The sequence below is a fragment of the Rattus norvegicus genome, chromosome 1 (assembly GCF_036323735.1).
Source record: "Rattus norvegicus strain BN/NHsdMcwi chromosome 1, GRCr8, whole genome shotgun sequence".
Taxonomy (NCBI): Eukaryota; Metazoa; Chordata; class Mammalia; order Rodentia; family Muridae; genus Rattus; species Rattus norvegicus.
In genome coordinates this window covers 62968976-63041064 of record NC_086019.1, presented here as the reverse complement: position 1 = coordinate 63041064, position 72089 = coordinate 62968976, and the positions used below count along the sequence as shown (strand labels likewise).

Below are 72089 nucleotides of genomic sequence, written 5' to 3'. Positions count from 1 at the left end.
AGTCAGGATCTTTGACCTAGGAGGTGATGGGACAGTACAGGTGTAGGAGAGCCAGTAGAGGTGTGGCGACAATAGAAATGCTATAATAGTGAAAGCCTTGCAGCACTAGAGGTCCTGTGATAGTGGAAGTGCTTCGACAGTAGACGTACTGTGACAGAGGAGGTCCTGCCAATTCTAGTTTCAGAGGAAATAGATGTCCTGAAAAGTGGAGGTCGTTCAATAGTGGGCTTCATGTGACAGTTGAGGTGTTACCACAGTGAAAGTCCAACATCAGTGGGTGGACACGCTGTGCCACTTGAGGTAATGGAACTTGGATTTCCTGAGTTATTGGAGGTCCTGTGACTGTGGGTTCCTGGGAGAGTAGAGGTGCTGAGACACTGCTCTGTGACATTGGATGACCTTGTGACAGTTTAGGTGCTGTGACAATGAAAGTCCAGCAACAGTACACATACTGTGACGGTAGATGTCCTGAAAATTGAGGGTCTTCACAATGCAGCCGCTGTTAGTGAGAAGGTCCTATGACACTGGAGGTCCAGTGATAGTGGAGGTACTGGGACAGAAGCCACACTGGAACAGTGGATGTCCTGCTACAGTGCACATCAAAGTGCTTGTAACGATGATGATTTTTGACCACTCTAACTTCATTTCACTACGCAAGTAATTGAGTCTGAGACAAGATAATACCTTGTCATGGTGCTACTTGAATGCCATTTGTTTTACAGATAAGTCTGAAGGGCTAGGCTGTGAGAGGAGGTCCTTTGACAGTGATGGTCCTGCAACATTTGACGTCCTACAACACTGGAGATCCTGCAACAATGGAGGTCCTGAGACTCTAGATTTACATTGACATTGCAGGTCCTGCAGCAGTGGAATTTCTCTGCTAGCTGAGGTCCTGCAACATACTAGTTGCTGACAGAATCAATTTTCTGCAACAGTGAAGGTCCTACAATAGTTCAGGTCCTGAAAAGTTGAGACTCTGTGAGAGTAGAAGTACAGGGAAAGTGTATGTCCTGTGCCAGGAGAGGCCCTGCAATTTGGAGGCCCTGAGAATGTGGAGTTGATTTGACAACAGAGTTTCTACCACACTGGTGTTCCTACAGTGGGGTTCTTGTATTAGAGAAGAAATAATGCCAGCCAGCAATGACCATGGCAGTGATGATGATGGTTGATCACCCCAACATCATCTCGATTCTTCAAGTAATTTAGACCAAAACAATACATCTCTTCATTTAGCTCGTTGAAGGGCAACAGCTTTACAAATACACCCAAAAGTATGGCTATATAGAGCAAGGCAAGGCCAGGGAAATATTGTATAAATAATAGCTGTGATGAGCTACTGCTATGGGCACACAATATTTCACAGGGACCTGAAGCCAAAGAATATTGTATTGTATATCAATGGGAAAGTCAAAATTATCAACTTTGGCCTTAGTATCCCATTCCAACCAGGGTAAATGCTGAACCAGCACTGCAGTACTTATACTTTTGGTGTCCCTGAACTCTTCTTTGGCAAATTTTATGACCTTCCAAAGAACTAAATTTGAAGCTAGGTTGAGTTTTATATTTCATGGCAGTCAGAAAGTTTCTGTTTGGCTCTCTCTTGATTCTAGAACTAAGAAGACAGGTTGTAGCAGGAGTGTGTGGTACCTCTGGTGTGGTGTCAGAAGGACCTACTTAGCCTCCTAATGACAGTCAACCCTAGATATAGGCCAAACGTCACTGTGGTCATGATGCAACCCTAGTTTAACTAAGGCTAGAAGCGGTTCCCAAATCCCTATGAGCAACTGATCCCCCTCAGGCCAGACCCTGTAAGTATAAGAGCAATGGAATATATAGGATTCCAAGTGCTGGACACTAAGGACACTTCAACTGAACAAAATTATAACCAGACCATGGCATCCTACTTCCTTCTGCAAAGGCAGGAAGTTCACAGGCAAGACAGCACAAAATAGGCTTGGACAGTCAGTACAGTGGAGGTGAGGGGAAAAAGCAGGTGCTAAGACAGTGGATGTCCTGCTACAGTGGCCTCCAAGTCCTTGTGAGGAAGAAGCACTTATGCCATCCAATAATGACCATGGCAATGATGACAATTGTGGTTAACCAGTCCAAAATCATCTTCAATAACTGAGATGAAAACAAGTAGATACCTTGTCATGGAGCTGGGTGAGGTTCAATGTCTTCATAAATGTATCTGAAAGTATGGCTACATAGTGAAAGACAAGGCATGGGAAATACTCATGCAGATATTAGCAGCATGGATCTACTGTCAGGGGCACAGAGTAAATACTGGACTTCAAAACAAATAAAATGTTATATAAGAACAATAAAGTCAAAATCATCGACATTGGCCTTAGTACCCAAGACAAATCAGAGCAAATGCTGAACCAGTACTACGGTGCTAACACTTTTGATGCCCCTGAACTCTTCCTGGGTTATACTTATAATGTTCCAAAGAACCACATATGAATGTTAGAGTCTTACATTTTATGGTAGCTAAAAAAGTTACCTCTGTTTTCATATAAGCGCTGAAAAGACAGGTTGTGGCACGTATGCATCTTGACCACTGTGGGGTGTCAAGAGAGCTAGATGACCTGCTTAGCATTTAATAACAGTCAAACCTAGAAATATCAGTCATAGACATGATAATGCACCCCTGCTTCAAAGAAGATTGGGAGCGTTTCCCAAATCCCTATGAAGAAATGATACCTCTCAGGCCACACCCTGGAATTTTGGAAGTAGTGCCACATGTTCCATTCAAAACACAAGACATAAAGATTCTTTACATCAAAGAAAGTCTAAGTGGGTCATGGCATCCAACTGCTTACTGGAAGGACAGGCTATTCTGATGCCTGGCTTCATACCCAGGCTCAGACAGTGAGTCTAGTAATGGCTCCATTCCCTACCCTTAATGATTATGCTGCTGTCCCTCTAGGACTGGACTGCAGAGGAGTGGAAACCACCCCACCATTGACACATTGGACTTGTCAACCCCATGGCCTCATTTATGCCTTTGTCCCTATTCTAGTCATAGAGCTTTCAGAAGAACCAGTGGGACTGGCTTTCTTCTCAGGCCACTACAGATGACCTGGACAAAACATACATGCCAGAGTGTCTTCTTCCTTCATTCAACAAGCAGCCTCAGGCCGAACAGAAGCATCAATGAGAACACAGAAGACAACCTATTATCTCTCTGTGCATGAGGAGAGGGCGAGTCTGTTTCCATCAGTTGCTGGCTAAGAGGATTCAAGGGATGGTCCAAGAAATTAGGAATATCCAAATGAAGCAGTGTTCCTGTGCTCTATAAAGCAAGAAAACTCTCCTGACAGTATCTCTCCTGAGAAATGAAGGCTGGAGACAGCATCCAAAGAATAAGCAGCAGGCAGGCATAGACAGGTACCTTTGTGCTTTGTTCTACCCAGTTTGCTCTGTGTTGGTTAGCTCTGTCTCTGGTATCCATTTCTGCAAAATCGTTTCTGTCTTAATTTTTAAGTACTGTATGATTCTTCCTCCACCATAATTCTTCGCCATCTTCTAGATTTCTCCTCTTCCGAACAAGGACTCAATATGACTGATGTGTACCCCAGACTTCAGAGTTGTCCTGTTGACCCCATGCCTTTATCGGGACGATATCACCACCGAAAGGAAACGGTTCTCCCAAGGTGAGGTCTACAGGGCTATGGATTCATGCAATCTTCTAGGGGCAACTGATCCTTGCACATATGGCAATTAATCACAAGAGGTTTGGAACAAATTCTTATTTTGTCAAAAGTAACATCATTCTCCATTAAGCTTCAAAATAAATAACCAGCAAAGCCTTGTAATAAGTGATAGTGGTGTTGATAAAACAGTACAGCACCCGTGACATTGTAGGTCCTGCAAGATTGGAGCCACTGAGAGACATTGTTGTTCGTGCAACAGTGGAGGCACTGAGATAGCAAACGTCCTTTTACATTCAAGATCATGCAACAGTGGAGGTCCTGAAGGAGTGGGCGTCCTGAGACATTGGAGATCGGATTGGTACAGTGGACGTCCTGAGACAATGCAGGTGCTGCAAGAATGGATGTCCTGCAACAGTGGAGTTCCTAGTACAGTAAAGGTCCTGCAATAGGGGTTGTCTTTAGACAGAGGAGGTCCTGCTACAGTGGAATTCCTGTGATAGTTGAAGTTTTGAGACAATAACCAGACCAGGCACAATGGAGATGCTATGCCAGGAGAGGTTCTACACAAGTCGAGTTGGTGATAGAGTGGATGTTCTAAGACAGTGGAGATCTGGTGACAGTGGAGGTCCTGCCCCACTGGAGGTTCTGGAACAATCGAGGTCCTGAGACAGTGCAGTTGCTCGGACATTGGAGTTTATGCACCATTGTAGGTCATGTGAGAGTGGAGGTGATGGGACAGTAAAGGTGATGGGACAATGGAGGTTCTGTGACTGTTTGGTGCTGTGATATTGGAGATCCTTCATCAGTGGAGGCCCTGGCACATTTGAGGTCCTGAAATATTGGGTGTCCTGCATTATTGGAGGTCCTCAGTCAGTGGAGATGGGCCTGGGACAGCTGAGATCTGGTAAAAATGGGGGTGTTTCCACAATACAGGTCGTGCAACAGTAAATGTCCTGATACAATGCAGTTGTTCCAACAATGTAGGTTCTGCAATAGTTGGTTTGCTAGAACAGTGAAAGTGGAGATCCTGCATCAACATAGGTCCTTTGACAGGGAATACCCTGCAACAGTGAACATCCTTCAACATTGGAGGTCCTGCAACAGTGGATGTCATGAGTCAGTGCCATTGAACTGACGGTGGTGGTCCAACAACAGAGGAATTACTGTGCCAGTAGAGGTCCTGCAAAAGTCTGGCTGCTAAAAGAGTGCATGTTCTAAATTGGAGGTCCTGCAACAGTTAAGGTACTGCAACAGTCTAAGTATAGATACTGTGCATATCCTGTGCTAGTAGAGGTCTGCACATTGGTGTTGCTGAGACCGTGAAGGAGTTGAGACACTGAAGGTCCTGCCATAGTGGAGGTCCTTATAACAGTTGAGGTCCTGCAACAGTGGAAAAGCAGTGTCAATGGATAACCTGTGCTAGTAGAGTTCCTGCAGCTTGGAGATCCTGAGAAAGTGGAAGGGCTGAGACAATGGAAGTCTTTTGACAATGCAGGTCCTTATAACCATGACATAGGAGGACTTGCGACAATAGAGATCCTTGAAACAGTTGAAGTGCTGTGACAGTGGATGTTCAGGGACAGTAGAATTCCTGTGCCAGTAGAGATCTTGCAGTTTGGAGGTACTGAGACTGTGGAGTTTCCTGACAGCCGAGGTACTACCAGAGTGGATGTCCTGTGACAAGGGAGTTCTTAGGGTAGTGCAGGTTCTGGGACAGTGGAAGTACTGCTACAATGGTTATCAAAATGCATGGAAAGAAGCAGCAAGGATGCCACCCAGACCAGACCATGGCAAATATAATGAAGATATTAATCCACCCCAACATCATATTGCTTCACCAAGGAATTGAGTCTGAGACACGTCTATACCTTCTCATGGAGCTCTTTGAAGTTCTACAGCTTTACAAATTCATCTGAAAGTCTGTGATAGTGGAGGCCTAAGACAATGTAAGACCAGCCACAATGGAGATCCTGTTCCAGTAGAAGTTCTGCAAAGGTCTAGGTGGTGATACAGTGGATATCCTGAGACAGTGGAAGTCTGGTGACAGTGGAGGTCCTGCACCATTAGAGGTTCTGGATCATTCGAGGTTCTGAGACATGCAGGTGCTCAGACAATGGAGTTCCTGCAACAGTGTAGGTCCTGTGAGAGTGGAGGTGCTAGGAAAGTGAAGGTGATGGACAGTGTAGGTCCAGTGAATATTGTGTTCCTACAACATTGGAGGTCCTGCAACAGTTGAGGCTCTCATACGGTGCAGTTCTTCCAACTTTGGAGGTCATGCAACTGAATAGGTCATGGAAAAATTGAGGTTCTGGGACAGTAAGGGTGTTGGGACAATGGAGGTGCTATGTCACCTGAGATCCTGGGACATTTGAGGTCCTGCAATATTGGAGGCCCTAAGACAGTGTAGATGTCCTTGGAATAGTTGAAGTCTGGAATAAAGGGAGGCTCTGCACCAGTAAATGTCCTGAGACACTGGAGATCCTGCAGTTTGCCTGGACAGTGAAGGTCCTACAAAAGTGGAGGTCCTGTGACAATGGAGGTCATGAATCGGTGCATTGGCACTGACTGTAGAGAGCCAGCAGCAGTGGACTGTCTTTGCCAGTAGAGGTCCTGCAAGATTCTAGCTGTTGTGAAAGTGGATATCCTACAACATTGGAGAGCTGGCATTAGTGAATGCCCTGAGACAATGGAGATCCTGCAGGAGTTGGTTTGCTTGGACAGTGAAGGTGCTACAAAAGTGGAAGTCTTGCGTCAGTGGAGGGGCTTGGCAAAAATGGATGTGCTGCCACACTACTGGTCCAGCAACAGTGAATATCATGAGACAGTGCATTTGCTGTGACAGTGGAGCTCCAGCAACTGTGGAATTTTTGTGCCAGTAGAGGTCCTGCAAATTCTAGCTGCTGAGAGGGTCTATGTCCTGCAACCTTGTTGGTCCTGCAACAGTTGAGGTACTGCAAAAGTGTAAGTCCAGCTACAGTGGATATCCTGTTATAGTAGAGGTCCTTTAAATTGACCTTGGTGAGACAGTGGACGTCCTGTGATAGTGGAGGTCCTATGACACTGGAGGGGCTGGAACACTGGAGGTCATGCCAAAATTGCAGTTCTTGTAATGGTTGCGGTGTTGTGACAGTGGAAATCTAGCGACAGTGGACATTCTGTAGGAAAGTAGAGGTCCTACAATATAAAAGTCCTTGGACAGTGGAGGTACTGACGCACTGGAGGTCCTGTGAGAACGGAGGTTCTTATAACAGCTGTGACACTGGAAGTACAGATAATGTAAATGTCCTCTGATAGGAGAGCTCCAACAAACTGAAGTTGCTGAGAGACAGGAGGTCCTCCAACAGCAGTGGTCCTAAGACAGTAGAGATCCTGTAACAGTGGAGAGGCTGAGACCCTGGAGGTCCTTTGACAGTGGACTACTTTGTAACAATAGACGTGCTATGACAAGAGGGTTGTACAATAGTAGAGGTCCTTGTTATAGTTGAGGTACTCCAACAGTGGAAGTTTAGGGACAGTGACTTCCAGTGCCCGTAAAGGTCTTGCAATTTGGAGGGTCTGAGACAGAGGAGTTGCCTGACCACAGACGCCCTACCACAATATTGGTCCTTTGACTGTGGAGGTCTTGGGATAGTTCAGGTGCTGGGACAGTGGAAGTTCTGCTACAGGGGTTATCAAAGTGCATGCAAAGAAGAAGCAATGGTGCCAGCCAAACATGACCATGGCAAATATAATGAAGTTTTTCATCCACCCCAACATCATCTTGCTTCTCCAATTGAGTCTGAGACAATTCTAATAACTTATCGTGAAACTGGTTGAAATTTTACAGCTTTACAAATACATCTGAAAGTCTTTCCACCGAGAGGAGGAAGGAGCCAAGGAAATATTTAGGCAAATATTAGCAGGCTTTATCTATGGCTATGGGCACTGTATAAGTTCACAGTGACCTTAAACCAGATTATATTTTGTTAGAGAAGAACAGAAAAGTCAAAAGCATCGACTTTGGCCTTCAACTCAAGACAAACCTGGGCAAATGCTGAACTGGCAGCATGTTGCTTACCCTATTGATGCACCTGATCTCTTCCTAGGACAACTTTATGATGGTGCAAAAAAAAAAAAAAAACAACGTATGGATCTTAGGAGTAGGCTTATATTTCACTGTTGTATTTGACTCTGTTGTCATACAACAGTTCAGAAGACAGGTTGTAGCAGGTGTGTACCCTGTTCACTGTGGGGTGTCAGAAGAGGCAGCTTAGCCTCTTAATAAAAGTCAATCCGAACTATGGGCTGACAGTCACAGAGGTGATGATGTACCCCTGGTCAATGAAAACTGGAAGAGGTTCACAAATCCTTATGAAGAAGTGATCCCTCTCATGCCAGATACTCCAAAAGAGGAAGAAACGTAATATATTGAGGTTTGAGGTAAAATTTTATAGATTCATTGCATCAAAAAGGTATAACCAGAATATGGCATCCTATTGCTTAATGTAACAGCAAGTTATACACAGGAATTGCTTCACAACACAGGCTCAGCAGCTTTGTCCAGTTACGGTCCCATTCTCTACCCTTGCTGATTTCCCTCTAGGACTAAATAGGAACAGAAGTGAACACAACATAGACACATTGTTCTCCTCATCTTCCAATGGCCTAGTGTCTCCCTATGATCATAAGGCTAGTCAAAGAGGAAGCAAAGAGCCATTGGGCATGCCCTTCTTCTTTTTAGGACACTCCCGACAACACCCACAGTGAACAAAGCATACATACACACCAGAAGTGTCCTGTGTCTTCACTCAACCATTAGCCACACTTAGAAGAGCTGTAGCAACGAGAAAACAGAAGACAACCTACTTTCCTGCTGTCTCTCAGCAGAGAGCAGGACATTCCCCAGCTGGGGATTTCCCAGAGGCATTAAAGGATGAACCAATTACAATGGGGAAATTCACTGATGAAGTTGTGTGGCTGCTTTCCTTCAAGAATAAAACCTTACAAGGGGGTGGAGGAAGAGTTTTCTCCCAGAAATGAGGCCAAGGGAGATTGTCCAGAGAACACGCAGATGGCAAAACCCACGTGCCTTTGTACTTTGTCCTTCCCAGTTTGCTCTGTGCTCATTCTTCCTCTGGCTCTGTTTTCCTGTTCCCCATAATTCTTACCTTCTTATATCCTCTAAGTATTTTATGATTCTTCCCCCAACCCAAGCCTTCTCCCTCTTCTGGATTTCTTCTCTTCCCAGCAAGGACTCAATATGACTGCTGTGTAGCCCACTCTAGAGCGTGGTGCAGCTGAATGCATCCATTCACCTGAAGTTTATCACACTCTAAAAACACCAGCTTCCACAAAGTGAGGTGGAGAGTGGTATGAGCTCATGAAATCTTCCATAGGTTAGTGGTCCTAGCACACACGGCATTTATCACAAGAGCTATAGAACAAATTCTTATGCTTTCAAAAGTAGCATCACATTTCATTCAGCCTCAAATATAATAACCAGCAATGACTTTGAAAAATTGAAATTACAGTTGCTGCAACAGTGCAGATCCTGTGAAGAGGTAGGTCCTGCAACAGTGGAGACACTGAAATGGCGCCGGTTCTGTGACAGTGAAGGTCCTTTGAAAGTGGAGGCACTGAGATCGTGGAGGTCAATCTACCTACAGGGGAGCTGCTGCACAATTGAAGGTTCTGCTACAGTGGAGGTCCTGCAAAATTGGAATTGCTGATACAGGGGTATTCCTGTCACTGTAGAGATCCTGTGGCAGTGAAGTTGCAGCATCATGGGAGATCTTGCTTCAGTTGATGTCCTGAAACACTGTAGTTGCTATGGGTGGTGCTACGACAGTGGAATTCCTGGGATAGTGGAGGTGATAGGACAGTGGGTGTCCTGAGACAGTTGTAGTGCTCCTACAGTGGAAGTCCTGTGACAGTGGAGGTCCCGCAATAGTAGTGTTGCTTGGACAGTCCAGTTCTTGGACAAAGGAGGTCCTGTGACACTTGAGATGCTGAGACTCTTGAGCTCCTGAACAGTAGAAGTGCTGTGATAGTTGAAGTGCTGAGACACTTGTGGTCCTGTAACAGTGGAGTTGACACACAGACAGTGGACTTCCTGAGGTAGTGGTGGTGCTTAAACAGTGGATGTCCTGTGACAGAGTAGGTCCTGCAATAGAGGAAGAACAATATATGCTGGCTGATGACCCAGAGCTTCCAGAAAATAGACCACCAACCAATATATATCAGAGGATGGCATTATTTGAAACCAATGGGATGGAAGGCCCTTGGTCCTGTGGAGATGTGATGCTCGAACATAGGAGGAGGCTGGAGTGGTGGGTTTTGAAAAGTTGGGTGAGTTGAGGAGCAGCATCATAGTGGCACAATGGAGGGAGGAGGGAGGAGATGTAGGAGTGGGCATTTGTGGATTGGCACCTAGAACGTGGGACATCATTTGAGATGTTAAAAACAGTGGAAATGATAAGGTTTACATTGTCTGACCCAAACCTAAGGGATACTACATAAGGAACACAAAAACCTACAGGTGCTCACCAACAATCAGATAAAATTTGGCCTTTGGCGGTATACTCCAAAGAAACTATTCCAAGATCACTGTTTTTTGTTTTTTCAAACAAAGTTTAAAACTCTTAAGTGTACTCTCAAATCTGCCCTAATTTGCATAAATCGGTCAAAACTGTTGGCTTTGTAAACACTTCTATCTTGTCCCAATTGTCACATGCTGGTCATCCCAACAACATGATACTTGTCAAGGTGGGAGTCAATCAACATGGGATCCTTGTTCCAACTCGGCATGCAGACCCTCAGCTCACCTTCTCTCTCACACACACACACACACACACACAGGAGAGAGAGAGTGACAGACAGACAGACAGACAGACACACAGACAAAGATTCACAAACACATGCACACACACACAGAGACACACACACCCATGAGAGAGTGATAGATCGAAAGTGAGGTAGAGAGAGAGAGAGAGAGAGAGAGAGAGAGAGAGAAAGAGAGTTCTTATCATCTACTTTCTAATGCATATTGTGTGCTCTTTGAGTTGAGCACAGAGACTTGCACATGTAAACCAGTCTTGTACACCGAGGAATATTTTCTGATCAGTATTTTCTCTTCTTCATGCAGTTCTTAAATTATCTTTAAGAGAGTGTAGGGCATTGACCTACCATGAAATCTTGGACGTAAAGGTACATTTTAATACAAAGCTTACATATCACTTACAGATGACTCTAGTAGGAAGTACATTAAGTTCAGAATCATTCAATCAGAGACCCTTAATGTATATACCCCATTCTCACTGCCTTCACTTAACCTCATGTTTGGACCACTGTTCCTAGCTGGAGATTCCTGTTTATCTCCCAGAATAAAAGGGAGGCTCCATGCTTAAGTGGAACAGGAGATTCAAGGTGGGACTGTTGGGTGACATTACAGTGAACACCAGGGACTGCGCCACAGAGGCGGGTAGTGGCCCTTTCTTTCCTCCTGGGGAATCATTTTCTACATTGTCCTGAGAAGGGAAGGATCCTCTCATTCTAGCAGATATTCTGGATGACACAAGGAATGTGAATAGATTATGAGATCACTTTTCCACATTTCTTTCTGAGGCAGAGACCCTTGAGACCCTTGGCTCAGGAATAACAGTTCCAGATAGCAAGGTGAGGTCAGTGTGGGCCCTGTGTTCACCTATGAATAGTTATTTATGTTAATCACCAAATCTTTGAAACTTACAGCATGTGAGAGAAAAGTGTCCCAGGAGTCTCAGCTAAAACTAATCAGTGAGTTTTTAAGAACAAGAACAAGTAGGAAATTTAAATTCATGTGATTGCTACAAATAAAGCAAGACACTGTCACTAGATCACCTTTGTGTAAGGGCCCTGACGACATACACAACTTAAGATGTGAAGTGCTCAGCTAGCAAGCTTCGTGGCATGAACCCAAGACACAGTTTCTCTGTGTCTCATCACCTCTGAAGCATGGTCCACAAACAATGGCAACAAACCTTCTCTTCCTCAGAGTTCAAAGTTACCTTTACCGTTAGTGATAGTTTCACAGTTAACTAACCTCTACTGGATAGACAGGTTTGACTAACCTTCTCTGAGCTTCTCCCAACCATGTACAGATGGTACATCCCTCTGCACATGAGGCCTGTTCCTCTCAGGCCTGCTGGTCTCCTTCCCAGAATAGAAACTGGATACCTTTCAAGTCTACATTCTTAAGTCATCTATCAACTTTGGGTACATGATAAGCACAACATGACATTGGGTGCCAAATAACACTTTCCTACCTGACAATGAATATGGTCCAGGGGTACCAAACATGGAAACTGGTCAGGTAAGGTCAGTTTACCCCCATGCTATCTCCATGTGGAGATGAAGATTGACACACCTTCCCAAGCACACTTTCTCAGCTGTCTCAGCCCACACAGCAGTCCTTTGCTGAGCTTCCTTACTCCCAGTGACTGATGAGAGTACATGAGAAGATGCCTGAGTTCTGGAAAGCCCTGGGCCCCATGACCCACAGTAGCAGCAGCTTCTGATCACAGGTGATTTCAGGAACTGAAAATGCCTAATGTTCCTGTGTTGATTTGAATATGCTCAGCCCAGGGAGTGGGACTATTTGCAGATGAGCCCTCATTGGATAGGTGTAGCCTTGATTGAGGAAGTGTGTCACTGTAGATGTGACCCTTATGTTCCTTGTCCTAGCTGCATGAAAATCAGTTTTCTTGTAGCAGCGTTCAGATGATGATGTAGAACACTCAGCTCCTCCTGTACCATATCTGCCTAGATGCTGCCATGCTCCCACCTTGATGATAATGAACCAAACTGCTGAACTTGTAAACCAAACCCAAAGCAGTGTTCTTCTTATAAGATTTGCATTGGTCATGGTGTCTGTTAATAGCAGGTAAACCCTAAGTAAGTCACTTTCTACCACAGATTACGAGGTTAATTGAGTGATGTCTTCACCTGAGGAGACATGGCCTCTTATTAAGGTTCTAATCTCCTAAGTAATTGCAGGCTCTCTTCTGGCCTAGGCATTGGCTATAATATTAATCTTCCCAGTGTCTTTTTCTCTGTAAACTATACATTTTGCATTTCTATTTGCCCCATTTGCTCTTTTTCATTGAAGTCCTATAACCTCAGTATAACAGAGGCCATACTGGGCTCTCTTCAAATTTTCATCGAAGAAATTTGTTTATTACTTTTTAATTTAGCCTCAGGTAGGTTTTTACGATGTGGGCTGAAGGAAGCCACATTTTTGTAAAAGCATCATACAAATTATCCCAGGCCAGTTACAAATATTATTGCCTTCTGAATCTCCTTGTCCTGTGCTTCCACATTCTGGATAGGTCTTGGCACTCCTGACTCCCAAGCTCCTGCCAGTATACCCCATTAAACTCTTCTTAGAGCACTGGGCCACTTCTAGTTCAAAGTTCTGAATTCTTGCATATTTTCCAAAACAAGTAACAAGCACAAACTGGCATGGTCAGGTATCACGGAGCAAGAGTCCGCTCTATCACATCCCCTTCTGCATTAGTTACATTTGTATTTCTGTGACAGAAATGCCATGAGCACAGCAAACTATAAAACATGTAGGCGATTAGTGATCCTATTTCACAGACCACCTGTTACCACCTAAACGGTGGAAGGAGCAGGAAGCAGAGGACTCACATCTGGAATCACAAGTACAAAGCAGAGAGTGCACAGGGAGTGGTGCAGTGCACTAAAACCTCAAAGCCCAGCCCCACTGGCATTCTTTCTCCAGCAAGGGCACACCTTCTGAGTCTTCCCAAACAGAGTCAGCAACTGGGAAAGGAGTACTCAAATGCCCGAGACAGTGGAGGATAGCTCATGCAAAATGTCATGATGATTCAGGAATTCGAATCAGTAACAGAGAGAACCTTCACTCTGGGTCAATGTGTGTTGCTGCAAAGCCAGCAAGCTGCTCTCCCTCCTCTTGAACATAAGATGTGGATTAAGTAAAAATGTAAACAAGCATCTCCATGGAAAATCAACAGCCCTGTTAATCTGGTCATACTTATAGGATAAGTCCAGAAGTGCTGGATACTGAAATCACAGAAGAAGCCAACACAAACTCAAACCGTTTAGTCTATAGGAATAAAAATACCACAGAAGCCAAAATGGGTAACGATATGGAGCAAACGCTCACTCACTCAGCAGATAAAATTACACCTAGCCCTTACTCACAGACCTACTTCATAAACAGTGTACATTCTGCTGGTGCCTACTCAACACAATCCTAAATGCTGCAATCAAACCAAATGGTTTCTTACTTTGTTGAGTATGACTTTAAAACACTAAAGTACTCTGAAGGAGGTTAATGGAATCTTCTCAGGGCCTGTGGAGGTTGGCTGAGGGAGTGCAGATTAACAAAGCAACACAACCCAATTTCCCCACCAGCAAGCAGAAACCGGCCTGATGTCAGTTGCCAATTCCTGAGGGTTTAAGAGAAGCCTACAGACTGGAAGGACTGAGGTAGGTGAGATTAAAGTACAGTTACACTAATTGCTCACTTGACGAATCAGAAGGGTAGAAACTGGAAAGTGCTCTGTGTGTGTGTGTGTGTGTGTGTGTGTGTGTGTGTGTGTGTGCGTGTGCGTGTGTGTGTGTGTGTGTATGTTCCATGCATGTGTTTCTGTGTGAGTGTGGTTGGGTTGTTGCTGTTGTGTGCTTAATTTGAGACAGAGTGTTACCACAAACTGAAGCTGTCCTAAAACTCACCCTGTACACAAGGGTGGTTTGGACAGTATAGAGACCTTCTCTCTCATGAAAGGGGGATTAATGATGTGTACCACAAGCTATGTGTGAATGTAAATTTCAAAATCTGAAGATTTTATAAATCTCCTTTGGCTTGCTTTAACAATGCTGGTGATTATAGCAATACATGGTACACTGAGGACAGAACAGAATATATAGTGTGAGCTTTTGAGATGGTTCAGAGGTGAAAGGAATAGCTGATGATCTGAGTTTAGTTCCAGAGGCACTGTTAATAATCAAACACAAATGTAGCCGACTTTTATCCTGTGTAAAAATCAGTCAGGGCATCCAGTCATCTAAAGTCTGGAAGCTGGGGAAGGGAACATGGAGAATTAATATCCTAGTAAGATCACCATTGGAAGGGGAAGCCCTGGGTCCTGCTAAGACTGAACCCCCAGTGAACTAGATTTTTGGGAGGAGGGCGACAAGGGGGGCAGGATGGGGAGGAGGGAAGGGGATGTTTGCACGAAAACTGGGAAAGGGAATACTGGAAATGTATATAAAAATTACTCAAGTCAATATACATATATATATACACATATATATATATATACATGTATATATATACACACATATATATATATATACATGTATATATATATATATATATATACACTGAGGTCAACCCTAGATAGGGCATAGAGCAATCCATACATGATGGGATTCAACGGGGTGTTTTATGAAAGAGCTCTTTCCCAGGAGCACACCTGTGTGTCAAGGCCTCCCTTCCAGCTAGGCCTTTGGAATCTCCAGTGCTAAACACTGTCTCTTCCTTTGAAGAAGTGAAACATAATAAAAATTCACACTTCACAGTACAGTGAATAGCAGTAATCGCGAAAGGTGTAAATAGAACTGATGAGTACCAGAGTATGTGGATTGATGTTATATGAAATGTGTTTGGATGCCGTGCAGTATCCTCTTCCATGTACCTACATACTGAGCAACGACCCTGTACAATTTCTCTCTAGACAGAACCATCTGGAATTCACTCACTGAGGGACTTATGCCCTGGAGTGGCAGCTACAGGTAGGACTTGTGCAACCATGTCACGAAGCGAAGAGACAGAGATGCATGGATTAAATGGAGAGAAGCAGATTGGAATGGTGGAGAGGCTAACCTGCCAACAACTCCAAACCCCCAGCAGGATGACAATGGAGAACAGCGAGCAGTTTCCCAGCCAGCCTCACTCTCCATAGCCAGACTTCTTCCAGTCCTTCCATTTTCCCAAGGAAAGAAAAGTTCAAAAAGCAGGGACAGGGAAAGAAAAACTGCTCTACTCCCAGGAGCCAAGGGCAAACCCCCTGGCACCTCCCTGTCTGAGCCCATAAGCAGCCACAGCCCAGTCCTGGGATCATCTCTAGAGGCTCAGGGACCCAGGCAGATGAGCCCTTGAATCACAAAGGGTTCCACTACAGCATTCTATGGGTGTCAGTCCTGAGTCCCTGAGCCTGAGGTGCTCTGCACAGCTATTCAGAGAAGCCTTCTCCTGATCTCTGTACAAAGATCTCTGTGTTGGATGTCAGAGGAAAGTGTCCACCCAGCATGGGTTGGGGCTCTGGCCCTCTAATCTGTTGGTCCATGTTAACTTCTCCACAGAGAAAGCTTATGAGCTTTGCTGATGCATCCATTAGGCGTTTGGGGGATTCAAACTCAAGTCTCTGCCTAGTCCTGCAGCTTTGTCTCAGGTGTTTGATGATAACCTAGAGCCTTTCTGAGGACTTATGAGAACAGTGTCCTCTTGATGGGTCAGTTTAGAAACAGCTTTGTCTTTAAAAAAAGAAAACTATACCATCAGTTTGAGGCTATTCCTTCAGAATTCAAAGATAACGTGACACCCTGAGTGTAAACATGAGGACTTTTTAGCAGGATGCAGAGTAAGCATTCAAAACAGAGAACTATGGACAGCTAAACATCTTACAGGGTTTTATTTCTAACAGCCTAAAGTCTTTCCATAGCCCATAGAAGCCACGGTCTCAGAGTCCTTCCCAACCATGTCATGACAGGTCCTATTGTGACCTCATGAGGAGCGATTGTGAGGTGGCCCAGCAAACACATATTAAGCTGTTGCCAGGCCTGGAATTCTTTGAGTGCTTTGAGAGGAGGTGTGGAGTGGAGCCCTCTGCGACTTGGTTGTATCTAGTGAGCTGTGTGTGGTTGTATCGAATTTTACTGTACTGTGTATATGTGTATGTATCAGTGTGTGTAAGAGAGTGTGTGTTGACAGATTGGCCTGTGTGTGAGTGCGTGTACACTTTTGCCTGTGTGTTTGTCAGTATATGTAGGAGTGTGTGAGTTTACAGGTTTTTATGTGTGTATGTGTTTGTATGTGTGTATGTCTTCTTGTGCGTATGTGTATCCCTGTGTGTATGTGTGTATGTGTCTGACGTGTGTTTTTTCAGCTTTGCTTGTGTGTAAGTATGCGTGCTTTGTGTGAATCTGGGTGTTTGTAAGAGTTTGTGTGAGTATAAGTTCACTTCTGTGTATTTCTGTGTGTGTTCCTGTGTGTGTGCCTGTGCCTGTGTGAGTGCCTGTGTGTGTGTGTGTGCTTGTGTGTGTGTGTGTGTGTGTGTGTGTGTCTGTGTGTGTCTGTGTGTGCACGTGCCCATCCCCTTTTGCCCCTTGTATCTATATTACCTGCACCTCAGTGCAAGAGAGTGTAGAGGCCAGAAGTCACCCCGGCTGCTGTTCCTGAGGTAGGTTCTCAACCTTATTTTCAAGACAGGCTCTCTCACTGGCCTGCAGCTGCCCAAGTATCTGGGTTGGCTGACCAGTCGCTCCCAGGCATTTGGTATGCCAACCCCATAATATCAGTTTAAAGGCGTATGTAGATGGCTGGCTGCCTATTTCTTGATTGATTGATTTTTGGATGACTTCAAGAGAAAGAATTAGGTCACATATTGCCACGCAACTGGCTATTTCCTTATTGGGGTTTTGTTTTTTGTTTTATTTATTTATTTATTTTTTATGGATTGCTGGTTTCATTTTTTAGTGGTTTTTATGTTCTCACATGCTATATTACTGCTTTGATTATTTACGGTTCTGCAGTCGGATGATTAACTCTATCTCCATTTTCAATGTCCTGCGGTTTCATCCTTTTACATTATTCCTGTTTCTCTATTTATTGAGTACAAGCAATCATTGGCTTAGACTTGATACAAATTTGCCCTTTGTGACACTTTCACTCTTCGGCCTTTGTTTAAGGTTTACTGTTCACTGATATTTAACTGCCTTATTCCTTGTGGTTGGTTAATTTTAATTTTCAGTATTTTGCTCTGGAGAGTTGTGGATTTTTGTGGATCACTAGGTCCTGAAATTCAATGGAGTTTTCCCTTAAGTGTTGGCTTTTTATATTTGTTTGTTTTGTCTTATACTAATTCTTTCTCCTCTCGTTTCTTTCATCTGTTTTTTTTTCTTCAATGAACATCTATTCATAGTATTGGCCATCTTTGGACGCCCAATCCTATTGTAGTATGACGATTTTTATTTTCATCATTGCATTTAGTATGTGTGTGCTCTTGGCTTTCTCTTTTGGGGTTGGTTATTTGGGTGGCTTTTACTTATGACTCTTCATATTTTCCCCTTAACTTTTTCATAATTTTGCTCTATTTTTCTAGTCTAGTTTTTACTTTGTCTTTGTTTGTTTTTTTTTCTTCTTCTTTTGTTTGTTTCTTTTAGGTACCACAAGTGTAATTTTAGCTCCTATATTGCTCCATCTTTTTCATTATTTGATTCCATTTGTTTGTTATTTTTAGGTAGCATTAGTACTGATAAAATGCCTACAGAGACTGAGGAGGAGTTACCAACCCCTACACCCGAGCCCAGTATCTCTGAGGAGGGCAACTTCCATTCCCAATACCAAGTATTGGGGACAATTGGGCAAGGGGGCAACGCCAAAGTCCTCCTGGCCCACCACCGGCTCACAGGAACCCCGGTGGCTGTCAAAGTTCTGCGAAAGGACAAGCAGTGGTTCCAGCCAGCCATGATGGAAGCAAACATAATGAGAAAGATCAACCACCCCAACATAGTGTCTCTCATACAAGTTATTGAAAAGGAAACGAGAATATACCTCATAATGGAGCTGGTGGAAGGCCAAGAACTCTACCAGTACATCAGAGAGTCAGGGCACATAGAGGAGGATGAGGCCCGGCAAATATTTGAACAGATATTGTCAGCAGTGAGCTACTGCCATGGAAAGGGGATTGTTCACCGAGACCTCAAACTGGACAATATAATGATTGATAAAAACAAAAAGGTCAAAGTCATCGACTTTGGGCTTAGCACCCAATTTCAACCTGGAAAAATGCTAAACCACCACTGCGGCACGTACTCTTTTGGTTCCCCTGAACTCCTCCTTGGCCATCGGTATGACGGGCCGAAGAATGATATGTGGATTATAGGAGTGGTCTTGTACTGTATGGTAGTGGGAAAGCTCCCATTTGATTCAGTGATCATCCAAGAACTGCAGAGACAAGTAGTGGCAGGGGTATATCCTGCTCCCTGTGGGGTTTCAAAAGAACTGGAGGACCTCCTTAGTAAATTACTGAGGGTAAATCCCAACTTTAGACCAACAGCAAGAAAGGCGATGAAACACCCTTGGTTCAAAGAACACTGGAACGGATTGATAGGTCCCTATGAAGAAATGCTTCCCCTCACACCAGACCCGGCCATTTTGGATGCCATGAAAAGCATTGGATTCCAAGCCTCTGTAGTAAAACACTCTTTAAAACAAAGAAAATATAATGAGGAAATGGCAACTTATTTCTTTCTACAAAAGCAGGCTCTCCAGGGGGATGGCTGCACAGCCCAGGCACAGCAAATGAGTCCCGTTGCAGCACCATTCCCTAGCCTTGATCCTGCTGCTGCTTTTAGATTAGAACCAAAGAGGAGTGGAAGCCTGCCAGTCCTTGGCACCTTGCGGGTGTCATCCTCCCATGGTCACGTATCTCACTATGGCCAGAATGCTCATCCAAAAGGAGGCAAAAGATCCACTGTGGCTGGTCGTCTCAGGCCTCTACCGATGACACCTACACAGGACCACTATCACAAATGTGCCGTGAGTGTCCCATGCATTCAAACAACAAGCATCTTCACTGAGAAGAGTAGCAATAAGGAAATCAAAGAAGACAACCCACTCTCCCACAGAGCCCCATTAGAGGATAAGCCCATCCCCAGCAGGGTCCGGCACAGAGGTTTTAAGGGGTGGACCAGGAATATAGCAAATGCCCTGATAAAGCTGTGTTGCTGCATGCCAAGGAGAAAGAAACCTCGCCTGGGGCAGAACAGAATCTCCCCCCAGAAATGAGCCACAGGGAGAGTCCAGAGAACAAGCAGCAGGCATAGCCCAGGTACCTTTGTGCTTTGTCCTTTTCAGTTTGCTCTATGCTGGTCCTTCCTCTGTCTCTGGTTTCCATTTTCCCCACAATTCTTACCTTGTATCTTCTCTAAGTTCTTTATGAGGTTTCCCCAACACCAAGCCTTCTCCCTCTCCTTGATTTCTCCTCTTCCCAGCAGGGACCCAATAGGATTGATGAGTTCCACACTCTACAGAGTTTTCTAGTTGGCCCATCCCTTCAGATGGCCTCCAGCTCCCCCTTAGGCCAATAGCTCCCACAGGGTGAGGACTAGAGGGTCATGGGCTCATGGACTCCTCCAGGGGCTACTGATCTTTTCACATGTGGTCATCAATCACAAGTGCTGTAGAGCAGAGTCTTATGTTTTCAAATGTAACATCCCATTCCATTATGCCTCATAACTAATTAACAAGGTTTGTCATTGAATAAGTATCAACAACCTAGTTTGTGGGTTATAGTTGATGGTCAGAATCCTGCATGCATGCATATTGTTTTGCATACTGGTTTTTTTTTTGTTCCTAAGACCTAGTGATCTATTGAATTTTATAGGTAGTAGTTCTAAATGTTTTCTTTCAAAGACCTCAACTGAGAAGTAGAAAAAAGAAGTTATAATATAGTAAGGCAAATCAAAGCCCCAAATGGTAAGCTAAGAATTCTACCTCACTGTCTTTTTTGCTTGGAATAAATTGTCTTGTCTATTTCACAGTGTCATCTGGAAATTCTTTCATGTCCTCAGTATAAACAGTAGGTGATTTCAGACACATGGCAATGGAAAAGACACCAGCAGAAACTACAGCAGCAACAGGAGTAGCAACAATAGCAGAAGCAGCATTAGGCACAGCAGCAGCAGGAGGAGGAGAGCGAGGAGGGTAGGAGGAGGAGGAGGAGGAGGAAGATGAAGAGAGGAGGAGAAAGAAGAGGAGGTGGAGGAAGAGAAGGAAGAGGAGGAGAAAGAGGAGGATGAACAGCAGGGGGAAGATTTTGATTCCCTGTCCCCGTGAGAATTGCTGATGACTACTTCTGGACACAGATATCATGCTGAGAACTGTTTATCAAAATGATTTAACAGAATATTAATGTTCATAGAAGACATGTCAATGTTCCTGAGGGCATGCAGCCCTGGAAAAGAGAGCCAGATGGCAGAGGCAAGCAGTGTGGAATGTTCTTACTGAGGAAGACCTTCTCAAAGCTGATGATGTAATAGGTATGAAGGAGCATTTCATGGGAGTCACGGTCCCATGCCCCTGTGTCAGGGCACACAGAGCTCCTAGCCTTGCATCCTGCGTGAGAGGGGACCTGGAATATTCCCTGATCCCCACAGGGTCCTGGATTGCATGGTTCCCCCTCAGTTATGGTCCTCACTCTGCCTCATGGGGTACGCAGCTTCTACGGGCTGAATTTATATCAGTGATTAACTGGAGCTGGACCACAACCACACCACAGGCAAGCCCTGGGCACTGAGGACATTAAGAGCAACAGACAACATCTCCTCCACTGCTTCTGACTCTGCTCCACAAGGCAAGGCAGCTCCCACACAGCAGGCATCCAGCCTAACTCCCAGCAGGGAGAGTGTGAGATGTCTGTGGATGAGCCCACAGGGACTACAGGATTATGTGGGAAGACATCTGGTAGCTTCTGGAGCAGCTGCAGCAGCCAGGACACATGAACTACAGTGGAGGTGAGCTATAGGACCAGGTAGCAAAGAGCCTGCTCTGGCCAATGCTGATCTGAATCCCTGGGTGCAGGCTGGAATGGTCACTCAGGGCTATTAGAGTGAAGGCCAGCCAAGGGCATACAATGTGTCACTAACATTCTTAAAGTCTTGTCCAGGAAATAAACCACTGGCCTTGACCAGTAAAGTTGAGTCCAGACTCATGGGCTACAGGATAGCAGATTGAACTGAGTCTGAATTCCCATGAGTATGACCTCTGGCTGCTCCCTATGCTCAGTATAGATGAGCATGAGAAGGCACCATTGCTGTGTTTGCAGGAGTAGCAGAGAGCTCGGAATACATGACCCACTCCTAACCCAGACTGGAGCCACTCTGGGGAGGAGATAGCATCATTTGAGAGATGGGCTTATGCGGGACACTGTGCTCTGGTTTGTGGCACATACAGCTCCTGTCTTTCTTGCTGACAGTTCAGATCCTCAGCTGGCCTCATCACGGACAGTCCCATGAGGAGTGGGTGTTTGTTTCCTGCTTCACAGTTAGGGCAGGAACAAGCCCAGACGCAGTGAGTAAGGACAGTGCTTCTGTCTTGACCCAGCTTCCTTGTCCTACCCCCTCCCCCAACTCATATCAGGAGCCACCCAGAGACCTTCATAGGAGTGTGGGTCATGTTAATCGGAATGCACAGCTGGAGATTAAATTCTGGGTAAGGTCTCCATACAGCCCTGGTGGCTCCCACACCCTGCCTACCTAAGTTTTCCCAATTGGGTCCTCAGGGTCGTGGAGAATCTTCTACAGGCTGCCGTGAAGATACAGCCAGTTTCTTGGTAACATTGTGTTTAGCAGAGGTTCTCTGCTTCAGGCACAGGGCCTTCCAGTGAGAGGGTTTGCTGAGTAGCACACCAGGACCAGAAAAGTGTAGAGCCCTCCAGTGGTAGACATGAAGTACTGCAGGAGTTTATTTCCTGATTTCTTCACATCTACCTTGTTCTAAAGGCTTTTTGTCAGACACATAGGGACCTAAGAAACTTGAGTTTGAACCCCCATAGGGAACCCAGGACACTAAACCAGCAGCCCCGTTAAACGTCGGCAGAGGACAGTCTGGGTTCTGTGTTTATAGAATGGCTCTAGACTGGTATGAAGACTGATTGACCAGCCAGTCAAGGAGAGTTAGGGACAGTTAGAGACTTGGAGGAGAGCATGAGCGGCAGACACAGCAGACTCCAGGCCAACAGTGGAACCAGTTCATTTAATAGAGAAGCATATGCCCTCCCAAAAGGCTGTCAGCTTAAGGCACTGCACTGAAGACCTGACCCAATAACATGCCCAATTTACACATCACCCACCTGTGGCTTGTGGAGGGTCCTCAGGGTAGATCCTAAAGTCCATCATGGCTGAAAGGCACAAGTTTGCACATCATTGCAATGTGGAGGCTACTCTCTGCTGATGGGACCCACACACTCTGTGAAAAAGTTTGCTTAAGTGAAAGTTGGCCGTCCTTGAACTCTCTGGTCTTCCAGGGTAGTGTGTGTTGACCACATGCAGAGCCATTCCTGAAAAACGTAAGTGCCAAAATTCAACAATAGGGAGAGAATCCTGTGCCAGATGGAATCCCTCAGGCCAGTGCGGATTCAGAGACATCCTATGCCATGGCATGGAGGCTCCCAAGAACTTCTAGGATCAATGTGAGCCACACAGGGGCCACAGTCCATCCTGGGAGAACATTAAAGTATCTGGAATTATCAGGGACCCTAAGGTAGGTTCGTCAGGATATGGAGCTGATGCATGGTGGGATGCTTGGAGGATACAGCCTAAGGCAACGTAGAGGAAAGTGTGTTATGAGAGCTAACACAGAGCAACCACACAGTCTGAGAACAAGTTTGCTTAAGTGAAATTTGGCCGTCCTTGAACTCTCTGTTCTTCCAGGGTAGGATGGCCTATCGGGCACAGGACAGAGCGACTATGCCAGAATTACAATGGTCTGTAATAGAGATGGAGAAGGTGTCAGGATGGGACTTGGGCAGTGGATGGAGCTCTATGACTGCAAAGCCTGCCTAGGCTCCCAGGACCCAGAGCTGGCTGCTGCAGGAAGTCCTAGATCACAACTCTGCCGTTCCTCTTCCCAGGTCTTGCTTTTAACTACTGGACCCAACACAAAGCCTCCCTTGCAGGCTTACCAGAGCATGAAAACGAAATGGCCACTCCTGTAACAAGAAACACTTCTAGAAGAGGAAGGAGACATCAATACATTCACAAAACTTTCAACTCGAAATCTGTCTTGCCAATAAGTGTGCAGGGATAAAGGTAAAGCAGATATTGAGGGACCAACCAGTCAATGACTGACACAAAGTGAGTTCTGTCTCATGTGACAGACACAACCTCTGACGCTATTTATGATATTCTTTCTGATTTACTTGCAGACAGAAAAGTAGCACACCTGTCTCCAGAGGCTTCAGTCAGCAGCTGAAAGCCACAGCCAATCCTCAGATGGAGCTCGGGAAGTCTTGTGGAAGAGTGGGGGAGAGTGACAAGGAAACTGGTTGGGTTAAAACACTACAAGAAGTCCCCTACCGTCAGATACCTTGGACCATGGAGTATGCTAGAGCCTGTGCAACCAACCCCAGAGCCAGGTTAGCTATCTGCAGTTGGTCTCCATGTGGGTCATCTGACAAGTAGATCCAGGACTGTCTCAGTCTGTGTTGCCTGCCATTGGATCTGTTCCCCATACCCGGACTGCCTGATTGTAAATCTGTGGGGCAGAATGTGCTCGGGCCACCTGGGACTAGATGTCCCGGGGTGGTGTGGTACCCAGGGACTCTCCCCTTGTCCAAAGAGAAGGGAGAGCATTATGGTAGAAAGGATTTGTAAGGTGGGACTGGGAAGGGAAGAGGGAGAGTGACTGGGATCAGGATGTAACCTGAATAAAGAAGACATTATTGGAAGTAAAAAAGTTAGCCTGGAAAATGGAAAGATTGATAAGTGGCTAAGAGCACTGAATGCTCTTTCAGAGGTCCTGAGTTCAAATCCCAGCAAACACATGGAGGCTCACAAATGTCTCTAATGACATCTGATGCCCTCTCTGGTCTTTCTAAATACAGCTACCCTGTACGTATGCATAACGATTGATTGATTGAATGAATGAATGAATGAATAAATAAATAAATAAATAAATAAATAAATTTTACCTAGTCTTAGTTATCAGGCAATGAATAAAATGTCGAGATTATGTTCAAACCCATGTCATGGATTGCCTGGATCTTTTAGATCTGCAGGAAACATCTCAACGAAGAACAAGAGAGGCTGGAGAAGAATGGGGAAGGGTTTGATCCCTGAAGTTCCTCAGTGTCCACTAGCACAGCACTTGTCCTTGGGAGATGACATCTTTCACTCTTCCTGACTGTTGCACCAATCAGAATTACAAGCTCTGTGGATGAACCTGTAAAAGAGGACAGTTGCTCTTGGGCCAATATGGAGGTTCCTGACCTCTCAGCAAGCTCACTGCGGACTTTTGAGGTCTCTGGAGGGTGAGCAAAATGAAGACACACAGAGTAGCCTCAGGTTGAGTCAGCCAGGCCCAGGGGGCTCAGTGGTGTCTCTCAGATTCCCAGGCCCTCCCTGAGATTGAACACACTACACAGTGTAAGAGGATTAGGGGATAACCAGGAAATGCAGTTGCTCAGGTGTCTGGCTCTGTAGGAGGGAAGTAAATCACAGTGGGAAGCTTCAGGACAGTCAGGTGACCTGAGCCCTCCACAGAGTCTAAGTCCAGACTCACAGACATTCATCTGTCCACAAGTCTCCTAAACACAGGCCTTGACTGACCTGCAGTCCAGAGTATGTTATTATACAGTGTCGCTTAGAGAGAGGACATACTTTCCAATTAGGCCTTTTCTGTGTCACACTGAGACTGGGTTTATGGTACAGCTGATGCAGATGGGGACTGGCCACAAGTGGCAGTCTATCGCAGATCATGAAATAAATAAATAAATAAATAAATAAATAAATAAATAAATACCCACTTATCTCACTGCCTGCAATCCTCATTGTCACCACAAGGGAGCGCTGCTTTGACCTTCTCAGAAAGAAAAGCTGACTTCCCTCAGGGAAATGGATGGATGGATGGATGGATGGATGGATGGATGGATGGATGGATGGATGGATAGATAGACAGAGAAGTGATTTGACTTAATCAGTTTCTTCCAGTCCTACTTTTCTGAGCTAAACACCTCGGACATGTCTGCTGCAATTGCTTGTTCTTCATTTCTGCTTTCTTCGGCTGTTCATTCAAGGCAGCCCCCCTTAGAATCTGCTCATCTCAATAAAGGCACATCTGTGGAATGTATAGCTTCTCAGTTAGGAGCTGAGGCATTCTTGGAAGGACTTCCCAAAATCCCCTCTGGGGCAGTTGCCAGTGTTCTCTACTTCAGACAGCAGCTGCATGAAGCAAACACACACCCGTCTGAACATTCCAGCTTGGGTGCACGTCACAGTGCACCTGCCCCAGGGTCCCTGCCAGTTGCACATGCCACAGGGCCACTACTACAAGATCCCTTCCCCAGGACTCCTGCCCCATTGCATCTCCCCCAGGATCCCTGCTCTGTTGTAACTGAACCTGGGTCCCTGCCCTGTTGTTCCTGGCTCACGTTTCCTACTCAGTTTTACCTGCCCCAACGACCCTGTCCCACTGCACCAGCCTCAGGGATCCTGTCCCATTGTGCCCACCATGCTGCACCTTCCTGAGAGTACCTACTAACTGTCCCGAGGTGGCATTTTTCAAAATCTAATTCAAAGATCTTGCCAGTCAGAACCCATTGTCTTTGGTAACACCAAGTAGATATTAGCAGGGCTTCCTCACCTACACTTAATCAATCCCTTCTCTCAGTTGTCCATGTGGAAGCAAAGAAACTAGCAGCAGAACATGGAGTAGTCACCCAGGATATCAGCACCCCTAGAATTCTCATGAGATGGGCTGCTGTGACTGTGACACAGGGGTGGCAGGCAGGCTTTGACACTGAACAAGCCCAGAGTGCTGAACCTGCTCACATGTGTGCCAGCACCGTAGCCTAACTCTAGATGTCCTAAACTCTGAGAGGAGGAAGGAGATCTTCCTACATAGAAGCTGTGCTCTGAATCTGTGCTGGCCAAGGTCAAGCCAGAGTGTTTGAACATGCCAGTTCCAGCCCCTGAGGGTTCTCTGCCTGCCTGGTGTTTTGTTGTGCTTTACGTCTGGCACGGTGAAGATGTGGTCCATACTAGGAATATCTTTGAAGGCAGCTGCCCTGGGTTCCCATGCTAAAATTCAATTAGGGACTGACAGGGACCTAAATAACAACAAGACAGTGCCAAGACCATGAGTTCCAAAATCAAGAGCAAATGGGGCCTTGATGGTATCCTGTGCTGATCTGACAGGAGTCAGCACACACAATTCTCCTGCACATCCAATGCCCCTTGGAAAAATCCTCTGTCAAGGGTAAGTGATGCCTCATGAGAATGAACTGTCAGCGTAGGACAAGACACTTGGGACTACTGTCCTGAACTCACCAGTCTCAGATGAATGGGCTTTGAAAAGTTTTCAGAACACAGGATAGGGCTGTGTAAGCAAGTGCAGGTAATCCTTGGGAAACACATAGTTCCTGAGGAGGTTCTGAGAGCTGTTGGATCCAATCCTGGAAAAGGCAGCATTGTGTTCAGGGGGTAAGAAAGCAGGAGCCTGCTGCTGTTTTCACAGTATTGCATGGGAACAGTAACAATGCCCTTAGGAGCAGGATGTCCTAGCACTCTCAGATCAAGAAGACAGCCTAGAGCCTATTAGGCCCATATCCCAAGAGAATACCGGTCATGTGTGAAGCTTCTATAGCCAGGAAGCTGGAGCAGGGAACATTGACATTGTCTCAGTTAGGGGTTTACTGCTGAGAACAGACATACCATGACCAATGCAGCTCTTATGAGGACAACATTAATGGACACAGGATTGCAGGTTCAGAGACTCAGTCCAGTATCATCAAGCTGGGAGCATGGCAGCATCCAGGCAGTCATGGTGCCAGAGTAAGTGAGAGGTCTACATGTTGATGTGAAGGCTGCTTGGGGAAGATTGGCTTGCATGTGGATAGGAAAAGGGTTTTAAAGCCCATGCCCACAGTGACACACCTACTTTAACAAGACCACGCCTCCTAATATTGCCACTCCCTGAGCTAAGCATATACAAACCATCATAGACATCTTGCAGGAGGGTGGTACTGTTCTATCAGAGAGAAGCCTCTGCTCCCGTTAATATACTGAGGTCAACCCTGGATAGGGCCCAGAGCCCTCCACACATCCTGGGACTCAGGGAGGCATCCTATGAAAGAGCCTTTTCCTAGAAGGACACATGGGTGTTAAGGCCTCCCTTCCAGCCAGGCTATAGGGAGTCTCCAATGCTAAACTCTGTCTCTTTGCAGAAGTGAAACAATAAAAATTCACCATTCACAGTACAGTGAGTAGCAAAAATGGTGAAAGGTGTAAATAGAACCAATTAGTACCTGAGCATGAGGATTGGTTTTATATGAAATGTGGGTGGGTGCAGTGCAGTATCCTCCTGCATGTACCTACATGTTCAGTAACTACCCTGTTCGATGCTGCTTTACACAGAACCATCTGGAATCCATTCACTGAGGGACTCCATCCCTGGACTGGAAGCTACAGGTGGGACATTTGTATCCAGGTCTCCCAGCCCTGGGACAGGGATGCATGGATAAAGTGGAGAGAAGCAGACTGGAATGGTGCAGAGGTTATCCTGCCAACAACCCCAAGCCCCCAGCTGCTTGACAATGTAGAATAGCGAGCAGTTTCCCAGACAGCCTCACTCCCCATAGACAGACTTCTTCCAGTCCCTCCTTATGCCAAGGGAAATAAAATCAAAAAAAACAGGAGCACGGAAAGAAAAATTGCACTACTCCCAGGAGCCAAGGACAAGCCCCCTCCCATCCTCTGATCTGACCCCATAACCATCCACAGCCAAGTCCTGGGCTCATCTCTAGAGGCACAGGGACCCAGGCAGATGAGCCCTTGAATCACAATCGGCTCCTCAAAAGCATCCTATGGGTGTCAGTCCTGAGTCCATGAATCGGAGGTGCTCTGCACAGCTATTCAGAGAAGCCTTCTCTTGATCTCTGTCAAAGATCTCTGTGTTGGATGTCAGAGGAGAGTGTCCACCCAGTATCAGTCCTGGGACTGTGGCCCTCTAATATGTTAGCCCATGTGAACCTCCCCACAGAGCGCCACCTCTCCTTGTGCAACTCCTCCTTGATCGCCTTCTATAGGAAGATATTTAGAGTCCCTTGCACGAGGCAGGGAAAATGGCACACAGCTGAGGGTGGTAGACAAAGCTGGGAACACATCAAATATTGAGTTGGTGTGAGGCTCCCTAAGCCATGCTTGGGCCGGTCTGTGCCAGCGATCCCATAAGTCCCTTTGATTCTCCCCATGTACACAGCAAGAACCAATTGCCAGGCCTACCCTCTGCCCAGAGCAAAGGGAGATTGGGACTTGGATTCCAACCTTGGCCATTATTGTAATACCTGACCTTGTAACCCTTGCTCCCTTTGGGGCTCAACAGTCCCCCTCAAATGTAGACAACAATGTCTAGATGGTGTTCACAGCTTTTCTTGCCTGAAACTGTGCTTTGTTTGATACTACAAACCAGGAAGTAGGGACTTGAACTTGAGATCACTGACTCAGGCTAGGGAGGACTCCAGGGCACCTGAGCTCAGCTGCAAAGGCAGAAGCTGAACCACAGTGAGCAGAGGTGGCACATTTTGCTGTTTCTTTCCTTTTCTGCTCTCAGGTCTTTCAATGAACTCCACAGATGAGGATCTTTCCTCCCAGGCTGTTGTCTGCAGCCATGAGGGTCCTCTCCAGGGGATTCAAAACCCCAGAAGAGTCTTCAGAAGGAAAGCGCTACACACTGCTCTGCCCCCAGCACTCTGAAAAACAGAGACCCTTTCTGGGCTTGGGCCAGTCAGTGCTCAATAGTTAGCTTCTGGCTGCACTGGCTGCTCACAAATAACACAGCAGACTGGGTCCTGTGGCCTGGCTGTCACAGACTGTGATTGAGAATTTATTTCCACTGTGTCAGCACAGCCACTCTGTTCCTTCTGGTCCCAAGTTGCACAGAGCTCCTTGTCCTCATACACGCCTGTTCCATCACTGGACCTTAATATTTAAAGTGAGCCCTACACTCAGGATGGACTTGGTTTTCTATACATCATGCCAACCTCTGTGTGAGAGGAAGTGTCTGCATGTGTATGCATACCCCCTTATGTGCCTAGGTGTCCATGCATACCACTACCCCATGTCCTGTCAGAGGCCATCCTCTGGACAGGTCCTCATGCCTGCATGTCAGACCACCTGTCTTCAAGCCCCAACCCCTCCCCACTCCACAGATGCTGAGCTTGTGGGCTTTGCTGATGCATCCAACATTGATGGGGGTTTTGGGGATTCAAACTCAAGTCCTCACCCTTGGGAGGCAAGTGCTCTGCCTATCCCTGCAGCTTTGTCTCAGGTGTCTGATGATAACCTAGAGCCTTTCTGAGGATTTATGAGAACAGTGTCATCTTGATGGGTCAGTTTAGAAACACAGCTTTGTCTTTTTCATTTTTTAAAATCTGTACCATCAGTTTGAGGCTAATCATTCAGAATTCAAAGAAAAAGTGACACAGCGAGCATAGACATGAGGACTTTAAAGCAGGAGGCACAGCAAATATTCAAAACAGAGAACTGAGGAGAGGTAAACATCTTACAGGCTTTGATTTCTAAAAGCCTAAAGTCTCTCCATAGCCCACAGAAGCCAGAGCCTTGAAGCGCTTCCCAACCATGTCATGACAGGTCCTATTGTGACCTCATGAGGAGCGACTGTGAGGAGGTCCAGCCAACAGATGTTAAGCTGTAGCCAGGCCTGGATTTCTTTGGGTGCTTTGAGAGGAGGTGTGGAGTGGAGCCCTCTGCGACTTGGTTGTATCTAGTGAGCTGTGTGTGGTTGTATCGGATTTTACTGTACTGTGTATATGTGTATGTGTCTATGTGTGTAGGATGATGTGTGTTGACAGATTTGCTTGTGTGTGACTGTGTGTACACTTTCGCCCGTGTTTGTCAGTATATGTAGGAGTGTGTGAGTTTACAGGTTTGTTTGTGTGTATGTGTTTGTATGTGTGTACGTTTTCTTGTGCATGTGTGTGTCCCTGTGTGTATGTTTGTGTGTGTCTGTGATGTGCGTTTTTATTGGTGTGCTTGTGTGTAAGTATGTGTGTACCTGTTCATATGTGATTGGGTTTTGTGTGAATCTGGGTGTTTGTAAGAGTTTGTCTGTGTGAGTATAAGTACACTTTTGTGTATTTCTGTGTGTGCTTCTGTGTGTGCCTATGTGTGTGTGTGTGTGTGTGTGTGTGTGTGTGTGTGTGTGTGTACACATGTTCCCATCCCCTTTTGCCTCTTCTTGTATCTATATTACCTTCACCTCAGTGCAAGAGAGTGTAGAGGCCATAAGTCAGCCCGGGCTCCTGTTCCTAAGGTAGGTCATCAACCTCATTTTCAAGACAGGATCTCTCACTGGCCTGCAGCTGCCCAAGTACCTGTGTTGGCTGACCAGTGGCTCCCAGGATTTTGATATGCCAACCCCATAATATCAGGTTAAAGGCCTACGTAGACGGCTGCCTGCTCATTTATGGTTTGATTTTTTTTTTTCTGTGTTTAAGAGATAGAATTAGGCCATATATTCTCAAGACCACTGGCTATTTCCTTATTGTGGTTTTGATCTTTCTTTCTTTCTTTCTTTCTTTCTTTCTTTCTTTCTTTCTTTCTTTCTTTCTTTCTTATGGATTGCTGGTTTCATTTTTTGGTGGTGGTTTTTATGTTCTCACATGCTATATTATTGCTTTGATCATATACATTTGTGCAGTCGGATGATTCACTCTATCTCCATTTTCAATGTCCTGCGGTTTCATCCTTTTACATTATTCCTGTTTCTCTATTGAGTACAAGCAATCATTGGCTTAGTCTTTATACAAATTTGCCCTTTGTGACACTTTGACTCTTTGGCCTTTGTTTAAGGTTTACTGTTCACTGATATTTAACAGCCTTATTCCTTGTGGTTGGTTAATTTTAATTTTCAGTATTTTGCTCTGGAGAGTTGTGGATTTTTGTGGATCACTAGGTCCTGAAATTCAATGGAGTTTCCCTTAAGTGGTGGCTTTTTACATTTCTTTGTTTTGTCTTATACTAATTGTTTCTCCTCTCGTTTCTTTCATCTGACCTTTTTCTTCAAACTACATCCATTCACAGTATTGATTTGGCTGCCCAATCCTATTGTAGTATGACGATTTTTATTTTCATCATTGCATTTAGTATGTGTGGGCTCTTGGCTTTCTCTTTTGGGGTTGGTTATTTGGGTGGCTTTTACTTATGATTCTTCATATTTTCCCCCTTTTCATAATTTTATTCTATTTTTCTAGTCTAGTCTTTTCTTTATTTTTATTTTTTTTCTTTTTGTTTTGTTTGTTTCTTTTAGGTTCCACATGTGTAATTTTAGTTCCTGAATTGCTCCATCTTTTTCATTATTTGATTCCATTTTTTTTGTTATTTTTAGGTAGCATTAGTACTGATAAAATGCCTACAGAGATTGAGAAGGAGTTAGCCCCTCCTAGGCCCGATCCCAGTATCTCTCAGGAGGGAACCTTTCATTCCCAATATAAACTACTGAAGACTATTGGAAAAGGAAGCCATGCCAAGGTCCTCCTGGCCCACCACCAGCTCACAGGAACCCCAGTGGCGGTCAAAGTTCTCCGAAAGAACAAGCAGTGGTTCCGGCCAGCCATGACAGAAGCAAACATAATGAGAAAGATCAACCACCCCAACATTGTTTCTCTCTTACAAGTCATTGAAAACAAAACTAGAATATACCTCATAATGGAGCTGGTGGAAGGCCAACAACTCCACCAGTACATCAGAGAGTCAGGGCACATAGAGGAGGATGAGGCCCGGCAAATATTTGAACAGAGATTGTCAGCAGTGAGCTACTGCCATGGAAAGGGGATTGTTCACCGAGACCTGAAAGTGGACAATATAATGATCGATAAAAACAAAAAGGTCAAAGTCATCGACTTTCGCCTTAGCACCGAAACACAACCTGGACATATGCTAAACCAGCACTGCGGTGCGTACTCTTTTGGTTCCCCGGAACTCTTCCTTGGACTTCTGTATGACGGGATGAAGAATGACATGTGGACAATAGGAGTGGTCTTGTATTATATGGTAGTGGGAAAGCTCCCATTTGATTCTGTGATCATCCAAGAATTACAAATACAAGTTGTTGCAGGCGTGTATCCTGCCCCCTGTGGGGTTTCAGAAGAACTGAAGAACCTTCTTAGTCAATTACTAACAGTAAATCCAATGTATAGACCAACAGCCAGCCAGGTGATGAAACACGCCTGGTTCAAAGAACACGGGAAGGGGTTCACAGGTCGTTGTGAAGAACTGCTTCCCCTCAGGCCAGACCCTGAAATTTTGGGTGCGATGAAATGCATGGGATTTAAAGCCTCTGTAATAAAATACTCCCTAATAAAAAGAAAATATAATGAGGAAATGGCAACTTATTACTTCCTACAACAGCAGGCCCTCCCGGGGTATGGCTGCACAGCCCAGGCACAGCAAGTGCGTCCCATTGCAGCCCCATTTCCTAGCCTTAATCCTGTAGGTGCTTTTAGATTACAAAGAAAGAGGAGTGGAAGCCTGCCAGTCCTTGGCACCTTGCAGGTGTCATTCTCCCACGGTCAAGTATCTCAGTATGGCCAGAAGGCTCATCCAAAAGGAGGAAGAAGGTCAACTGTGCCTGGTCCTCTCAGGGCACTACCACTATCACAAATGTGCCATGAGTGTCCCATGCATTCAAACAACAAGCCTCTTCAGTGAGAAGAGTAGCAACAAGGAAATAAAAGAAGATAATCTACTCTCCCACAGAGCCCCATTAGAGGATAAGCCCATCTCCAGCAGGGTCCGGCACAGAGGTTTTAAGGTGTGGACCATGAATATAGCAAATGCCCTGATTAATCTTTGTTGCTGCTTGCCAAGGAGAAAGAAACCTCGCCTGGGGCAGAACAGCATCTCACCCGAGAAATGAGCCACAGGGAGAGTCCAGAGAACAAGCAGCAGGCATAGCCCAGGTACCTTTGTGCTTTGTCCTTTCCAGTTTGCTCTATGCTCCTCCTTCCTCTTGTCTCTGGTTTCCATTTTCCCCACAATTCTTACCTTGTATCTTCTCTAAGTTCTTTATGAGGTTTCCCCAACACCAAGCCTCCTGCCTCTTCTTGATTTCTCCTCTTCCCAGCAGGGACCCAATAGGATTGATGAGTTCCCCACTCTACAGAATTGTCTTGTTGACCCATCCCTTCAGATGGACTCCATCCCCCCCTTAGGCCAATAGCTCCCACAGGGTGAGGACTAGAGGTTCATGGGATCTTGGACTCTTCCATGGGCTACTGGTCCTAGCACATGTGGGCATCAATTCCAAGTGCTGCAGAACAGAGTCTTATCTTTTCAAATGTGACGTCCCATTCCATTAAGCCTTAAAATTAATAACAAGGTTTGTCATTGAATAAGTATCAACAACCTGTTTGTGGGTTATTGTTGATGGTCAGAATCCTGGATGCATGCATAGTTTTTTGCATACTGATTTTTTTTTTGTTCCTAAGGCCTACTGATTGGTAACATTTCTAAATGATTTCTTTCAAAAATCTTAAGTGAGAAGTAGAAGAGAAGAAGTAATAAAATAATAAAGCAATCAAAGCTCCAAATGGTTATCTAAGTATTCTACCTCATATTTTTTTTGCTTAGAATAAATTCTTTTTTTCTTTCACAGTGCCATCTTGAAATTCTGTCATAACCTGTGTATAAACAGGTGGTGATTTCAGACACATGGCCAATGAAAAGACACCAGCAGAAGCTACAGCACCAACAGGAGTAACAGCAATAGCACCAGCAGCATTAGCAGTAGCAGAAGGAGGAAGAGGAGAAGAGGAAGAGGAGGAGGAGGAGGAGGAGGAGGAGGAGGAGGCAGAGCAGGAGGAGGAGGCAGAGCAGGAGGAGGAGGAGAAAAATCTGGAGGAGAAGGAATAGGAGAAGTGGAATAGGAGGAGAAGAAGGAGGAGGAGAAGGAGGAGGAGGGGTAGGAGGAGGAGGAAGAGAAGGAGGACTTTGCTTCCCTGTCCTGGGATAATTGCTGAATGACTTCTTTTGGAGACAGATACTATGCTGAGCAATGTTTATGAAACAAATTATCAGAATATTAACCATTCATAGAAGACATGTCAATATTCCTGAAGAGGATCACCCCTGGAAGACAGAGTTAGATGGCAGTGCAAGCTGTGCGGAAAGTCCTTAATGAGGACGACTTTCTCAAAGCTGATGATGTCATAGGTCTGAAGGAGCGTTTTGTGGGAGTCAGGGTCCCATCTACCTCTGTCAGGGCGCACAGAGCTCCTGGCCTTGCAGCCTGCCAGGGAGGTGAACGGGATTATTGGCTTCCCTGATCCCCACAGGGTCCTGGATTGCTTGGTTGCCCCTCATTCCTGGTCTACCCTGTGCCCCATGGTGTTTGCAGCTTCTTTTTTTTTTTTTTTTTTTATTAACTTGAGTATTTCTTATATACATTTCGAGTGTTATTCCCTTTCCCGGTTTCCGGGCAAACATCCCCCTCCCCCCTCCCCTTCCTTATGGGTGTTCCCCTCCCAACCCTCCCCCCATTGCCGCCCTCCCCCCATAGTATAGTTCACTGGGGGTTCAGTCTTAGCAGGACCCAGGGCTTCCCCTTCCACTGGTGCTCTTACTAGGATATTCATTGCTACCTATGGGGTCAGAGTCCAGGGTCAGTCCATGTATAGTCTTTAGGTAGTGGCTTAGTCCCTGGAAGCTCTGGTTGCTTGGCATTGTTGTACTTTTGGGGTCTCGAGCCCCTTCAAGCTCTTCCAGTTCTTTCTCTGATTCCTTCAATAGGGGACCTATTCTCAGTTCAGTGGTTTGCTGCTGGCATTCGCCTCTGTATTAGCTGTATTCTGGCTGTGTCTCTCAGGAGAGATCTACATCCGGCTCCTGTCGGTCTGCACTTCTTTGCTTCATCCATCTTGTCTAATTAGGTGGCTGTATATGTATGGGCCACATGTGGGGCAGGATCTGAATGGGTGTTCCTTCAGTCTCTGTTTTAATCTTTGCCTCTCCCTTCCCTGCCAAGGGTATTCTTTTTCCTCATTTAAAGAAGGAGTGAAGCATTCACATTTTGATCATCCGTCTTGAGTTTCGTTTGTTCTAGGGATCTAGGGTAATTCAAGCATTTGGGCTAATAGCCACTTATCAATGAGTGCATACCATGTATGTCTTTCTGTGATTGGGTTAGCTCACTCAGGATGATATTTTCCAGTTCCAACCATTTGCCTACGAATTTCATAAACTCGTTGTTTTTCATAGCTGAGTAATATTCCATTGTGTAGATGTACCACATTTTCTGTATCCATTCCTCTGTTGAAGGGCATCTGGGTTCTTTCCAGCTTCTGGCTATTATAAATAAGGCTGCGATGAACATAGTGGAGCACGTGTCTCTTTTATATGTTGAGGCATCATTTGGGTATATGCCCAAGAGAGGTATAGCTGGATCCTAAGGCAGTTCAATGTCCAATTTTCTGAGGAACCTCCAGACTGATTTCCAGAATGGTTTTACCAGTCTGCAATCCCACCAACAATGGAGGAGTGTTCCTCTTTCTCCACATCCTCGCCAGCATCTGCTGTCACCTGAGTTTTTGATCTTAGCCATTCTCACTGGTGTGAGGTGAAATCTCAGGGTTGTTTTGATTTGCATTTCCCTTATGACTAAAGATGTTGAACATTTCTTTAGGTGTTTCTCAGCCATTCGGCATTCCTCAGCTGTGAATTCTTTGTTTAGCTCTGAACCCCATTTTTTAATAGGGTTATTTGTTTCCCTGCGGTCTAACTTCTTGAGTTCTTTGTATATTTTGGATATAAGGCCTCTATCTGTTGTAGGATTGGTAAAGATCTTTTCCCAATCTGTTGGTTGCCGTTTTGTCCTAACCACAGTGTCCTTTGCCTTACAGAAGCTTTGCAGTTTTATGAGATCCCATTTGTCGATTCTTGATCTTAGAGCATAAGCCATTGGTGTTTTGTTCAGGAAATTTTTTCCAGTGCCCATGTGTTCCAGATGCTTCCCTAGTTTTTCTTCTATTAGTTTGAGTGTGTCTGGTTTGATGTGGAGGTCCTTGATCCACTTGGACTTAAGCTTTGTACAGGGTGATAAGCATGGATCGATCTGCATTCTTCTACATGTTGCCCTCCAGTTGAACCAGCACCATTTGCTGAAAATGCTATCTTTTTTCCATTGGATGGTTTTGGCTCCTTTGTCAAAAATCAAGTGACCATAGGTGTGTGGGTTCATTTCTGGGTCTTCAATTCTATTCCATTGGTGTATCTGTCTGTCTCTGTACCAATACCATGCAGTTTTTATCACTATTGCTCTGTAATACTGCTTGAGTTCAGGGATAGTGATTCCCCCTGAAGTCCTTTTATTGTTGAGGATAGCTTTAGCTATCCTGGGTTTTTTGTTATTCCAGATGAATTTGCAAATTGTTCTGTCTAACTCTTTGAAGAATTGGATTGGTATTTTGATGGGGATTGCATTGAATCTGTAGGTCGCTTTTGGTAAAATGGCCATTTTTACTATATTAATCCTGCCAATCCATGAGCATGGGAGATCTTTCCATCTTCTGAGGTCTTCTTCAATTTCTTTCCTCAGTGTCTTGAAGTTCTTATTGTACAGATCTTTTACTTGCTTGGTTAAAGTCACACCGAGGTACTTTATATTATTTGGGTCTATTATGAAGGGTGTCGTTTCCCTAATTTCTTTCTCGGCTTGTTTCTCTTTTGTATAGAGGAAGGCAACTGATTTATTTGAGTTAATTTTATATCCAGCCACTTTGCTGAAGTTGTTTATCAGCTTTAGAAGTTCTCTGGTGGAACTTTTGGGATCACTTAAATATACTATCATGTCATCTGCAAATAGTGATATTTTGACCTCTTCTTTTCCGATCTGTATCCCCTTGATCTCCTTTTGTTGTCTGATTGCTCTGGCTAGAACTTCAAGAACTATATTGAATAAGTAGGGAGAGAGTGGGCAGCCTTGTCTAGTCCCTGATTTTAGTGGGATTGCTTCAAGTTTCTCTCCATTTAGTTTAATGTTAGCAACTGGTTTGCTGTATATGGCTTTTACTATGTTTAGGTATGGGCCTTGAATTCCTATTCTTTCCAGGACTTTTATCATGAAAGGGTGTTGAATTTTGTCAAATGCTTTCTCAGCATCTAATGAAATGATCATGTGGTTCTGTTCTTTCAGTTTGTTTATATGATGGATCACGTTGATGGTTTTCCATATATTAAACCATCCCTGCATGCCTGGGGTGAAGCCTACTTGATCATGGTGGATGATTGTTTTGATGTGCTCTTGAATTCGGTTTGCCAGAATTTTATTGAGTATTTTTGCGTCGATATTCATAAGGGAAATTGGTCTGAAGTTCTCTTTCTTTGTTGTGTCTTTGTGTGGTTTAGGTATAAGAGTAATTGTGGCTTCGTAGAAGGAATTCGGTAGGGCTCCATCTGTTTCAATTTTGTGGAATAGTTTGGATAATATTGGTATGAGGTCTTCTATGAAGGTTTGATAGAATTCTGCACTAAACCCGTCTGGACCTGGGCTCTTTTTGGTTGGGAGACCTTTAATGACTGCTTCTATTTCCTTAGGAGTTATGGGGTTGTTTAACTGGTTTATCTGTTCCTGATTTAACTTCGATACCTGGTATCTGTCTAGGAAATTGTCCATTTCCTGAAGATTTTCAAATTTTGTTGAATACAGGTTTTTATAGTAAGATCTGATGATTTTTTGAATTTCCTCTGAATCTGTAGTTATGTCTCCCTTTTCATTTCTGATTTTGTTAATTTGGACGCACTCTCTGTGTCCTCTCATTAGTCTGGCTAAGGGTTTATCTATCTTGTTGATTTTCTCAAAGAACCAACTTTTGGTTCTGTTGATTCTTTCTATGGTCCTTTTTGTTTCTACTTGGTTGATTTCAGCTCTGAGTTTGATTATTTCCTGCCTTCTACTCCTCCTGGGTGTATTTGCTTCTTTTTGTTCTAGAGCTTTTAGGTGTGCTGTCAAGCTGCTGACATATGCTCTTTCCTGTTTCTTTCTGCAGGCACTCAGCGCTATGAGTTTTCCTCATAGCACAGCTTTCATTGTGTCCCATAAGTTTGGGTATGTTGTACTTTCATTTTCATTAAAAGTTTTTAATTTCTTTCTTTATTTCTTCCTTGACCAGGTTATCATTGAGTAGAGCATTGTTCAATTTCCACGTATATGTGGGCATTCTTCCCTTATTGTTATTGAAGACCAGTTTTAGGCCGTGGTGGTCCGATAGCACGCATGGGATTATTTCTATCTTTCTGTACCTGTTGAGGCCCGTTTTTTGACCAATTATATGGTCAATTTTGGAGAAAGTACCATGAGGAGCTGAGAAGAAGGTATATCCTTTTGCTTTAGGATAGAATGTTCTATAAATATCCGTTAAGTCCATTTGGCTCATGACTTCTCTTAGTCTGTCGACATCACTGTTTAATTTCTGTTTCCATGATCTGTCCATTGATGAGAGTGGGGTGTTGAAATCTCCCACTATTATTGTGTGAGGTGCAATGTGTGTTTTGAGCTTTAGTAAGGTTTCTTTTACGTATGTAGGTGCCCTTGTATTTGGGGCATAGATATTTAGGATTGAGAGTTCATCTTGGTTGATTTTTCCTTTGATGAATATGAAGTGTCCTTCCTTATCTTTTTTGATGACTTTTAGTTGGAAATTGATTTTATTTGATATTAGAATGGCTACTCCAGCTTGCTTCTTCTGACCATTTGCTTGGAAAGTTGTTTTCCAGCCTTTCACTCTGAGGTAGTGTCTGTCTCTGTCTCTGAGTTGTGTTTCCTGTAGGCAGCAGAATGCAGGGTCCTCGTTGCGTATCCAGTTTGTTAATCTATGTCTTTTTATTGGGGAGTTGAGGCCATTGATATTGAGAGATATTAAGGAATAGTGATTATTGTTTCCCTTTATATTCATATTTGGATGTGAGGTTATGTTTGTGTGCTTTCATTCTCTTTGTTTTGTTGCCAAGACGATTAGTTTCTTGCTTCTTCTAGGGTATAGCTTGCCTCCTTATGTTGGGCTTTACCATTTATTATCCTTTGTAGTGCTGGATTTGTAGAAAGATATTTGTAAATTTGGTTTTGTCATGGAATATCTTGGTTTCTCCATCAATGTTAATTGAGAGTTTTGCTGGATACAGTAACCTGGGCTGGCATTTGTGTTCTCTTAGGGTCTGTATGACATCAGTCCAGGGTCTTCTGGCCTTCATAGTTTCTGGCGAGAAGTCTGGTGTGATTCTGATAGGTCTCACTTTATATGTTACTTGACCTTTTTCCCTTACTGCTTTTAATATTCTTTCTTTATTTTGTGCATTTGGTGTTTTGACAATTATGTGACGGGAGGTGTTTCTTTTCTGGTCCAATCTATTTGGAGTTCTGTAGGCTTCTTGTATGTCTATGGGTATCTCTTTTTTTAGGTTAGGGAAGTTTTCTTCTATGATTTTGTTGAAGATATTTACTGGTCCTTTGAGCTGGGATTCTTCACTCTCTTCTATGCCTATTATCCTTAGGTTTGATCTTCTCATTGAGTCCTGGATTTCCTGTATTTTGGACCAGTAGCTTTTTCCGCTTTACATTATCTTTGACAGTTGAGTCAATGATTTCTATGGAATCTTCTGCTCCTGAGATTCTCTCTTCCATCTCTTGTATTCTGTTGGTGAAGCTCGTATCTACAGCTCCTTGTCTCTTCTTTTGGTTTTCTATATCCAGGGTTGTTTCCATGTGTTCTTTCTTGATTGCTTTTATTTCCATTTTTAATTCCTTCAACTGTTTGATTGTGTTTTCCTGGAATTCTTTCAGGGATTTTTGTGTCTCCTCTCTATGGGCTTCTACTTGTTTATTTATGTTTTCCTGGAATTCTTTCAGGGATTTTTGCGATTCTTTCAGGCATTTTTGCGATTCCTCTCTGTAGGCTTCTACTTGTTCTCTAAGGGAGTTCTTCACGTCTTTCTTGAAGTCCTCCAGCATCATGATCAAATATGATTTTGAAACTAGATCTTGCTTTTCTGGTGTGTTTGGATCTTCCGTGTTTGCTTTGGTGGGAGAATTGGGCTCCGATGATGCCATGTAGTCTTGGTTTCTGTTGCTTGTGTTCCTGCGCTTGCCTTTCGCCATCAGATTATCTCTAGTGTTACTTTGTTCTGCTATTTCTGACAGTGGCTAGACTGTCCTATAAGCCTGTGTGTCAGGAGTGCTGTAGACCTGTTTTCCTCTCTTTCAGTCAGTTATGGGGACAGAGTGTTCTGCTTTCGGGCGTGTAGTTTTTCCTCTCTACAGGTCTTTCAGCTGTTCCTGTGGGCCTGTGTCTTGAGTTCACCAGGCAGCTTTCTTGCAGCAGAAAATTTGGTCTTACCTGTGGTCCTGAGGCTCAAGTTCGCTCGTGGGGTGCTGCCCACGGGCTCTCTGCAGCGGCAGCAACCAGGAAGACCTGTGCCGCCCCTTCCGGGAGCTTCAGTGCACCAGGGTTCCAGATGGTCTTTGGTTTTTTCCTCTGGCGTCCGAGATGTGTGTGCAGGGAGCAGTCTCTTCTGGTTTCCCAGGCTTGTCTGCCTCTCTGAAGGTTTAGCTCTCCCTCCCACGGGATTTGGGTGCAGAGAACTGTTTATCTGGTCTGTTTCTTTCAGGTTCCGGCGGTGTCTCAGGCAGGGGTCCTGCCGCTCCTGGGCCCTCCCTCACGGGAGCCCAGAGGCCTTATACAGTTTCCTCTTGGGCCAGGGATGTGGGCAGGGGTGAGCAGTGTTGGTGGTCTCTTCTGCTCTGAAGCCTCAGGAGTTCCGACCTGACCAGGCGGTTGGGTCTCTCTCTCACCGGGTCTGGGAGCAGAGAGCTGCTGCGGTGTTTGCAGCTTCTATGGGCTGAATTAATCAGTGATTCACTGGAGCTGGATCTGAACCCAAACCACAGGGAAGCCCCGGGCACTGAGGACAATAAGAGCAACAGACAACATCTCCTCCACTGCTTCTCTCTCTGCTCCACAAGGCAAGGCAGCTCCCACACAGGAGGCATCCAGCCTAACTCCCAGCAGGGAGAGTGTGAGATGTCTGTGGATGAGCCCACATTACAGTACGATTCTGTGGGAAGACATCTGGTAGCTTCTGGTGCAGCTGCAGCAGTCAGGACACATGGAACTACAGTGGAGGTGAGCTATAGAACCAGGTAGCAAAGAGTCTGATCTGGCCAATGCTGATCTGAATCCCTGGGTGCTCAGGGCTACAATGAATGCCAGTCATGGGCATGCAATGTGTCACTAACACTGTGTGTGACCACATTCTGAAAGTCTTGTCCAGAAAAAAACAAGTGGTCTTGAGCACTGAGGTTCAGTCCCGACTCATGGGGTACAGGATAGCAGATTGACCTGAGTATGAAATCGCATGAATATGCCCTCTGGCTGCTCCCTGGGCTCAGGATTGATGGGCCCTGAGAAGGCACCATTCATGGGTCTGCAGGAGTAGGGGAGAGCTTGGCATTCATGAGGCACTCCTAACCCTTACTTGAGCCACTCTGGGGAGGAGATGGCATCATTTGTGAGACGGGCTTATGTGGGACACTATGCTTTGATGTATGGCACAGACAGCTCCTGTCCTTGCTGACAGTTCAGACCCACAGCTGGCCTCATCTCAGACAGTCCCATGAGGAGTGGTGTTTGGTTCCTGCTTCACAGTTAGGGCAGGAAAACACCTAGGATACGATGGGCCACTGCAGTGAGTACAGGCCATGCGACTGTCTTGTCCTTGCTTACTTGTTTTTTCCTCTTCCTCCTCCTCCTCCCCCTCCTTCTTCTCCTCCTCTTCTTCTTCCTCCTTCTCCTTCTCCTCCTCCTCCTCCTTCTCCTCCTCTTCCTCCACCTAATTTCAGGAACCACCCAGAGACCTTCACAGGAGTGTAGTTCATGCTAATCAGAATGCAGGGCTGGAGATCAAATTCTGGGTAAGGTCTCCATCCAGCCCTGGTTGCTCCCACACACACCCTGCCTACCTGAGATTTCCAAATTGTGTTCTCAGGGTTGTGGAGAATCCTCTACAGTTAGCCCTGCCGATACAGCCAGTTTCTTGGGAACACTGGGTTTAGCAGGAGTCCTCTCCATCAGGCTCAGAACCTTAGAGTGAGTGAGAGGGCTTGCTGAGTGACACACTAGGACCAGAAAGGTGTAGAGCCCTCCAGTGGTAGTCATGAAGTACTGCAGGAGTTTATTTCCTGATTTCTTCACCTCTACCTTGTTCTAAAGCCTTTTCAGGGACCCCTAGGGACCTAAGAAACTTGACTTTGGACCCCCATAGCGCAACAGAGAGACTAAAGCAGCAGCCCTGTGAAACTTCTGCAGAGGACAGTGTGGGCTCTGTGTTGTAGAGTGGCTGTGGAGTGGCATGAAGGCTGACTGACCAGCCAGTCACAGAGAGCTAGGGACAGTTAGATTCTTGGAGGAGGGAGCATGAGCGGCAGACACAGCAGAGTTGAGGCCTTCAGAGGAGCCAGCTCATTTAATAGAGAAGCATATGCCCTCCCAAAAGCCTGTCAGCTTAAGACACTGCACTGAAGACCTGACCCAGTAACATGCCTCAATTACACATCACCTACTTGTGCCTTGTGTATGGTCCTCAGGTTAGATCCTAAGTCCATCATGACTTAAAAGCAGAAGTTTGCACATCACTGCAATGTGGAGGCTACTCTCAGCTGATGGGACCCACGCAGTCTGTGGACAAGTTTGCTTAAGTGAAAGTTGGCCGTCCTTGAACTCTCGGGTCTTCCAGGGTAGTGTGTGTTGACCACATGCAGAGTCATTCCTAAAGACATAAGTGTCAAAATTCAACAATAGGGAGAGAATCCTGTACTGGATGGAATCACTCGGCTCAGTGTGGACACAAAGATAACCTATGCCATGGCATGGAGGCTCCCAAGAACTTCTAGGATGAATGTGAGGCACACAAGAGCCCACAGTGCAGCCTGGGAGAACATTAAAGTATCTGGAATTATCAGGGACCCTAAGGTATGTTGGGCAGGATATGGAGCTGATGCATGCTGGAGAAGGTGTCATGAAGGGACATGGGCAGTAGAGGGAGGTCTATGACTGCAAGGCCTGCCTAGGCTCCAATAATCCAAACTGGGTACTGCAGAATTTCCGAGATCACAGCTCTGCAGTTACCCTTCTCATGTCCTGGTTTTAACTACTGCACCCAACACAAAGCCTCCCTTGCAGTATGTCTCAGATCCATTTGAGACTCTGCAAACCAGACATTTTTGTACGGAATGGAAAAGAACCCTTACTGCACATCTCAGGTTGTGGAGGCTGGTCCATCCTGTCTGACAGTGTTTCTGAGTCACTGGTATAGGGCTGTTTGGGGTCTCCTCTCCTCACCTTAGCCAAGGAGGTCCAGGGTCATCAAGCAGGTACAGTCCATGGGCTCTGATATGGTTCATGGTATGTTATCTACTCATGGAGCCCTCAAGATTTCTTTACTGCCCAGGGTCCAAAGAAGTATTTGATGTCCCTTTACTTGGATGAGAGGAGACTTGAATGTCACTGCTGCTCACAGGTTCTTGGTAGTTGAGCCCAATAGTGGATGCATTTTTGTGAGTCATATCTGCACCTCCTCCTAACATCTGTTAGAGTAGATAAAGTCTGTCTGGCTGGGTGGGGCAGTACCTCCTCATCTAGGCCTTCTTGTGTGCATCTTGACCTCGGCCAGAACATGTGGAGTTGGGACAACCATTCTGGATGTCAGCTGATGCAATGCCTCACACAGAGGTGCTGGCAGAACTGAGGGTTCTATTCCCTGGACATTGTGACACGAAACAGACTGGGAACAGTGGGAAGAGGAGGGTCCACAAGGCTAGCTCAGACTCCAATCTCTAAAGATCAGATTTCATCTTTCGTACAAAATCTGGTGAACTAGCCCTGTACAAGACTCATATTACCTTCCATTAGAAAACCTTTGGGAACAAAAACCCTATTGTAAAGTGGTGTCTGTGCCAACTGTGGGTGCCTGGCATCGGTCAGGTCTGGTGTCAGGATAGGCCCATCCACAGACATACACAGGCACACACACACACACACACACACACACACACACACACACACGCACATCATTTCATGCAAGCCTACACCGCCCCCCCCCCAATCACCTGCTATCTTGGGATGTGTCCAGGCTGCCTCAACTTAGCTTCTTCCCACCACATATGTCCCTAAATTGTGTGAACCAGGGGTGGTCACTCCCCTTGCTGGGTTCCCTATTCCTCAAGTTCAGGTGAGGTCACTCTGCTCCTCCTGATCCTTTCCTGGTCTAGAGCTTGTCACCTGACCCTCTGGTTCACAAGTGCTCCCAAGGAAGAAATAATCCATGTCTCCATGTTTACGTGGTTGCCCATACTGCTGATTCCTGGCAGGAGTCATGTGTGGATGGGTACTTGACAGGGTCTTGGTCCTTAGTTTGTCAGTGTCTCCATGAACACAGCATTCCTGTGAGACCAAAGCACTCCAGACACAGCTTGGGATATGCTGAGTGGCATGGCAGAGTATGCCCCTGAAGAGCAGGCAGGCCCAGCATGGCCACAGAACAGCCTTGGATGTGCCTGTCTGCCTTTCCCACCAGAGCATGACCTGCTGTAACAGGTGCTTGTCATTATCTTGGGGAACACAGCAGTGAGAACCCTGCTGGGGTTTCTGGTCTCCAGGGAGCAGGCAGGGGCCTTGTGTCACTTGTCCCTCACTAGTCCCCTTGGCCCAGGGATTGTGGTTTTCAGGACTCCCAGAAGCATCAGAGGCCAGCACAAGTCATCCTTAGTGTGTGCAGCAGCTACAGGTGCATGCAGGTCAGGACCTGTGCCCTGTGTCTTCAGAGACAAGAAGGAGCCAAGAGCATTGGCTGACCCTGAGAAGCCACTTGGGTCTCATAAAGATTCTATTTATGTCCTTCCTCTGGGCCTGTGGAGACATTGTAGGGAACTATACCAATTTCCTTGGATGCCAGGCTGTGCAGAACTGCAGACTGTGGTCACAATCCATAGGGAATGGACAGGACAATTACAGGCCACGCTCTGCCATGCCTCTGCCTAAAAGTGTGCAATGGGGTCAGGGTATGGGCATAAGGAGGAGCCCATGCAGATCCCAGAGTCTCCTTCCAATATTCATCTGTGGGATGGGTAAAGAAAGCCAGCACAAAATCACAGTAACTTTATATGATTGTCTTTTAAAAGAAACATCAAAGATAACAGGTGTAAATCATGAAAATGGCATCTGTGTGTGCGTAGACAGCTGTTTGCATGGAGAGTGTGTACCCACACTCCAAGCACAGACTACAGGCATGGGGAGTGTCTGTCTACACTTGGAGCAGAGCATACATGCTATCAAACACACAATAAAGGCCATCATGCCCAAGCCCTGGGTCTATAAGCCACTGAAAGCCTCTCACTCCTCAGTGGGGTCTGATGTCCAATACCTTAGAGACATCTGCAGACTGTGCTGTCAGAACATGAAGAGCCATGAGAGTCTCCCCCGGGAACTCTGTAGTCTTGCTGGAAATGCAAGAGGAAAGCCCAGCCTCTAGGCTAACGTGTAGCATAGTTCATACAAGTATCACTGACACACAAACATGTTGAAGACAACATGGCAGGGCCTGGCAGAGCTGTAACTTGGCCAAAGGTGGAGTGGCTGGGACAAATGAACAATCGTGGCTGTGGTAACTCCCTAAAGCCTGGATTTCTTCCCCCTCTATTATGGGGTCTCTGAAGAAGACAAACGGATGGACTCCTAGAGCATCCTGTTGATTAGCTTGCTGTTCAGATGTGGGATATGGTCACAGTGCTCTGACAAGGCCACAAGAACATCCATGGGAGTGGAAACTAGCCTAGGTGTGTCCTACTGTGCCCAGGGATCTGCACTCTGGCTTATGGTGTGGAGGCCCAGGGTGCAATGGGGTCAAGGTGTGGCATAAGGAGGAGCCCACGCAGCATAGCATGTGAGTCCTTGAACTCAGTGCATTTAAGTCCTGGGGTGAGTCTCATGTGGTCAAACTCTGCATGACTCAGGTGGCTGACATCTTACCTGCTGTGATTGACATCACCGGCTTTTACAATGTGGGTGTAGCCTTAAGAGCAATGTTATATACTTGTCAACTGGAAAACAGAACTTGTGTTTCACTTAGGATGGATGTGTGTCCTTCCAAAGTGTGAGTGTACCATACTTTTGTTTTCTTCCCTCCCTCTCCACTTCCAAAGTCTGGAAGGCCTCCTTGATGTGGGCTCTAGACTGCCAACGCTCACTGCAATGATCAGTTGGGTTTGCCATGAATGAACTTCTGTACTGGGAACTGACCTGGCACAGGGCTAGGCTTCCCTTCCTTGCTGACCGAGCAGAAACCTGTGACAATCAAGTGACACCTGAAAGAGTTCCTGTGCACCAAGTTGGGGTGCAGTTCTCTGAGTTGCATGCCTCTGTGGATGAGTCCCACAAACGCCAAGGCACTGATGACAGGCCTGGAAAAGGACAGCATAAGTCACAGGAGACCCCAGGTTGATCTGGCAAGGGATAAGCACTCTTTGCTATGATTAACCTTATCTTGCTCATGGACAGACAATTCTCATGTGAACCAAGTGTGCTAAGTTTAAGAAAATGGGCTGGGGTTGGAGAGCAGGCTCAGTGGTTCAGAGCCTGGCTGCACTTTCAAAGGTTCTGAGTTTGATTCCAGTCACCATATTCTGGATACTAACTAACTATAATCAGATCTGATGCCCTCTTTGGACACACAGATGTACATGCAGATAGACCACTCAAATAATTGAATCTTAAAAGAAAGGAACAAAGGAATGAAAGAAGGAAGAAAAGAAAGTTAAAGAATGAAAGAAAGGAAGGAAAGTATGAAAGAACGAAGAAAGAAAGAACGAAAAATCAAGAAAGGCAGAGAGAGAGAGAGAGAGAAAGGAAGGAAGAATGAAAGAAAGAGAGAGAGAGATAGAAAGGAGAAGAAAAGAAAGGAGGAAGCAAGCAAGCTGGTCAGCTGTAGAGAAATGGGCCTGTAATACCAGACAATCAAGACACACAGTAGGAAGGGGGATCAGAAGTTCAAGGCTAGCCTGGTCTACAGCATGAGTTCAAGGTCACCATGGACAACTTAGTCACACCCTTTTTCTAAAGGTGAGAAGGGCTAAGGCTACTAACTCAATGGTAGAGCACTCGTGGGGAAAGCAGACTGCTGTCCATTGATACCTCTCCTTCCTTGCTCTGAAATACACAATGGTATTAGAAGAGTCAAAGGTTCTTGGCCTAGTATCCACTATTCTATTTGCTACATCGTTAAGGGTGCAGTTTTTGGTATTTTGGTCAGGGATCAAATCTATGAAATAAAACTTAAGCAATACTCTTATTGCTGTCAGAGTGGCAGGTGGATGATAAATGCTTGCCCACCTGCATCAGTACAAAGCTGGTTCCTTGGACTCCCTGCAAACACATCACTGCTAACTGTATGCCCTGTGTAGGCTTTTCCAGCACTGTACATAGCTTGAAAACCTTCCCTGCTATGGACCCTTGAGTGGGCATCCTGCCTTTCTCAGTCTCAGAATGGAGCACCTGGTCACCTCTAGGCTCACAGGTCAGGGACCTCTTCCATCCCATGGTGACCAAGACTGGCACGGCTGCACACACCTTGAAAAAAGAATATTTTGGCAACCCTTAATGAAAAAGATGGTTCTTACTTTCCATTATGGCATTCTATAAAATACGGGTATTTCCTGGTACAATTACACATGTCATTGATTGTGTGTGTGCATATGTTTTTGGAGGTTGGAGGGGGATAATTCATTTCTCTAAGCCCCTTCCTCAATGCGAGGCAAAAAACATTGACTCTCATACAGACTTTTAAAAATTACACAGTTATTTATATATTTTTAAGATTTGTTTATTTTTCCAACTTTTTTTAGCGCTCTCTCTCTCTCTCTCTCTCTCTCTCTCTCTCTCTCTGTGTGTGTGTGTGTGTGTGTGTGTGTGTGTGTGGGTATGTGTATGTAATTAGATATAATACTCAGGGTCAGTACATCCTACACTTGAGCTACCCTATAACTCTTTATGTTTTAAACAGCTTTATTATGATATCTTTGACATATAAAGCTGATATGTGCTAGAGGTGAGCATATTGATGTTCTTAAAGACATGTTCTTTCTCAGATACAGAACGCAAGCTGGCTAAAATCCTTGCTGGTCTTGCAGATTAACCTTGTCATGCACTGAAGCAATGGGGCACATACTAAGCACACTCCCTGAGATGCCTCCTAGGTCTGTAGCACTGGCTCCATCCCAGGTACAGCTGGAGTGGGCAGCTGCAAGGTTGAGGACCTGCATTTAGGACACTGGGCCCCAGGAGCACCTTACCTGCAGGTCATCCTTTGTACCTCTGAATGTCACTCCTGGGTTCTCACTGCCTGGCACTTAACCATAGACACCACTGTAGAACTGTCTAAGGCCAGAAGGGCAAAAACATTGTTGTTATAAATTTCTACTATGTAAACGTCAAATGTTGAGCTTCTTGAACAGTATTCTGAAATGAACCTGGGAGAAACACAAGAAATATGGTCTGAAGTCTCTTCTGGAACTGCCACTCCAGCATATTCTTCCACAGGCAGTCACTCTCCTCTGCACTACCGCCCCCCTTGTTTTGCAGCTCATGGATCTCCTTGCTTAGCATATCCACAAGGTGCATTTGCTGTTGCTTCTCCAGCTTCTCCCTGGCATCTTGTTTCCATGGGTCTGGAGACAGACTCCCCAGAGGACAACTCCTCTTTACTGATAGTTATGAACTGCAGATCCCTGTGCTCAATAGTGGGTGGCTGCTGCGGGGACTACAACACCAGAATGACTGTTTCTTGGGGCCTCTGCAGTGTGGAAGGTTTTCCTGGTTTGGTCGGTGTGGTCAAAGAAGAGAAGGAAGCAGGTTCAGGAAATGAGAGTGCATCTGTCACCCATTCCTCTCCTGCTCCCTGTGCTTCCTCTCTGCTTCCTTGTCCAGGCAGGCCTTCTATATCTCAGACCACCGCTGCTGCTCCTCACTCTTTTTTGCTAGCCAGCAGCCACCTGAACAGACTGGGATCCTGCCTTGTTTGCAGAAGGTGGTGGGAGGGGCAAATCCACTAAAATGCCGCCAAAATCTGGTGTAGTGGACCTGTGGTAGAGGAGGTGGTGGAGGGAGGTCTGTTCATATGGGCTGGGAGACAGTGACAGTGGTGGGCAGCACCTCTGCTGGGGTTTCCCAATGGCCAGGACCACTCTTAGTCAGAGTGGAAGCAGGGGTAACTGACTTGGAGGAAGGGTTCAGGTGCTCCTGTCTGGATGTCATAGATTCCAATGAGGAGCTCTGGATCCACATATTACTGTCACACTAGAGACCCTTGCCAGCCTCTACTCAATGGAGCTCAAGTAGGTAAAACTCTTCCTGAAGTTCTTCCTTGGAAGAGGTAAGAGGCTGAGAAAAGAAAAGAGGAAGCTCTACTACTTCAGGGACTCATCAGAGATGTTAGCAAAATTTCATGCATGTTTCTTCCTCACAGAGGAGGTAACAAAAACTGGGGAATGGGTGAATAACCAGACCTGACACTGCTTTATGGCTCACCCGCCAAGTAGCCAGCTGTTCCTGTGTCTATGAAGGAATAAGAAGATTTTTCTATACACTGATGCATGCTGTTTGTGGCACTGTCACTCCTGCAATTTAACTCCTAACCAGGTCTAGGTTGAGGGGTCTGTTCTTGTGAAATGTAAAGAAATAAACAATCAGATGCTTGAAACTGCATAAAAGGCATACTTTTTCCTCAGGGATCTTTTAAAAAGCATTCAAGGGGGTTGAAACCCCGAAAGGGGCTTTGCCATTTCAGGAAAGGGCGATGGAGGGAAGATTTGTATGGTGGGTTACTGGGAAGACAGGAAGGGCTAATATTGGATTATAAAGGAAATAAATAAACGGTTTTCTAAAAAGCATGCATTTTAAATGCTGTGCTAAAAATGTAATGTTGACCCTATGCTTTCAATAAAAAACATTTCACATTTTCTTATTTACTCATTTACACTAATTCTCATTTTCCCAGATTCAATAATTTAGTATTAGTTTACTTGAGTAGCGTAATAAAAATAAAACTTCAGTGAACAAAATTCAGGAATGATAGTTAATGTAATTTGTTGAGAACTGTATCAAAGAAGTCAGATATTTCACAAGTAAGAAAGTGTTCCAGCTCATCTCAGACCTCAGTGCAGAGGTCTCCAGTGGAGACAGATGTTAGCTGCTGTTCTAGTGGTATATGCACACTTCTCTCCAGGAATAGGAGGCTGATCTATTAGAAATAGTGTTAAAAACCCAAGTGTCACATTAAATGACAAGTAAAATAAACATAACAATGTTCCTTTAAATGCAGGAGCCATGTCATACCCATCATACACTGAGGGCAGGATGTTTAGCACTGAGCCAGAGACAAAGATGTACCAGAAGTCGGCTTCACGCACCCCTACAAGTCTCCTGACACCACAGACCAGGATAAGGACTTTCTCCAGGACCAGATGAGATCTGTGCTAGAGACATGAGAGTAAATACGTGAAGCCTTTTGGAGGTTGAAGCCTTTTGGAGGTTGGGGTCCCTATTCAGGATACTCCATCCTCACTACTTTGTTAGCCAGCCTTTTAAGTGTAAAAATGATCTCCACTACCTTGGAAACATGACACTTTTTTGAAGACACATTTACAGTGCATTTTGATCTATAAGGTCAAGGGTTTTTCAAGTAAAATCCTAATTTTGGACTAATTTGAGACCTCTATGAAAACAACAATGATCGAAGTACAATGTGCCTCACTGGCTTCTGGGTTACAAGGTGACTTAGAGAGTGCCTCCTCTTGTCACATTGGGGCTGAAAAGGTGATCTGCTCTGTTTTTCATCAGCCTGTCTTTACCAGGCAGTTTCGTTGGATCACTGTGCTCTGTCCAAGGCTTTTGAGGACTCTCTGGGGAGCCGTTTTGAGCTGAATTATTATAGAGCTCAAAACCTTTACTCTTCCACCTATCGATGATGGACAATGCCATCGTCTGCTACACATGTGGCTGGAGCCATGGATCCCTCCATGTGTACTCATTAGTTGATAGTTTGCTACCTGGTAGTTCTGGTGGGTTGTGGTTGGTTGATATTGTTGTTCTTCCTGTGGGGTTGCAAACCCCTTCAGCACCTTCAGTCCTTTCTCTAACTCCTCCATTGGGGTCCCCCTATTCAGTGCAATGGTTACATGCAAGCATCCTTATTCCAGAGCACTGAGATGGGAATGGGTGTGTGGGAGCGGGAGCATCCACATAGAAGCAGAGGCAGGGGGTTGGGAGAGCATGGGAAGGGGATAACGTTTGAAATGTGAATACATAAAATATCCAAGAAAAATAAAACTCATAAAAACTTCACTCTGTGCTCTGGGTTTACCTGAGCCATAACGATCTGAAACTGAAACCAAAGCCAATTCATTCATTCTCTCCCTCTTACTGGTTCTAAGACTTGAAGAGCTTCAAAGTATGCGTCTAAAATTCTTATATTTAATAACTGCTCTTGGTACAATAGGGTGATCTTTATATACATTCTTTGACTAGCGTAAAAATGCAAAACCAACCAAGCAATCAGAAGAAACCATAGCCTAGGGTCTCACTATATATTTGAGGCTGGCCTGGAATTCACTACACAGACAGGGGCACCGGAAACTAACAGAAATCTGCCTCTTTCTGCATTCTTAGAGCTGGCATTAAAGGTACATGCCACCACAAATAGCTTTATATGAACATTTTCAAAAGCTTTTACATATATTGTGTCTAGAAAAACATTTCATTTACTTAATAAGTATCTATGGGGGAAACTGACCTTATTTTTTTTCTCAACACCTGAATTGTAATTTGTAAATAACAAAGTAACCTTTTTTAGAGTATTTTTTAAAAAGCACTCAACTTCTCTTCTCTCACCTGATAACACACATATTATTATCCATCAGAATGACAGCATCACATGGTGCTGTCACCTGGTGTGATTATCCACACCTGTTCACAGTTTAGCCTTCCTGTCTGCTCACCTGGGACTCATTTGTTACCCACGTCCCTCTTTGAGTTAGTAAATGGTGTTCTGCTTTAACATGCCAACACATGGTCTAGCCAGGATTGTTTCCTGTCCTACGCTTTAGTAAACAGGATTCTAGGCTGTCAGATGCTGATACTGTTGTTGATACTCCAGCTACAAAGGTCAGGGCTAGGGTGTGCAGGTTCCACAGCTGAGTCAGGGTCAGAAGAGAGTTCACAATACTGCACTTAACAGACTGTGAATGTATCTAGGAAACTGTACCATCAGATCTGATCTGGATCATGATCCAGAAGTATTTCTCAGCATCATGCACTCAGTCTCAACTAACTTCTTCCTTGAAGAGCTGAGCAAGAGCTGTGGTAGGAGCTACTACATGGGACTTTTAGGGCCTCTCTTTATAAATATAATTTATGTGTATGAGTGTTTGCCCAGCATGTGTGCACATGAATGTTTGACTGGTGTCCAAAGAACTTAGAAGAAGGTTTCAAATCCCCTGAAATTAGGGGCAATTGTGAGCTAACACTGGTGTTGTAAAATACTGAACCATCTTTCCAGCCCCAGATTTTGATAACTTTTAGGAGGAGCCATATCTCAATACAGGATTACTATATATTGGCTAACCTGGCTTGAGTCACTAGCTCTTACCTCTCTGCACTATGGAGGACAATGGGTGGGTAAGAAAGGTGGACAGGCAGTGAGAGAGGATGTCTTGATTTGCAACTTCCAGGGTAACCGTGGAACTGGTACTAGTCATGAGTTCAGCTGCCTTAGGTAGAAAAGAAACAGCGGTCACTGTCACAGTAGAGTCTATGTTCAGAATACTTGTGCTTAGGTTCCTCAACCCGGTTGCTGTGTGGGAAATAAACTAGGCTTTCAGAAGATTATGTCCTGTCCACATCACTTATGATAATTAATTATAAAACAGGTAAATATATTCTATTCTATAACATTAACATTAAGATATTTAAACATTTTACAAGCTCTAAGTATAAGTGTACATATTTATGTAATTATTTAAGGAAATACTCTAAAGAATATACATTCTTATGAGTGAACACAAATGAGATTCATGTGCTCTAACAACTAGGATTATAGGGGAAGATGAGTAAACACAAAGAGCTTTTACATCACTTCTTTTTGAATTCAAATTTCAAAATAAAAAGCAAAATATCACTTCAATACAGTAAGACTAACCAATCAGCTTTAAAGTAACCAATTAGTCATACCTTTCCTGAGAAAGTCCAACCAGACTAAATCCATCCACAATGAGGAGTTGGTCATGGGCACCTAGTTGTCCAACCTGAGCCACCAGAAGGATGCAGGTGTAGGGAGAAAAGAAAAAAGGCAGCGTCAATGCACCACAGCATTCCTCACAGCACACAGTCAGTGCACAGCAGCATTCCTCACAGCACACAGTCAGTGCACAGCAGCATTCCTCACAGCACACAGTCAGTGCACAGCAGCATTCCTCACAGCACACAGTCAGTGCACAGCAGCATTCCTCACAGCACACAGTCAGTGCACAGCAGCATTCCTCACAGCACACAGTCAGTGCACAGCAGCATTCCTCACAGCACACAGTCAGTGCACAGCAGGATTCCTCACACCCTTGCTGATTTCCCTCTAGGACTAAATAGGAATAGAAGTGAACACAACTTAGACACATTGCTCTCCTCATCTTCCAATGGCCTAGTGTCTCCCTATGATCATAAGGCTAGTCAAAGAGGAAGCAGAAGTGCCATTGGGCATGCCCTTCTTTTCAGGACACTCCCGACAACACCCACAGTGAACAAAGCATACATACACACCAGAAGTATCCTGTGTCTTCACTCAACAATCAGCCATACTTAGAAGAGCTGTAGCAACGAGAAAACAGAGGACGACCTACTTTCCTGCTGTCTCTCAGCAGAGAGCAGGACATTCCCCAGCTGGGGATTTCCCAGAGGCATTAAAGGATGAACCAATTCCAATGGGGAAATTCACTGATGAAGTTGTGTTGCTGCTTTCCTTCAAGAATGAAACCTTACAAGGGGGTGGGGGAAGAGTTTTCTCCCAGAAATGTGGCCCAGGGAGATTGTCCAGAGAACACGCAGATGGCAAAACCCAAGTGCCTTTGTACTTTGTCCTTCCCAGTTTGCTCTGTGATCATTCTTCCTGTGGCTCTGTTTTCCAGTTCCCCATAATTCTTACCTTCTAATATCCTCTAAGTATTTTATGATTCTTCCCCCAACCCAAGCCTTCTCCCTCTTCTGGATTTCTTCTCTTCCCAGCAAGGACTCAATATGACTGCTGTGTAGCCCACTCTAGAGCGTGGTGCAGCTGACTGCATCCATTCACCTGAAGTTTATCACACTCTAAAAACACCAGCTTCCACAAAGTGAGGTGGAGAGTGGTATGAGCTGATGAAGTCTTCCATAGTTTACTGGTCCTAGCACACACGGCATTTATCACAAGAGGTATAGAACAAATTCTTATGCTTTCAAAAGTAACATCTCATTTCATTCAGCCTGAAATCTAAAAACCAGCAATGACTTTGAAAAATTGAAATTACAGTTGCTGCAACAGTGCAGATCCTGTGAAGAGGTAGGTCCTGCGACAGTGGAGGCACTGAAATAGCGCCGGTTCTGTGACAGTGAAGGTCCTTTGAAAGTGGAGGCACTGAGATCGTGGAGGTCAATCTACCTACAGGGGAGCTGCTGCACAATTGAAGGTTCTGCTACAGTGGAGGTCCTGCAAAATTGGAATTGCTGATACAGGGGTATTCCTGTCACTGTAGAGATCATGGGGCAGTGAAGTTGCAGAATCATGGGAGATCTTGCTTCAGTTGATGTCCTGAAACACTTTAGTTGCTACGGGTGGTGCTACGACAGTGGAATTCCTGGGATAGTGGAGGTTATAGGACAGTGGGTGTCCTGAGACAGTTGTAGTGCTCCTACAGTGGAAGTCCTGTGACAGTGGAGGTCCTGCAATAGTAGTGTTGCTTGGACAGTCCAGTTCTTGGACAAAGGAGGTCCTGTGACACTTGAGATGCTGAGACTCTTGAGCTCCTGAACAGTAGAAGTGCTGTGATAGTTGAAGTGCTGAGACACTTGTGGTCCTGTAACAGTGGAGTTGACACACAGACAGTGGACTTCCTGAGGTAGTGGTGGTGCTTAAACAGTGGATGTCCTGTGACAGAGGAGGTCCTGCAATAGAGGAAGAACAATATATGCTGGCTGATGACCCAGAGCTTCCAGAAAATAGACCACTAATCAATATACATCAGAGGATGGCATTATTTGAAACCAATGGGATGGAAGGCCCTTGGTCCTGTGGAGATGTGATGCTCGAACGTAGGAGGAGGCTGGAGTGGTGGGTTTCGAAAAGTTGGGTGAGTTTAGGAGCAGCATTATAGTGGCAAAATGGAGGGAGGAGGGAGAAGATGTAGGAGTGGGCATTTGTGGATTGGCTCCTAGGACGTGGGACATCATTTGAGATGTTAAAAACAGTGGAAATGATAAGGTTTACATTGTCTGACCCAAACCTAAGGGATACTACAGAAGGAACACAAAAACCCACAGGTACTCACCAACAATCAGATAAAATTTGGCCTTATGCGCTCTACTCCAAAGAAACTATTCCAAGAACACTGTTTTTTGTTTTTTCAAACAAAGTTTAAAACTCTTAAGTGTACTCTCAAATCTGCCCTAATTCACATAAATTGGTCAAAACTGTTGGCTTTGTAAATACTTCTATCTTGTCCCAATAGTCACATGCTGGTCATCCCAACAACATGATACTTGTCAAGGTGGGAGTCAATCAACATGGGATCCTTGTTCCAACTGGGTCATGCAGACCCTGAGCTCACCTTCAGTTTCTCACACACATACACACACACACACACACACACACACACACACACACACACACACACACCACATACAGAGAGAGAGAGAGACAGACAGACAGACACACAGACACAGAAACACACACACATGCACACACACACACACACACAGACACGGACACAACCACCCATGAGAGGGGGAGAGGTAGAAACAGAGTGAGAGAGAGAGAGAGAGAGAGAGAGAGAGAGAGAGAGAGAGAGAGAGGGAGAGAGAGAGAGAGAGATAGAAGGGAGTGCTTATCATCTACTTTCTAAGGCATATTGTGTGCTCTTCACGTTGAGCACAGAGACGTGCACATGTAAACCAGTCTTGTACACCTAGGAACATTTTCTGTTCTGTATATTCTCTTTTCTATCCAGTTTTTAGGATATCTTTAAAAGCAAGTAGGGCATTGTCCTACCATGAAATCGTGGACCTAAAGGTACATTTTAATACAAAGCTTACATGTCACTTACAGATGACTCAAGTAGGAAGTACATTAAGTTCAGAATCATTCAATCAGAAACACTTAGTGTGTATACATCATTCTCACTGCCTTCACTTAACCTCATGTTTGGACCACTGTTCCTAGCTGGAGATTCCTGTTTATCTCCCAGAATAAAAGGGAGGCTCCATGCTCAAGTGGAACAGCAGATTCAAGGTGGGACTGTTGGGTGACATTACAGTGAACATCAGGGACTGCCCCACAGAGGCAGGTAGTGGCCCTTTCTTTCCTCCTGGGGAATCATTAGCTACATTGTCCTGAGCAGAGAAGGATCCTCTCATTCTAGCAGATGTTCTGGATGACACAAGGAATGTGAATAGATTATGAAATCACTTTTCCACATTTCTTTCTGAGGCAGAGACCCTTGAGACCCTTGGCTCAGGAGTAACAGTTCCAGATAGCAAGGTGAGGTCAGTGTGGGCCCTGTGTTCACCTATGAATAGTTATTTATGTTAATCACCAAATCTTTAAAACTTACAGCATGTGAGAGAAAAGTATCCCAGGAGTCTCAGCTAAAACTAATCAGTGAGTTTTTAAGAACAAGAACAAGTAGGAAATTTAAATTCATGTGATTGCTACAAATAAAGCAAGACACTGTCACTAGATCACCTTTGTGTAAGGGCCCTGACGACCTACACAACTTAAGATGTGAAGTGCTCAGCTAGCATGCTTCGTGGCATGAACCCAAGACACAGCTTCTCTGTGTCTCATCACCTCTGAAGCATGGTCCACAAACAATGGCAACAAACCTTCTCTTCCTCAGAGTTCAAAGTTACCTTTATTGTTAGTGATAGTTTCCACAGTTAACTAACCTCTACTGGATAGACAGGTTTGACTAACCTTCTCTGAGCTTCTCCCAACCATGTACAGATGGTACATCCCTCTGCACATGAGGCCTGTTCCTCTCAGGCCTGATGTTCTCCTTCCCAGATTAGAAACTGGATACCTTTCAAGCCTACATTCTTAAGTCATCTATCAACTTTGGGTACATGATAAGCACAGCATGACATTGGGTGCCAAATAACACTTTCCTACCTGACAATGAATATGATCCAGGGGTACCAAACATGGAAACTGGTCAGGTAAGGTCAGGTAACCCCCATGCTATCTCCATGTGGAGATGAAGATTGACACACCTTCCCAAGCAGACTTTCTCAGTTTTCTCAGCCCACACAGCAGTCCTTTGCTGAGATTCCTTACTCCCAGTGAGTGATGAGAGTACATGAGAAGATGCCTGATTTCTGGAAAGCGCTGGGCCCCATGACCCACAGTAGCAGCAGCTTCTGATCACAGGTGATTTCAGGAACTGAAAATGCCTAATGTTCCTGTGTTGATTTGAATATGCTGAGCCCAGGGAGTGGGACTATTTGCAGATGAGCCCTCATTGGATAGGTGTAGCCTTGATTGAGGAAGTGTGTCACTGTAGATGTGACCCTTATGTTTCTTGTCCTAGCTGCATGAAAATCAGTTTTCTAGTAGCGGCCTTCAGATGATGATGTAGAACACCCAGCTCCTCCTGTACCATGTCTGCCTAGATGCTGCCATGCTCCCACCTTGATGATAATGAACCAAACTGCTGAACTTGTAAGCCAAACCCAAAGCAGTGTTCTTCTTATAAGATTTGCATTGGTCATGGTGTCTGTTAATAGCAGGAAAACCCTAAGTAAGTCACTTTCTACCACAGATTACGAGGTTAATTGAGTGATGTCATCACCTGAGGAGACATGGCGTCTTATTAAGGTTCTAATCTCCTAAGTAATTGCAGGCTCTCTTCTGGCCTAGGCATTGGCTATAATATTAATCTTCCCAGTGTCTTTTTCTCTGTAAACTATACATTTTGCATTTCTATTTGCCCCATTTTCTCTTTTTCATTGAAGTCCTATACCTCAGTATAACAGAGGCCATACTGGGCTCTCTTCAAATTTTCATCGAAGAAATTTGTTTATTACTTTTTAATTTAGCCTCAGGTAGGTTTTTACGATGTGGGCTGAAGGAAGCCACATTTTTGTAAAAGCATCATACAAATTATCCCAGGCCAGTTACAAATATTATTGCCTTCTGAATCCCCTTTTCCTGGGCTTCCACATTCTAGATAGGTCTTGGCACTCCTGACTCCCAAGCTCCTGCCAGTATACCCCATTAAACTCTTCTTAGAGCACTGGGCCACTTCTAGTTCAAAGTTCTGAATTCTTGCATATTTTCCAAAACAAGTAACAAGCACAAACTGGCATGGTCAGGTATCACAGAGCAAGAGTCCGCTCTATTACATCCCCTTCTGCATTAGTTACCTTTGTATTTCTGTGATAGAAATGCCATGAGCACAGCAAACTATAAAACATGTAGGCGATTAGTGATCCTATTTCACAGACCACCTGTTACCACAGGTTAAGTTCCATGACTACAGGGCACAGTGGAAGGAGCAGGAAGCAGAGGACTCACATCTGGAATCACAAGTACAAAGCAGAGAGTGCACAGGGAGTGGTGCAGTGCACTAAAACCTCAAAGCCCAGCCCCACTGGCATTCTTTCTCCAGCAAGGGCACACCTCCTGAGTCTTCCCAAACAGAGTCACCAACTGGGAAAGGAGTATGCAAATGCCCGAGACAGTGGAGGATAGCTCATGCAAAATGTCATGATGATTCAGGAATTCGAATCAGTAACAGAGAGAACCTTCACTCTGGGTCAATGTGTGTTGATGCAGAGCCAGCAAGCTGCTCTCCCTCCTCTTGAACATAAGATGTGGATTAAGTACAAATGTAAACAAGCATCTGCATGGAAAATCAACAGCCCTGTTATCTGGTAATACTTATAGGATAAGTCCAGAGGTGCTGGATACTGAAATCACAGAAGAAGCCAACACAAACTCAAACCGTTTAGTCTATAGGAATAAAAATAGCACAGAAGCCAAAATGGGTAACAATATGGAGCAAACGCTCACTCACTCAGCAGATAAAATTACACCTAGCCCTTACTCACAGACCTACTTCATAAACAGTGTACATTCTGCTGGTACCTACTCAACACAATCCTAAATGCTGCAATCAAACCAAATGGTTTCTTACTTTGTTGAGTATGACTTAAAAACACTGAAGTACTCTGAAGGAGGTTAATGGAAACTTCTCAGGGCCTGGGGAAGTTGGCTGAGGGAGTACAGATTAACAAAGCAACACAACCCAATTTCCCCACCAGCAAGCAGAAACCGGCCTGATGTCAGTTGCCAATTCCTGAGGGTTTAAGAGAAGCCTACAGACTGGAAGGACTGAGGTAGGTGAGATTAAAGTACAGTTACACTGAATGCTCACTTGAGGAATGGGAAGGGTAGCAACTGGAAAGTGCTCTGTGTGTGTGTGTGTGTGTGTGTGTGTGTGTGTGTGTGTGTGTTCCATGCATGTGTTTCTGTGTGAGTGTGGTTGGGTTGTTGCTGTTGTGTGCTTAATTTGAGACAGAGTGTTACCACAAACTGAAGCTGTCCTAAAACTCACCCTGTACACAAGGGTGGTTTGGACAGTAAAGAGACCTTCTCTCTCATGAAAGGTGGGATTAATGATGTGTAGCACAAGCTATGTGTGAATGTAAATTTCAAAATCTGAAGATTTTATAAATCTCCTTTGGCTTGCTTTAACAATGCTGGTGATTATAGCAATACATGGTACACTGAGGACAGAACAGAATATATAGTGTGAGCTTTTGAGATGGTTCAGAGGTGAAAGGAATAGCTGATGATCTGAGTTTAGTTCCAGAGGCACTGTTAATAATCAAACACAAATGTAGCCGACTTTTATCCTGTGTAAAAATCAGTCAGGGCATCCAGTCATCTAAAGTCTGGAAGCTGGGGAAGGGAACATGGAAAATGAATATCCTAGTAAGATCACCATTGGAAGGGGAAGCCCTGGGCCCTGCTAAGACTAAACCCCCAGTGAACTAGATTGTTGGGAGGAGGGCGACAAGGTGGGGAGGATGGGGAGGAGGGAAGGGGATGTTTGCACGGAAACTGGGAAAGGGAATACTGGAAATGTATATAAGAAATACTCAAGTTAATATATATATATATATATATATACATACATATATATATATATATATATATATATATATATATATATATATATATAACATACATACACTGAGGTCAACCCTAGATAGGGCATAGAGCAATCCACACATCATGGGATTCAACGGGGCGTTTTATGAAAGAGCTATTTCCCAGGAGCACACATGTGTGTCAAGGCCTCCCTTCCAGCTAGGCCTTTGGAATCTCCAGTGCTAAACACTGTCTCTTCCTTTGAAGAAGTGAAACATAATAAAAATTCACACTTCACAGTACAGTGAATAGCAGTAATCGCGAAAGGTGTAAATAGAACCGATGAGTACCAGAGTATGTGGATTGATGTTATATGAAATGTGTGTGGGTGCCGTGCAGTATCCTCTTCCATTTTCCTACATACAGAGCAAAGACCCTGTACAATTTCTCTCTAGACAGAACCATCTGGAATTCACTCACTGAAGGATTTATGCCCTGGAGTGGCAGCTACAGGTAGGACTTGTGCAACCATGTCACGAAGCGAAGAGACAGAGATGCATGGATTAAATGGAGAGAAGCAGATTGGAATGGTGGAGAGGCTAACCTGCCAACAACTCCAAACCCCCAGCAGGATGACAATGGAGAACCTCGAGCAGTTTCCCAGCCAGCCTCACTCTCCATAGACAGACTTCTTCCAGTCCTTCCATTTTCCCAAGGAAAGAAAAGTTCAAAAAGCAGGGACAGGGAAAGAAAAACTGCTCTACTCCCAGGAGCCAAGGGCAAACCCCCTGGCACCTCCCTGTCTGAGCCCATAAGCAGCCACAGCCCAGTCCTGGGATCATCTCTAGAGGCTCAGGGACCCAGGCAGATGAGCCCTTGAATCACAAAGGGTTCCTCTACAGCATTCTATGGGTGTCAGTCCTGAGTCCCTGAGCCTGAGGTGCTCTGCACAGCTATTCAGAGAAGCCTTCTCCTGATCTCTGTACAAAGATCTCTGTGTTGGATGTCAGAGGAGAGTGTCCACCCAGCATGGGTTGGGGCTCTGGCCCTCTAATCTGTTGGTCCATGTTAACTTCTCCACAGAGAAAGCTTATGAGTTTTGCTGATGCATCCATTAGGCGTTTGGGGGATTCAAACTCAAGTCTCTGCCTAGTCCTGCAGCTTTGTCTCAGGTGTTTGATGATAACCTAGAGCCTTTCTGAGGACTTATGAGAACAGTGTCCTCTTGATGGGTCAGTTTAGAAACAGCTTTGTCTTTAAAAAAAGAAAACTATACCATCAGTTTGAGGCTAATCCTTCAGAATTCAAAGAAAACGTGACACCCTGCACCCTGCATGAGGACTTTAAAGCAGGATGCAGAGTAAACATTCAAAACAGAGAACTATGGACAGCTAAACATCTTAAAGGGTTTTATTTCTAACAGCCTAAAGTCTTTCCATAGCCCATAGAAGCCACAGTCTCAGAGTCCTTCCCAACCATGTCATGACAGGTCCTATTGTGACCTCATGAGGAGCGATTGTGAGGCGGCCCAGCAAACACATATTAAGCTGTTGCCAGGCCTGGAATTCTTTGAGTGCTTTGAGAGGAGGTGTGGAGTGGAGCCCTCTGCGACTTGGATGTATCTAGTGAGCTGTGTGTGGTTGTGTCGAATTTTACTGTACTGTGTATATGTGTATGTATCAGTGTGTTTAAGAGAGTGTGTGTTGACAGATTGGCCTGTGTGTGAGTGTGTGTACACTTTTGCCTGTGTGTTTGTCAGTATATGTAGGAGTGTGTGAGTTTACAGGTTTGTATGTGTGTATGTGTTTGTATGTGTGTATGTCTTCTTGTGCGTATGTGTATCCCTGTGTGTATGTGTGTATGTGTCTGACGTGTGTTTTTCCAGGTTTCCTTGTGTGTAAGTATGCGTGTTTTGTGTGAATCTGGGTGTTTGTAAGAGTTTGTGTGAGTATAAGTTCACTTCTGTGTATTTCTGTGTGTGTGCCTGTGTGTGTGCCTGTGTGTGTGTGTGTGTGTGTGTGTGTCTGTGTGTCTGTGTGTGCACGTGCCCATCCCCTTTTGCCCCTTGTATCTATATTACCTGCACCTCAGTGCAAGAGAGTGTAGAGGCCAGAAGTCACCCCGGCTGCTGTTCCTGAGGTAGGTTCTCCACCTTATTTTCAAGACAGGCTCTCTCACTGGCCTGCAGCTGCCCAAGTATCTGGGCTGGTTGTCCAGTCGCTCCCAGGCATTTGGTATGCCAACCCCATAATATCAGTTTAAAGGCCTATGTAGATGGCTGGCTGCCTATTTCTTGATTGATTGATTTTTGGATGACTTCAAGAGAAAGAATTAGGTCACATATTGCCACGCCATTGGCTATTTCCTTATTGGGGTTTTGTTTTTTGTTTTATTTATTTATTTATTTATTATGGATTGCTGGTTTCATTTTTTGGTGGTTTTTATGTTCTCACATGCTATATTACTGCTTTGATTATTTACGGTTCTGCAGTCGGATGATTAACTCTATCTCCATTTTCAATGTCCTGAGGTTTTATCCTTTTACATTATTCCTGTTTCTCTATTTATTGAGTACAAGCAATCATTGGCTTAGACTTGATACAAATTTGCCCTTTGTGACACTTTGACTCTTCGGCCTTTGTTTAAGGTTTACTATTCACTGGTATTTAACTGCCTTATTCCTTGTGGTTGGTTAATTTTAATTTTAAGTATTTTGCTCTGGAGAGTTGTGGATTTTTGTGGATCACTAGGTCCTGAAATTCAATGGAGTTTTCCCTTAAGTGTTGGCTTTTTATATTTGTTTGTTTTGTCTTATACTAATTCTTTCTCCTCTCGTTTCTTTCATCTGTTTTTTTTTTCTTCAATGAACATCTATTCATAGTATTGACCATCTTTGGCCGCCCAATCCTATTGTAGTATGACGATTTTTATTTTCATCATTGCATTTAGTATGTGTGTGCTCTTGGCTTTCTCTTTTGGGGTTGGTTATTTGGGTGGCTTTTACTTATGACTCTTCATATTTTCCCCTTAACTTTTTCATAATTTTGCTCTATTTTTCTAGTCTAGTTTTTACTTTGTCTTTGTTTGTTTTTTTTCTTTTTCTTTTGTTTGTTTCTTTTAGGTACCACAAGTGTAATTTTAGCTCCTATATTGCTCCATCTTTTTCATTATTTGATTCCATTTTTGTTATTTTTAGGTAGCATTAGTACTGATAAAATGCCTACAGAGACTGAGGAGGAGTTACCAACCCCTACACCCGAGCCCAGTATCTCTGAGGAGGGCAACTTCCATTCCCAATACCAAGTATTGGGGACAATTGGGCAAGGGGGCAACGCCAAAGTCCTCCTGGCCCACCACCGGCTCACAGGAACCCCGGTGGCTGTCAAAGTTCTGCGAAAGGACAAGCAGTGGTTCCAGCCAGCCATGATGGAAGCAAACATAATGAGAAAGATCAACCACCCCAACATAGTGTCTCTCATACAAGTTATTGAAAAGGAAACGAGAATATACCTCATAATGGAGCTGGTGGAAGGCCAAGAACTCTACCAGTACATCAGAGAGTCAGGGCACATAGAGGAGGATGAGGCCCGGCAAATATTTGAACAGATATTGTCAGCAGTGAGCTACTGCCATGGAAAGGGGATTGTTCACCGAGACCTCAAACTGGACAATATAATGATTGATAAAAACAAAAAGGTCAAAGTCATCGACTTTGGGCTTAGCACCCAATTTCAACCTGGAAAAATGCTAAACCACCACTGCGGCACGTACTCTTTTGGTTCCCCTGAACTCCTCCTTGGCCATCGGTATGACGGGCCGAAGAATGATATGTGGATTATAGGAGTGGTCTTGTACTGTATGGTAGTGGGAAAGCTCCCATTTGATTCAGTGATCATCCAAGAACTGCAGAGACAAGTAGTGGCAGGGGTATATCCTGCTCCCTGTGGGGTTTCAAAAGAACTGGAGGACCTCCTTAGTAAATTACTGAGGGTAAATCCCAACTTTAGACCAACAGCAAGAAAGGCGATGAAACACCCTTGGTTCAAAGAACACTGGAACGGATTGATAGGTCCCTATGAAGAAATGCTTCCCCTCACACCAGACCCGGCCATTTTGGATGCCATGAAAAGCATTGGATTCCAAGCCTCTGTAGTAAAACACTCTTTAAAACAAAGAAAATATAATGAGGAAATGGCAACTTATTTCTTTCTACAAAAGCAGGCTCTCCAGGGGGATGGCTGCACAGCCCAGGCACAGCAAGTGAGTCCCGTTGTAGCCCCATTTCCTAGCCTTGATCCTGCTGCTGCTTTTAGATTAGAACCAAAGAGCAGTGGAAGCCTGCCAGTCCTTGGCACCTTGCGGGTGTCATCCTCCCATGGTCACGTATCTCACTATGGCCAGAATGCTCATCCAAAAGGAGGCAAAAGATCCACTGTGGCTGGTCGTCTCAGGCCTCTACCGATGACACCTACACAGGACCACTATCACAAATGTGCCGTGAGTGTCCCATGCATTCAAACAACAAGCATCTTCACTGAGAAGAGTAGCAATAAGGAAATCAAAGAAGACAACCCACTCTCCCACAGAGCCCCATTAGAGGATAAGCCCATCCCCAGCAGGGTCCGGCACAGAGGTTTTAAGGGGTGGACCAGGAATATAGCAAATGCCCTGATAAAGCTGTGTTGCTGCATGCCGAGGAGAAAGAAACCTCGCCTGGGGCAGAACAGAATCTCCCCCCAGAAATGAGCCACAGGGAGAGTCCAGAGAACAAGCAGCAGGCATAGCCCAGGTACCTTTGTGCTTTGTCCTTTTCAGTTTGCTCTATGCTGGTCCTTCCTCTGTCTCTGGTTTCCATTTTCCCCACAATTCTTACCTTGTATCTGCTCTAAGTTCTTTATGAGGTTTCCCCAACACCAAGCCTTCTCCCTCTTCTTGATTTCTCCTCTTCCCAGCAGGGACCCAATAGGATTGATGAGTTCCCCACTCTACAGAGTTTTCTAGTTGGCCCAACGCTTCAGATGGACTCCAGCTACCCCTTAGGCCAATAGCTCCCACAAGGTGAGGACAAGAGGTTCATGGGCTCATGGACTCCTCCAGGGGCTACTGATATTTTCACATGTGGTCATCAATCACAAGTGCCTCAGAACAGAGTCTTATGTTTTCAAATGTAACATCCAATTCCATTAAGCCTCAAAACTAATTAACAAGGTTTGTCATTGAATAAGTATCAACAACCTAGTTTGTGGGTTATAGTTGATGGTCAGAATCCTGCATGCATGCATATTTTTTTGCATACTGGTTTTTTTTTTTGTTCCTAAGACCTATTGATCTATTGAATTTTATAGGTAGTAGTTCTAATCGGTTTCTTTAAAAAACCTCAACTGAGAAGTAGAAAAAAGAAGTTATAATATAGTAAGGCAAATCAAAGCCCCAAATGGTAAGCTAAGAATTCTACCTCACTGTCTTTTTTGCTTGGAATAAATTGTCTTGTCTATTTCACAGTGTCATCTGGAAATTCTTTCATGTCCTCAGTATAAACAGTAGGTGATTTCAGACACATGGCAATGGAAAAGACACCAGCAGAAACTACAGCAGCAACAGGAGTAGCAACAATAGCAGAAGCAGCATTAGGCACAGCAGCAGCAGGAGGAGGAGATCGAGGAGGGTAGGAGGAGGAGGAGGAGGAAGATGAAGAGAGGAGGAGAAAGAAGAGGAGGAGGAGGAAGAGAAGGAAGAGGAGGAGAAAGAGGAGGATGAAGAGCAGGATGAAGATTTTGATTCCCTGTCCCCGTGAGAATTGCTGATGACTACTTCTGGACACAGATATCATGCTGAGAACTGTTTATCAAAATGATTTAACAGAATATTAATTTTCATAGAAGACATGTCAATGTTCCTGAGGGCATGCAGCCCTGGAAAAGAGAGCCAGATGGCAGAGGCAAGCAGTGTGGAATGTTCTTACTGAGGAAGACCTTCTCAAAGCTGATGATGTAATAGGTATGAAGGAGCATTTCATGGGAGTCACGGTCCCATGCCCCTGTGTCAGGGCACACAGAGCTCCTAGCCTTGCATCCTGCGTGAGAGGGGACCTGGAATATTCCCTGATCCCAACAGGGTCCTGGATTGCATGGTTCTCCCTCAGTCATGGTCCTCCCTGAGCCTCATGGGGTCCGCAGCTTCTACGGGCTGAATTTATATCAGTGATTAACTGGAGCTGGACCACAACCACACCACAGGCAAGCCCTGGGCACTGAGGACATTAAGAGCAGCAGACAACATCTCCTCCACTGCTTCTGACTCTGCTCCACAAGCCAAGGCAGCTCCCACACAGCAGGCATCCAGCCTAACTCCCAGCAGGGAGAGTGTGAGATGTCTGTGGATGAGCCCACAGGGACTACAGGATTCTGTGGGAAGACATCTGGTAGCTTCTGGAGCAGCTGCAGCAGCCAGGACACATGAACTACAGTGGAGGTGAGCTATAGGAACAGGTAGCAAAGAGCCTGATCTGGCCAATGCTGATCTGAATCCCTGAGGGCAGGCTGGAATGGTCACTCAGGGCTATTAGTGTGAAGGCCAGCCAAGGGCATACAATGTGTCACTAACATTCTCAAAGTCTTGTACAGGAAATAAACCACTGGCCTTGACCACTAAAGTTGAGTCCAGACTCATGGGCTACAGGATAGCAGATTGAACTGAGTCTGAATTCCCATGAGTATGACCTCTGGCTGCTCCCTAGGCTCAGTATAGATGAGCATGAGAAGGCACCATTGCTGTGTTTGCAGGAGTAGCAGAGAGCTCGGAATACATGACCCACTCCTAACACAGACTGGAGCCACTCTGGGGAGGAGATGGCATCATTTGAGAGATGGGCTTATGCGGGACACTGTGCTCTGGTCTGTGGCACATACAGCTCCTGTCTTTCTTGCTGAGGGTTCAGATCCTCAGCTGGCCTCATCACGGACAGTCCCATGAGGAGTGGGTGTTTGGTTCCTGCTTCACAGTTAGGGCAGGAACAAGCCCAGACGCAGTGAGTAAGGACAGTGCTTCTGTCTTGACCCAGCTTCCTTGTCCTCCCCCCTCCCCCACCTCATATCAGGAGCCACCCAGAGACCTTCATAGGAGTGTGGGTCATGTTAATTGGAATGCCCAGCTGGAGATCAAATTCTGGGTAAGGTCTCCATACAGCCCTGGTGGCTCCCACACCCTGCCTACCTAAGTTTTCCCAATTGGGTCCTCAGGGTCGTGGAGAATCTTCTACAGGCTGCCATGAAGATACAGCCAGTTTCTTGGTAACATTGTGTTTAGCAGAGGTTCTCTGCTTCAGGCACAGAGCCTTCCAGTGAGAGGGTTTGCTGAGTAGCACACCAGGACCAGAAAAGTGTAGAGCCCTCCAGTGGTAGACATGAAGTACTGCAGGAGTTTATTTCCTGATTTCTTCACATCTACCTTGTTCTAAAGGCTTTTTGTCAGACACATAGGGACCTAAGAAACTTGAGTTTGAACCCCCATAGGGAACCCAGGACACTAAACCAGCAGCCCTGTTAAACGTCGGCAGAGGACAGTCTGGGCTCTGTGTTTATAGAACGGCTCTAGACTGGTATGAAGACTGATTGACCAGCCAGTCAAGGAGAGTTAGGGACAGTTAGAGACTTGGAGGAGAGCATGAGCGGCAGACACAGCAGAGTCCAGGCCAACAGTGGAACAGGTTCATTTAATAGAGAAGCATATGCCCTCCCAAAAGGCTGTCAGCTTAAGGCACTGCACTGAAGACCTGACCCAATAACATGCCCAATTTACACATCACCCACCTGTGGCTTTGGAGGGTCCTCAGGGTAGATACTAAAGTCCATCATGGCTGAAAGGCAGAAGTTTGCACATCATTGCAATGTGGAGGCTACTCTCTGCTGATGGGACCCACACAGTCTGTGAAAAAGTTTGCTTAAGTAAAAGTTGGCCGACCTTGAACTCTCTGGTCTTCCAGGGTAGTGTGTGTTGACCACATGCAGAGCCATTCCTGAAAAACGTAAGAGCCAAAATTCAACAATAGGGAGAGAATCCTGTGCCAGATGGAATCCCTCAGGCCAGTGCGGATTCAGAGACATCCTATGCCATGGCATGGAGGATCCCAAGAACTTCTAGGATCAATGTGAGCCACACCAGAGGCCACAGTCTATCCTGGGAGAACATTAAAGTATCTGGAATTATCAGGGATCCTAAGGTAGGTTCGTCAGGATATGGAGCTGATGCATGGTGGGATGCTTGGAGGATACAGCCTAAGGCAACGTAGAGGGAAGTGTGTTATGAGAGCTAAGACAGAGCAACCACACAGTCTGAGAACAAGTTTGCTTAAGTGAAATTTGGCCGTCCTTGAACTCTCTGTTCTTCCAGGGTAGGATGGCCTATCGGGCCCAGGACAGAGCGACTATGCCAGAATTACAATGGTCTGTAATAGAGATGGAGAAGGTGTCAGGATGGGACTTGGGCAGTGGATGGAGCTCTATGACTGCAAAGCCTGCCTAGGCTCCCAGGACCCAGAGCTGGCTGCTGCAGGAAGTCCTAGATCACAACTCTGCCGTTCCTCTTCCCAGGTCTTGCTTTTAACTACTGGACCCAACACAAAGCCTCCCTTGCAGGCTTACCAGAGCATGAAAACGAAATGGCCACCTCCTGTAACAAGAAACACTTCTAGAAGAGGAAGGAGACATCAATACATTCACAAAACCTTCAACTCGAAATCTGTCTTGCCAATAAGTGTGCAGGGATAAAGGTAAAGCAGATATTGAGGGACCAACCAGTCAATGACTGACACAAAGTGAGATCTGTCTCATGTGACAGACACAACCTCTGACGCTATTTATGATATTCTTTCTGATTTACTTGCAGACAGAAAAGTAGCACACCTGTCTCCAGAGGCTTCAGTCAGCGGCTGAAAGCCACAGCCAATCCTCAGATGGAGCTCGGGAAGTCTTGTGGAAGAGTGGGGGGAGAGTGACAAGGAAACTGGTTGGGTTAAAACACTACAAGAAGTCCCCTACCGTCAGATACCTTGGACCATGGAGTATGCTAGAGCCTGTGCAACCAACCCCAGAGCCAGGTTAGCTATCTTCAGTTGGTCTCCATGTGGGTCATCTGACAAGTAGATCCAGGATTGTCTCAGTCTGTGTTGCCTGCCATTGGATCTGTTCCCCATACCCGGACTGCCTGATGGTAAATCTGTGGGGCAGAATGTGCTCGGGCCACCTGGGACTAGATGTCCCGGGGTGGTGTGGTACCCAGGGACTCTCCCCTTGTCCAAAGAGAAGGGAGAGCATTGTGGTAGAAAGGATTTGTAAGGTGGGACTGGGAAGGGAAGAGGGAGAGTGACTGGGATCAGGATGTAACCTGAATAAAGAAGACATTATTGGAAGTAAAAAAGTTAGCCTGGAAAATGGAAAGATTGATAAGTGGCTAAGAGCACTGAATGCTCTTTCAGAGGTCCTGAGTTCATATACCAGCAAACACATGGAGGCTCACAAATGTCTCTAATGACATCTGATGCCCTCTCTGGTCTTTCTAAATACAGCTACCCTGTATGTATGCATAACGAATGATTGATTGAATGAATGAATGAATGAATAAATAAATAAATAAATTTTACCTAGTCTTTGTTATCAGGCAATGAATAAAATGTCGAGATTATGTTCAAACTATGTCATGGATTGCTTGGATCTTTTAGATCTGCAGGAAACATCTCAACGAAGAACAAGAGAGGCTGGAGAAGAATGGGGAAGGGTTTGATCCCTGAAGTTCCTCAGTGTCCACTAGCACAGCACTTGTCCTTGGGAGATGACATCTTTCACTCTTCCTGACTGTTGCACCAATCAGAATTACAAGCTCTGTGGATGAACCTGTAAAAGAGGACAGTTGCTCTTGGGCCAATATGGAGGTTCCTGACCTCTCAGCAAGCTCACTGCGGACTTTTGAGGTCTCTGGAGGGTGAGCAAAATGAAGACACACAGAGTAGCCTCAGGTTGAGTCAGCCAGGCCCAGAGGGCTCAGTGGTGTCTCTCAGATTCCCAGGCCCTCCCTGAGATTGAACACACTACACAGTGTAAGAGGATTAGGGGATAACCAGGAAATGCAGTTGCTCAGGTGTCTGGCTCTGTAGGAGGGAAATAAATCACAGTGGGAAGCTTCAGGACAGTCAGGTGACCTGAGCCCTCCACAGAGTCTAAGTCCAGACTCACAGACATTCATCTGTCCACAAGTCTCCTAAACACAGGCCTTGACTGACCTGCAGTCCAGAGTATGTTATTATACAGTGTCGCTTAGAGAGAGGACATACTTTCCATTTAGGCCTTTTCTGTGTCACACTGAGACTGGGTTTATGGTACAGCTGATGCAGATGGGGACTGGCCACAAGTGGCAGTCTATCGCAGATGAAATCAATCAATCAATCAATCAATCAATCAATCAATCAATAAATACCAACTTATCTCATTGCCTGCAATCCTCATTGTCACCACAAGAGAGCGCTGCTTCGACATTCTCAGAAAGAAAAGCTGACTTCCCTCAGGGAAATGGATGGTCGGATGGATGGATGGATGGATGGATGGATGGATGGATGGATGGATGGATGGGTGGGTGGGTGGGTGGATGGATGGATGGATGGATGGATGGATGGATGGATGGATGGATAGACAGAGAAGTGATTTGACTTAATCAGTTTCTTCCTTTCCTACTTTTCTGGTCGAAAACACGGGAACATGTCTGCTGCAATTGCTTGTTCTTCATTTCTGCTTTCTTTGGCTGTTCATTCAAGGCAGCTCCCTTAGAATCTGCTCATCTCAATAAAGGTCCATCTGTTGAATGTATAGCTTCTCAGTTAGGAGCTAAGGGATTCTTGGAAGGAGTTCCCAAAATCCCCTCTGGGGCAGTTGC

At 45.2% G+C, this 72089-nt stretch overlaps 2 protein-coding genes across 2 annotated transcripts; both read left to right on the top strand.

Moving 5' to 3' along the window:
• Window positions 1–16506: 16506 nt before the first annotated feature.
• LOC134485087 (sperm motility kinase Y-like) lies at window positions 16507–21607 on the top strand. Its single transcript, XM_063280887.1, has 3 exons — window positions 16507–17125; window positions 18185–19777; window positions 20490–21607. Exon 2 carries the CDS (start codon window positions 18205–18207, stop codon window positions 19732–19734), a length of 1530 nt encoding a protein of 509 aa, XP_063136957.1. The 5' UTR covers window positions 16507–17125; window positions 18185–18204; the 3' UTR covers window positions 19735–19777; window positions 20490–21607.
• An 8753-nt stretch (window positions 21608–30360) lies between these two features.
• Window positions 30361–34504, top strand: LOC134485079 (sperm motility kinase Y-like). The gene is made up of 2 exons (XM_063280879.1): window positions 30361–30996; window positions 32071–34504. Exon 2 carries the CDS (start codon window positions 32091–32093, stop codon window positions 33390–33392), a length of 1302 nt encoding a protein of 433 aa, XP_063136949.1. The 5' UTR covers window positions 30361–30996; window positions 32071–32090; the 3' UTR covers window positions 33393–34504.
• Window positions 34505–72089: the final 37585 nt, after the last annotated feature.

What these genes read in the sequence shown, in the direction of transcription:
- LOC134485079 (XM_063280879.1), top strand. Translation starts at nt 32,091, where the DNA reads ATGCCTACAGAGATTGAGAAGGAGTTAGCCCCTCCTAGGCCCGATCCC.
- LOC134485087 (XM_063280887.1), top strand. Translation starts at nt 18,205, where the DNA reads ATGCCTACAGAGACTGAGGAGGAGTTACCAACCCCTACACCCGAGCCC.